This window comes from Bos mutus, chromosome 6 (genome assembly GCF_027580195.1).
Source record: "Bos mutus isolate GX-2022 chromosome 6, NWIPB_WYAK_1.1, whole genome shotgun sequence".
Taxonomy (NCBI): domain Eukaryota; kingdom Metazoa; phylum Chordata; class Mammalia; order Artiodactyla; family Bovidae; genus Bos; species Bos mutus.
The window spans coordinates 3382354-3443301 of NC_091622.1; the positions used below are offsets into that span (position 1 = coordinate 3382354).

General features: G+C 40.2%; 2 protein-coding genes across 3 annotated transcripts; one reads left to right on the forward strand and one right to left on the reverse strand.

The window, feature by feature from the left end:
• Window positions 1-619: 619 nt before the first annotated feature.
• TKTL2 (transketolase like 2) lies at window positions 620-4971 on the reverse strand. Its single transcript, XM_070372907.1, has one exon. The coding sequence runs from the start codon at window positions 3143-3145 to the stop codon at window positions 1265-1267; it is 1881 nt and encodes a 626-aa protein (XP_070229008.1). The 5' UTR covers window positions 3146-4971; the 3' UTR covers window positions 620-1264.
• Window positions 4972-29305: 24334 nt separating this feature from the next.
• Window positions 29306-60349, forward strand: TMA16 (translation machinery associated 16 homolog). Of its 2 annotated transcripts, XM_070371929.1 has the most exons (8): window positions 30175-30381; window positions 42408-42520; window positions 49640-49866; window positions 52767-52804; window positions 53994-54078; window positions 55133-55281; window positions 58401-58443; window positions 60126-60349. In XM_070371929.1, the coding sequence occupies exons 3-8, from the start codon at window positions 49859-49861 to the stop codon at window positions 60304-60306; spliced, it is 504 nt and encodes a 167-aa protein (XP_070228030.1). In that variant the 5' UTR covers window positions 30175-30381; window positions 42408-42520; window positions 49640-49858; the 3' UTR covers window positions 60307-60349. The 2 variants fall into 2 exon arrangements, with proteins under 2 accessions (XP_005904520.1, XP_070228030.1); XM_005904458.3 differs by lacking the exons at window positions 30175-30381; window positions 49640-49866 and adding an exon at window positions 29306-29913.
• The last annotated feature ends 599 nt before the right edge of the window (window positions 60350-60948 follow it).

Here is a 60948-nt window from a genome sequence, read left to right on the forward strand (position 1 = left end):
TCTGTATTTTCTAAATTCCTACAATAATCCTATAGCAACTGTTTTTAATTTTACAAAGTGATTTTTGAATCTTAGGAAATAGAACAATTATCATCAATTTTCAAAAGAAGAAACCAGAACCAGCTCAGAGAAAAAGTGCAGACAATATTACTACTGTTCTGAGCAGGCCCCCATTTCTCTGATTCCCAGTTTAGTGATTTTTGGTTTCTATGATACCTTCCAGAACAAATTGGGTTATGTGTCCAATGAACTTAATGATGACACTTAATGAAGGTAATAAAACTAAGGAATTACCTGACAAAAAGTCATTTTAAATTTACTTTTGAACTTTGGGTCTGGCTTTGATTTACCTGACTAGTACTTCATTCTTACATTCCAGCCATATAATCTATGTACTCACAGCAAAAAGTGAGAGGTGTGCTTCAGTCCACACATTGTTTTCCAGTGATTTGTCTCCAGCTGGGACATTTTCCTCTATTAAGGGAATATGCCTCTTTCTGTTTCTGGTTTAGATAGAAGTTTTTTGTTTTGTTTTATCAGAGAGAAACCAAGTCACACATACATGACACAAACTGAATAAAGTTATTGGTTTTTAAATACTTTATTACATTAATTCTAGTTTCCTGAGTAGATGAATACAATCAAGTTAGCAAATTGGTTTGGTCACTGAGAAAATGAAACGTTTCTGAAACCTCACAAAACATTATAGTGTGCAAACCAGAAGTAGTCAGGCTTTCATCTCTTCACAGAACAGTCACTGAAGCAATGAGGTACATCATAAGAGCTTTCACTGCTGCCCTCGTCTCTAAACTGCAGAGGAGAGAAGACACACTTTGAAGGGAATTTCCAGGCAACTGTAGTCAAAAATTATCCAGGAAGCTGCAGGAGGGATGACATTACATGAAACCTTATACTTGCCTCAAAACCTAGGCTACTGAAGTCTACAATGAAATTCACATTTTCTTCACAAATAAATTACATTTAGGAAACTTACCTCCACATTAATTCCCAAATTAGTCAATTATTTGCAGTCTTATCAGCAAACTTCATATTAGGTTGTTGTATTCTGTTAAACTACTTATGATTCAACACTGAGTGACATTTGTAAATACAGTCACAGTTCAAAAGAAAAGTAGTTGACCTGAATTTCTGAATTAGGAATGAAACAAGCTCTTAAATGGCTTTGTTTAAATAATAAACAAAAACGTCCAACAGGGTTTTAAAACCAACACAAAGAGACTGACATTTTAAAAAATCGGCTATTTTAGTTCATTAAAGTATATTTCACAGCTGCTATGATGTGTCTTGCACTGACACCAAATATACTCAGTAATTCACTAGGTTTCCTGTTTCTTTCAGACACTCCTGACACCGATAGCTGATGAACATGGATGTCAGGCTCCCCAGACACTGCTGCACACACGGCTTCGCCAATGCCACCTTCCTGGTAATGATCTTCCACTGTGACAACCCGGCCATCAGTAGCTTTTGCACAGGAGATGATGGTGGCAGCATCCAGGGGTTTAATGGTAAATGGGTCAATAACACAGATAGAAATATCTTGCTGAGAAAGAGCATCAGCAGCTGCTAAGGCTTCATGCAGAGTAACTCCAGCTCCAATTACTGTGACTTTGTCATTATTACTGTGGCGGATGACCTTGGCCCTTCCAATCTCAAAATGTTCTTGTGGGGTATAAATAACTGCAGTTTCTGATCGGTTGGTCCGAATGAAGCACATTCCTTCGCTATTGGCAGCCAGATAAACAGCATGCTCTGTCGAGACAGCATCACTTGGGAGGAAAACAGTGCAATTGGGAATGCTCCGGAACATGGCTAGATCTTCCAAAGTCATCTGGGAAGGGCCATCTTCACCAACAGACACCCCACAGTGAGAACCAATAAGATTTATATTACTTTGAGATATGGCTCCCATCCGGATCTGATCAAATGCTCTAGTCAAAAAGGCACCTAAAGTAGTAACAAAAGTAATGGTTCGACCACGTGTGGCACAGCCCAGTGCTACACTCACCATGTTTTGTTCCGCAGCAAAACACTCAATAAAACGCTCAGGATGTTCTTTCTTGAATATTTCAAAAAAGGTGGAGTTCTTTGGGTCACCATCCAGGACAACAACTCTTTCATTTGCAAGGCCGAGTTTAGCCAGAGCCAAACCATATGCTTTCTGAGTAGCTACCTTGTCACCAACTTTATAATCAGGCAAACAGGTCATTTTTATATTTGTGATGCTGACTGGAGGTGAGCCTTCAACAGGAGGTTTTGGTAGGAGATTCCTGTTGGTCTTTATCTGACTTTTAATTAGTCTAATGATTTCATCTGCTCTTTCTTTTGGCAGTGGCTTTCCATGCCAATTTTCTGCATCCTCAACATTTGGAATACCCCGGCCCTTGAAGGTCTTTGCAATTATGGCAGTGGGCTTGTTCTTCCCTTGAGCAGCTTGAGAAAAAGCCTGGCACAACGCCTCCACATCATGGCCATCTACTAAGTAAGTATTCCACCCAAAGGCCTCGCAGCGGTTCCGATAGATGTCTGTGCAGTGCTTCAGGGGCGCAACGCCACTTTGCCCCAAGCGGTTCACGTCGAACACTGCTACGAGATTGTCCAAACCGTAGTGGGAAGCAAAAGCCAAAGCTTCCCAGACGGAGCCTTCTGAGGACTCACCGTCGCCCAGGAGGCAGAATACCCGGTAGCTGGCTTTGTCCAAGTACTTGCCAGTATAAGCCATTCCACATGCAGCCCCCAACCCTTGCCCGAGCGATCCTGTCGCCACATCCACAAACGACAGCCTGGGGGTGGGGTGTCCCTCGAGGTCGCAATGAATTGTCCTCAAGTTCAGCAGGTCAGGTTCACTGATGCTGCCTGCCTCCACCCAGGCAGCATAGAGCAGTGGAGCGGCATGACCCTTGGAAAGGACGAATCTGTCGTTGTCGGGGTGCGCGGGCTCAGTCTGTCTGTACCTCATCGTGTGGAAGAAAAGCACCGACACGATCTCTGCCGCACTGCAGCACGACGTGGGGTGGCCGGAGCCAGAGGCACATGTAGCCCTGATGGAATGGACGCGCAGGCGGTTGGCCAGGTCCTGCAGCACTTGCACTGTGGTCGCGTCCAGTGTCGCGCTGTCCGCCATGTCGGCGCCTTCCCAGGTTCCTGTGCGGGGCAGACGGGGCGGTGCCACGGCGGTTCCATCAACTGACGGCGTGCCTGGCCTTGCCTCGGGGAAATGAGCTCTGGAGGTTCCGTCAGTTAATCGTGACCCCAGCGGCCGCAGCTGCTGCCCCTGGCAATGTCAGTGCAGCTTCATCTTGTGATAGGGAGTCCTGGCCCCACCTCCGGAAGGAACCTGCTTACCACCCGGGCCTAGGTCCTCGCCCTGCTCCGAAGGCTCCTTCCAGTGAATGGGTTTTAATACTTAGTCATTTACATGCTTTAACATTATTAAAAATAATTAAACTTCTTTATACTTTTCCTCATTATAAATTCAAAAGTGCTTTCTTTTATCCCTGCATTATGGGATGCTGTTTGTTGAGGTCCTGCTGCTTCTTCCTGCCTTGAGGCTGCCTGAGACATCAGCACTGTTCTGTGCCTGGGTGCTCGGTTGCAAAGTCCGGTCAGACTCCGCATTCCTGAGGACTGTAGTCCTCCAGGCTCCTCTGTTGATAGCATTTTCCAGGCAAGAATACTGGAGTGCGTTGCCATTTCCTCCTTCAAGGGCTTCTTCCCTGACCCAGGTATAGAACCCAAGTGTCCTACATCTCCTGCACGGGGAAATGAATTCTTTACCACTGAGCCACCTGGGAAGCCCATACACTGTTCTGTAGCCCAGCATTAATGGAAATGATCCAGAGATACTGTCAGTCTAATGGATAAGGCAACATTGTGTCAATGAGACTTTCCAGAGCAGCTGGAAATTCTTTTTATTTATTTTTAATTGGACGATAATTGCTCTTCAGCTTTGTGTTGGTGAAAATTCTGACTGACTCGTAGATAGAAATACGATAATTTGACCAAAATTTTCACGAGGATCAAATTTAGAACCGCTGAATGGTAGGGTACATAGAACTGCAATTCCCCCCATGTATCCTAAAATACAGTTACTAATAATACTTTTTAAATATAATTAACTTACTTGCTTTAGTTGTATAACTAAACTTGTGCCACTGAGTGCTTCTACCAGGCCAAGGTTGTATATAGCATGTTATCTAAAAACACAAAAACACAATAACAGTACTATCTCTCTCCCATGCTGTGGTATTAAACAGCTTAATTTTTGAGTAATAATATTTAGTTTTAACTTCACATTAAAATCATCACACTGGAAACAAAATAGATTTATCTCCTGGACTCCACCTCAAGAGAAGCTAAATTCTAATCTATGGGACTAGAGTTTCATACCCTATAGTTTTAATGCACCTGTTAATTCTCTGGGAGGAAAATAAAACAAATTTAGTGTTGCCAAGAGAGATCTCCGAAATGGAGCTGGGAGGCTACTGAGGAAGTGATTCTTGATGGACTCTGAACTTCTTATCACTTACTGTCTTAACTCAGGCATCCAGAACTCTGCCCTATGCTTCAGAAATTTAAGGTGCTTGTTGGACCCTTACCCTAAATAACTCTGACAGCATATCCCTTAAGAACAAATATCTCCTTCCTGCACAAGGATCAGTGATAATTCTTTCCAGAGAGCTTTAACAAACTTGTGACTTCTGTCTTTATAAATCCCTGGCTCTTTCTCTTCCTTGAAAACTCTTTAACTTCACCCCAATTTGTGCTTCCAGAATGGCAATTCCTAAGACCCCAAATAAAGCTCTTTGTTCCTGGCAGCATTGATACGGATTATTGTTTGACTAATTGCCTACTGTTTAGTCGAAGTTAAGAACCAATAATGTGCAGATTGGCTTAGTTCAGTGGTTTTCAACATTGGTTGTACTTTAGAGTTATCTGAGGAGTTAAACAAACAAATCTTGTGTCCAGGCTGCATTCCAAAACAGCCAAATCGGAATTTCTGGGTAAAGGATCTAAGCACCAGTAATTTTTAAAGCTCCCATGATAATTTCAATGTTCAGTTGGGTTGTAAACAACTAAGGGGGTCTTACTGTTCTTTATATGTCTCTTACATTATATCTCAGATAAATTTTACATATTACTTGTAACTTACAATTTTTATTTTTAAGAATATATATTAGAATAAACCATAATGGTATGATACAGACAACATTTTAAGACTTGCTGGAGAAATGCTGGGATCAGAAAAATCCTTAGAAGTCCATCTTGTATTACTCTGCATTCCTTTTACAAATTAATACTGACTTATCTTTTACACTACTAAAGGAAGACAAAATAAAAACATACCAAACTAGATGTGAGTAAGACGGAAGTTAGGAAAAAAAAAAAATGCTATATCAAAACAGCAAACTACTAGGGGCTGACAGGAAAGCAGTTAACATAAACGTAGGCAATTCACTATTATTTTGACTAAAGAGAGCTCTGCTACTGCTGCTAAGTCACTTCAGTCGTGTCCGACTCTGTGTGACCCCATAGACGGCAGCCCACCCAATTAACCCTAAAAATTGGAAGCTAAACGTGACAGTGTAAAAATGGTCTATGAGGCAGTGCTTACTTTAAAAAAAAAAAAAAAAAAGGGAGAAATAAGAACTACTTAACATTTCTTTTAAATTTCCCAAATTCTTCCATTTGTTTAAAGTATTGCACAATTATCTCCCAAATTATTAAACAAAGTTCTTACCCTTAATGGTAGTAAAGGTCAATTTTGTTAAGAAAAGAATGTAGTCTTGGCGATTTAATGCTTTAGATAATGAGTGTGAATTTCCCTCTGTTGCTTTGTGAGACAGTGTGGAATTTTTTTGACTACATAGAAAAGAATGCTTTGTAAATTATCTGTAAAATATTTTTAAGTGTTCTGAGATTTTTTTTAAGGGAAGAAATGGAAATTTAAATATTATAAAAATTATGAATACTCCTTGTAGGCATTTTAGTCTTTAAAAATATATTTTCAAATATGCAATTGAAAGTAACCATATAAATGAGCTTCCCTGGTGGTCCAGTCATTAAGAATCTGCCTAGCAATGCAGGAAATATGGGTTCGATCCCTGGTCCGGGAAGGAAGACCCCACATGCTGCCTGAAAACTAAGCCGGTGCGTCACAACTACTGAGCTTGCGCCATAGAGCCTGAGAGCCACAACTAATGAAAGCCCTGTGTACATCAACAGAGATCTAGCACAGCCAAAAATACATACATAAATAAAATTATAAAAGAAAGAATAAAGCTTCCTTTTAAAAAAAATAGAAAGAAAAAAACCATATAAATATAACGTATATGTAACTTGATAATACAAGTCATCCAATGTGGCTGTGAACACAACTTACTCAAATAAATCAAAGACGTGTTACCACATTCTATTTTCTCCACTTAGAAGAGACTATTACTGACAAAAGGCCAGCCCCCAAGCTTTAAGCCAAATGCCAAAAGTCCGTTACTTGTTTTAGAAGTCATTTTGGAAGACAGTTAAAAGTTTTCTGCAAATGGGAAGAAATTATTCATTTATTAATCTTGGTTTATACACTTAAAGTAGGGATTGGAAGATTCAAGTACGTACTGGATTAGGGAGTTAAATGAGTAAACGTATGTAGAATATGATGTAAGAGGGTTGGAGGGACCTCTGACAGATTGGAGAATACAAGCCCACCTAAAGTCATGCAAAATTGGAAGATTTGTGAACATTTTGTTGGGGGAACAAAGCATTTCTTCAGGCTGCCAGTTTTTGCCCATGATTTATTTGTTTTTACCCCTGATTTTACCCCAGTTTTTGCCCCGACTTGTTTAAAAATAAACAAATATTTATTTTTACTTGTTTAAATTTTTCACTTTTTTTCCTCATAGTAAGAAAAAATATTATTCTAATATGTACTTGAAATGAAGTTAAAACCCAGCAGGAACACTAATACATATAGTTATGGAAGGAAAAATGTAAAAAGCAGGAATTAGTAAGTGCAATTTCTGAGGAAACAAAAGACACCTACTGATTACTCAGGAGGTCTACATCAATTTGTGAAAATATACACTTCCACTATGTGAGAGTGAGTTACCTTTAGACTGAGAAAACGGAAGTTTCACTGATATTTTATCTCAACTGTTGAATTTTGTTAAAATGGAATTTTGTCAAAGAAAGACACAGATGATGAATTCATCCTTTTTCTTACTTTGTTTAAATTTGGCTAGTTTAGTGGGCTGAGTATGGAGCTAGTGAGAGTAAGATTCTTGTGTAGGGCAATAAGTTTCTTGCAGGGGGATAAAGGTATTCTACTTTCTTGAATTGTTGCTTTGAAATTTATGGCACATGCTATTACTGACAGTCCTAGCTTTTTCCATAAAGTTTTAATTTTGGTGAGGGGAGGGTTAGAGGGTTGGAGAGTAACATACTAAGAAAGTTAGGCCTACTTCTTAAAGTGCTTCTCAGATGAATAAGTCCTGGAAATGTAATTTACAGCCTAGTGACTACAGTTCAAAACACTGTGTTAAATATTTGAAAGTTGTTAGGAGAGTAGATTTTAAAAGGTCTCACCACACATACATACAAATTATAATTATGTGAAGTATGGATATGTTAACTAACCTTATTGTGGTAATTATTTTTTTCAATATAAATAGGTATCAAATCAGCACATTTTATGCCTTAAAATTACACAATATGTTAATTATATCTCAATAAGCTGGGAAAAAAATAAACTGCTTCTATTTCAGTCCATTATTTCTAAGTTTGCCTCTATTGTCTGTTTCTCATTGAACAAGGAGTTACACAGTTCTGCTTTTTGAAATAGTAATTAAAAATATTAAATGATGGACATTGTTTAGGGGTGCTATATTTTGTTAACTTCTTGTAAAGAGTACTGGACTTCATTCAATCAGACAGCTTGGTGCTTTAAAATTGTTTAAGTTTGTGAAGACGGGTATAAAGTATGCTTCACTCTGGTATTACTGCAAAAGCATATTTTCCCTGGGGTTTCCACTGAAGCTCCCAAGTGTTCAACAAGGACCCTCCCCTCTGGTTGAATCCCCAAGATTAAGTTGTGCCAGTGAGCTCTATGTGAACTCGGGACTGTTTCATATGCTGCCCCCAAGTTGTTCTTTGCCTGGCCTAGTAGAGGCCCTCACAATTCTGCAGTGCTCTGTGTAAGACAGCCTCCTCCTGTTTGCAAAGTCCCTCCAGGAAGGAAACCATGAAGATGATGTGGCTTACCTTGTTTATTTTTCTTTTTTAAGGATTATAGTTCCATGCTGCTTTTTTCCCAACATTTGAACACTGTTTCTTTGTATAGTTCTCTAATTTTGTTATTCTTTATGGCTAGTGGGTAAATCTCATTCTAGTTACTCTATCATAGCCTTAGAAACAGACCCCACAAGACTCTGGAGTTCAGAATTCCTAACTACATCAATTATTGCTAACCTTTTTGGTGTCATTTAAAATATATGTCCCCTAAAGTACAGTCTGTATGCTAAGTTACTTTAGTCAAGTCTGACTCTTTGGGACCCTGTGAACTGTAGCCCACCAGGCTGCTCTGTCCATGGGACTGATTCTCCAGACTAGAATGCTGGAGTGGGTTGCCATTTCCTTCTCCAGGGAATCTTCCCAATCCAGGGATCAAACCCACATCTCTTACATCTCCTGCACTGGCAGGCAGGTTCTTTATCACTAGTGCCACTGAATCATTTTGCTGTACAGCAGAAATTAACATCACATTGTAAATCAACTATATTTCAGTGAAAAATAATTAAAAAAAACAATTGGAGATTTTAACATATCTTTGTAGAGAACTTAAAAATAAATCTGCTTTATGTATTTTTAAAAATCTTATTGTTATGGTTAGTTGAATTTTCTAGAGAGATTTAATACTGTTCTGTAAAATGCAAAAACCTTTTGCTTGTGAATGATCTTAAATTAACCCCTCTGAAACATACCAAATATCTACCTTTCTTTTTAGAAAGGGGACGTGAACTCATAATCCTTTATTTTTGATGAATAGTGATCATCATTATAAACACTGGCTATTACATCCTATTGAAATTCAATAAGAAAATCCAAATAATTATCTAAAATGATGCCTAAGGGAGGTTATTCCAATATCTTCAGAATAATGTTAGGATAAATATTCAAAATTTTTTATTACTGTACTATAGTATAACTTTCAGGTTCTATATCTGTGGTGACAAAATGACCCCCTAGAAGAAAAAAATTGGAAGTGGCCCAAGCAAGGTTTAAGTTCATTTCTCCTTCATGTAAAAATTCAGAAGATGGTGGAAGGTCCAGACTTGTCAGACAGTTCTGTTCAACAGGGTCTCTCCAGGGTGAAAGTTCTTTCTGTCTTGTTGCCCATTCGTTCCTCAAGTGTTGCCTCATCTGCAAAGCTGAAGCCGAAATTATCTTATCCTTTTTTTACTCCCACATGAAGGAACAAAAAGGATGGAAGGGAGGTAGGAAATTCATTTTTTCAGGAAGTATCCCAGAAATTGTAAACCTTATGTCTCATATTCCATTGGTAAGAACTTACTTGCCTAATCACATTCAATATTATGGGAGATGGGGAAATGTAAGAGTATGTTAAATTATCATGTAGGGGCTTATGCTTATAATTATCCGGTTGGTGCAAAACTAATTGCAGTTTCAGACCATGAAATTTAAATCATTGTAACTAGGCTCAAACACATCTTTATTCATCAAAATAGGAACCATTATGATAAACAAGGTTTTGCCAATGAGAAATAAGTTTGTTTATTCCTGTAGCATAAAAATCATGCTTCAGGATCTGATGAACTGTGGAAAGCATTTTGTGCATCCTGCTGGTTGTGGAAGTGTTTTCCCTGCAAAAAATTGTTGAGATGCTTGAAGAAGTAGTACTCAGTTGGAGAGAGGTCAGGTGAATATGGCAGATGAGGTAAAACTTCACAATCCAATTTGTTCAACTTTTGAAGTGTTGGTTATGCAATGCGTGGTCAAGCATTGTCATAGAAAAGAACTGGGTCCCTTCTGTTGACCAATGCCAGCTGCACACATAGCAGTTTTTGGTGCATCTCACTGATTTGCTGAACATTCTCAGATGTAATGGCTTCGCCTGGACTCAGAAAGTTGTAGTGGATCAGACACCAGCAAACACTGATCATGACTTCTTTTTGGTGGAAGTTTGGCTTTGGAAAGTGCTTTGTAGCTTCTTCTGGGTCCAACCACTGAGCTGGTTATCACCAGTTGTCATAAAAAATCCAGTCTTTGTCACAGGTCACAATCAGATTGAGAATGGTTTGCTGTTGTTGCATAAGGTAAGAGAAGATGACACTTCAGAATGATGATGTTTTTGATTTCCAGTTAGCTCATGAAGCATCCACTTATTGAGCTTTTTCACCTTTCCAATTTACTTCAAATGCCAAACGACCATAGGATGGTTGATATTGAGTTCTGCAGCAACTTCCTGTGTAGTTGTAAGAAGATCAGTTTTGATGATTGCTCTCAGTTGGTTGTCAACTTCATATGGACAGTCACTACATTCCTCATCTCAAGGAGCTCATCTTTGAAAACTCGAACCACCACTGCACTGTATGTTCATTAGCAGTTTCTGGACCAAAAAAGTTTTTGATGTTGTGAGTTGTCTTTGCTGCTTTATGACCCATTTTGAACTCAAATAAGAAAACGGCTTGAATTTGCTTTCTGTCTAACATTATTTCTATAGTCCAAATATTAAAATATAAAATAATCAGGAAGTAATGTCATTAGCAAAAAAAGAAACATAAAGTGAGAAATGTGCATTATAATTTATTAAAACTGTATTACAATATCAAATGGCAAATTTCAGCAATATGAAAACCACAATTATGTTTGCACCAACCTAATACTAAAACAAAAGTAAAAATCAATACTGGTATATAATTCATAATCTCCACCACACATTAATATTTAACTTTTGGTAATGTACATAGTCTTGCAACACCTTTTACATATCTTGTTTTCAAGTTCCAAACACTTAACCTTCAGAGCAATGTTTTCTATGCTTACGAATCAAAGCAGATTTTTTTCATTAAACAATAATTGATTCATTTATTTATAGCATGCTTGATAGATTCAAAGCTAATATAGATGCTAATACTAAGCTAATGCTCTACTGATGAATCAAAAGTTAGTTCTTGCCCTCCAGATACTGGACTTCAATCTAGTAGGGAAAACATACATGATTACGGTAAATGCCCCTTAGCGCCGAGTGTGGTACCAGGGCAGAGAAACAAATACTCTTAGCTATTTAACAGTAACTATGGAATGTAATCCAAGTCTATGCCCCAACCAGTAATGCTGAAGAAGCTGAAGTTGAACGGTTCTATGAAGACCTACAAGACCTTTTAGAACTAACACCCAAAAAAGATGTCCTTTTCATTATAGGGGACTGGAATGCAAAAATAGGAAGTCAAGAAACACCTGGAGTAACAGGCAAATTTGGCCTTGGAATACGGAATGAAGCAGGGCAAAGACTAACAGAGTTTTGCCAAGAAAATGCACTGGTCATAACAAACACCCTCTTCCAACAACACAAGACTCTATACATGGACATCACCAGATGGTCAACACCGAAATCAGATTGATTATATTCTTTGCAGCCAAAGATGGCGAAGCTCTATACAGTCAGCAAAAACAAGATCAGGAGCTGACTGTGGCTCAGACCATGAACTCCTTATTGCCAAATTCAGACTTAAAATGAAGAAAGTAGGGAAAATCACTAGACCATTCAGATATGACCTAAATCAAATCCCTTATGATTATACAGTGGAAGTGAGAAATAGATTTAAGGGCCTAGATCTGATAGATAGAGTGCCTGATGAACTATGAAGTGAGGTTCATGACATTGTACAGGAGACAGGGATCAAGACCATTCCCATAGAAAAGAAATGCAAAAAAAGCAAAATGGCTGTCTGTGGAGGCCTTACAAATAGCTGTGAAGAGAAGAGAAGTGAAAAGCAAAGGAGAAAAGGAAAGATATAAACATCTGAATGCAGAGTTCCAAAGAATAACAAGAAGAGATAAGAAAGCCTTCTTCAGTGATCAATGCAAAGAAATAGAGGAAAACAACAGAATGGGAAAGACTAAGAATTTCTTCAAGAAAATCAGAGATACCAAAGGAACATTTCATGCAAAGATGAGCTCGATAAAGGAAAGAAATGGTATGGACCTAACAGAAGCAGAAGATATTAAAGAGAGACGGCAAGAATACACAGAAGAACTGTACAAAAAAGAGCTTCACGGCCCAGATAATCACGATGGTGTGATCACTGACCTAGAGCCAGACATCCGGAAATGTGAAGTCAAGTGGGCCTTAGAAAGCATCGCTATGAACAAAGCTAGTGGAGGTGATGGAATTCCAGTTGAGCTATTCCAAATCCTGAAAGATGCTGCTGTGAAAATGCGGCACTCAATATGCCAGCAAATTTGGAAAATTCAGCAGTGGCCACAGGACTGGAAAAGGGCAGTTTTCATTCCAATCCCAAAGAAAGGCAATGCCAAAGAATGCTCAAACTACTGCACAATTGCACTCATCTCACACGCTAGTAAAGTAATACTCAAAATTCTCCAAGCCAGGCTTCAGCAATATGTGAATCGTGAACTTTCTGAGGTTCAAGCTGGTTAGAAAAGGCAGAGGAACCAGAGATCAAATTGCTAACATCTGCTGGATCATAGAAAAAGCAGGAGAGTTCCAGAAAAACATCTATTTCTGCTTTATTGACTATGCCAAAGCCTTTGACTGCGTGGATCACAATAAACTGTGGAAATTCTGAAAGAGATGGGAATACCAGATCGCCTGATCTGCCTCTTGAGAAATTTGTATGCAGGTCAGGAAGCAACGGTTAGAACTGGACATGGAACAACAGACTGGTTCCAAATAGGAAAAGGAGTTCGTCAAGGCTGTATATTGTCACCCTGTTTATTTAACTTATATGCAGAGTACATCATGAGAAACGCTGGACTGGAAGAAACATAAGCTGGAATCAAGATTGCCTGGAAAAATATCAATAACCTCAAACATGCAGATGACACCACCCTTATGGCAGAAAGTGAAGAAGAACTAAAAAGCCTCTTGATGAAAGTGAAAGTGGAGAGTGAAAAAGTTGGCTTAAAGCTCAACATTCAGAAAACGAAGATCATGGCATCTGGTCCCACCACTGCATGGGAAATAGATGTGGAAACAGTGCCAGACTTTATTTTTCTGGGCTCCAAAATCACTACAGATGGTGACTGCAGCCATGAAATTAAAAGACGCTTACTCCTTGGAACGAAAGTTATGAACAACCTAGATAGCATATTCAAAAGCAGAGACATTACTTTGCCAACAAAGGTTCGTCTAGTCAAGGCTATGGTTTTTCCTGTGGTCATGTATGGATGTGAGAGTTGGCCTGTGAAGAAGGCTGAGCACCGGAGAGTTGATGCTTTTGAACTGTGGTGTTGGAGAAGACTCTTGAGAGTCCCTTGAACTTCAAAGAGATCCAACCAGTCCATTCTGAAGGAGATCAGCCCTGGGATTTCTTTGGAAGGAATGATGCTAAAGCTGGAACTCCAGTACTTTGGCCACCTCATGCGAAGAGTTGATTCATTGGAAAGGACCCTGATGCTGGGAGGGATTGGGGGCAGGAGGAGAAGGGGACGACAGAGGATGAGATGGCTGGATGGCATCACTGACTCGATGGACGTGAGTCTCAGTGAACTCCAGGGGTTGGTGATGGACAGGGAGGCCTGGCGTGCTGTGATTCATGGGGTCGAAAAGAGTCAGACACGACTGAGCGACTGATCTGATCTGATCTGATCTGATGGAATATAAGAGGTCATCTTTGACCTAGGTTTTGTAGAATGGGTATGATTTTCATTAGTGTAAATATAACAAGAAGTCAAGAACAAAGTTCCAAAAGTAGAAAAAGAGAATTTCTAATCTGACAGGAAAAAAAAAAGATTCATGCTGAGAACAGTGAGGGAAAGAACGAAGTCAGATTTTGAAAAGGCCTTGAAATAAAGCCAAATGGTTTATTTTTTAGTTTTGCTTTGTTCTCTTGCTTTGGGGTTGGGGGTGAAGTGCAACACAAGGATTTTAATCATCTGAACGTCTTGATTATGGCAGTGTTTGGTAAAAATTGTTTTGATAATATCCAGTTCAGTCACTCAGTCATGTCCAACTCTTTATGACCACATGGAATGCAGCATGGCAGGCTTATCACCAACACCCGGAGCTTGCTCAAACTCATGTCCATCGAGTCAGTGATGCCATTCAACCATCTTATCCTCTGTTGTCCCCTTCTCCTCCTGTCTTCAAAATTTCCCAGCATCAAGGTCTTTACCAGTGAGTTCTTCGCATCAGGTGGCCAAAGTATTGGAGCTTCAGCTTCAGCATCAGTCCTTCCAATGAATATTCAGGACTGATTTCCTTTAGGACTGACTGATTTGATCTCCTTCCATTCCAAAAGACTCTCAAGAGTCTTCTCCAACACCACAATTCAAAAGCATCAATTCTTTGCTACTCAGCATTCTTTATGGTCCAACTCTCACATCCATACACGACTACTGGAAAAACTATAGCTTTGACTAGACAGACTTTTGGTGGCAATGTAATGTCTCTGCTTTTTAATATGCTATCTAAGTTGGTCATAGCTTTCCTTCCAAGGAGCAAGCATCTTTTAATTACATGGCTGCAGTCACCATCTGCAGCGATTTTGGAACCCAAGAAAATAAACTTTATCACTGTTTCCATTGTTTCCTCATCTATTTGCCATGAAGTGATGGGACCAGATGCCATGATCTTCATTTTTTGAACACTGAGTTTTTAAGCCAGCTTTTTCACTCTTCTCTTTCACCTTCATCAAGAGTCTCTTTAATTTGCTTTCTGCTATAAGAGTGGTGTTATCTGCATTTCTGAGGCTATTGATATTTCTCCCTGAAGTCTTGATTCCAGCTTGTGCTTCATCCAGTCCAGCATTTCACATGATGTACTCTGCATAGAAGTTAAATAAGCAGGGTGACAATATACAGCATTGACGTACTCCTTTCCCACTTTGGAACCAGTTGTTGTTCCATGTCTGGTTCTAACTGTTGCTTCCTGTCCTACATACAGATTTCTCAGGAGGCAGATAAGGTGTTCTGGTATTCCCATCTCTTTAAGAATTTTCCACAGTTTGCTGTGATCCACACAGTCAAAGGCTTTAGTGTAGTCAATGAAGCCGAAGTAGTTTTTTTTTTTTTTTTAATTTTCTTGATTTTTCTATGATACATCATGTAGGCAATTTGATCTCTGGTTCCTCTGCCTTTTATAAATCCAGCTTGAACATCTGATAGTTCTTGCTTCGTGTACCGTTCAAGTATAGCTTGGAGAATTCTGAGCATTACTTTGCTAGCGTGTGAGATGAGTGCAATTGTGCAGTAGTTTGAACATTCTTTGACATTGTCTTTCTTTGGGATTGGAATGAAAGCTGACCTTTTCCAGTCCTGTGGCCACTGCTGAGTTTTCCAAATTTGCTGGCATATTGAGTGCAGCACTTTCAAAGCATCTTCCAGGATTTGAAATAGCTCCACTGGAATTTCATCACCTCCACTAGCTTTGTTTGTAGTGATGCTTCCTAAGGCCCACTTGACTTTGCATTCCAGGATGTGTGACTCTGGGTGAGTGATCACACCATCATGGTTATCTGGGTCATGAAGATCTTTTTTGTATAGTTCTTATGTTTATTCTTGCCACCTTTTCTTAATATCTTCATCTTCTGTTAGGCCCATACCATTTCTGCCCTTAATTGTGTCCATCTTTGCATGAAATGTTCCCTTGGTATCTCTGATTTTCTTGAAGAGATCTCTAGTCTTTCACACTCTACTGTTTTCCTCTATTTTCTGCATTGATCACTTAGGAGAGCTTTCTTATATTTCATGCTATTCTTTAGGAGAGATAAAATAAATGTGGGGAAGGTGAGGCTTTGCGGTCAGATAATACAGGCTTAACTAAGGGAGCTCTTCATTTTGTTACCGTCACAAAAAATATAGTTCTGAGAGTTTGTCCGTGGGTGTATCTAGACACTCCCAGTTGCCAGTCCTCTGATGAATCCTGAGCAAGGCAAATTATACTCTGACTATAAAAACACTGGAAGAAAATTTCTCTGCACACATAGGAGCTTTTCTATTTGCTACACATATGATACAAAATTGTTGCAGAAAATTGTAGGACAATTCATGAATAATAAACACAAACTATAATAAGGAAAATTACATTTCCTGGATTATTTAGTGTTACAGTTTCCTTTAGGATCTATTTCTGTTCCAATTATAAATATCATGTTCTTTCTTTCAGATCAATTTTCAAATGTTCAGCTTTAATTTCCTATAAATTTAACTTAGTGTGCAATGGAGGTTATGAACTAAATAAACCTCACTTGTGACTCCAAAACATTTTTTATATACATACATAGAGTTCTGAACATCAAATTTAATGCAAATAAGTGGAATTATCTGACAAGATTGAGAACAAGAAGTTGAGAAAACAGCAGATCTGCTGTAACAAAAGAATCCACACTGGGGGTTGAGGGTGGGAAGCTAAAACAACAGATGGCCTAACAGCTCTGCAGGCTGGAGGTCCAAAATAGAGGTTTGAGCAGGCTGTCCTGCTGGGGACGTGAGGACAGGACCCATGCCAGGCCTCTCTCTTTGGCTTGCCGATGCCTATCTTCCCTCTGTACATGACTCTGTACTCAAACCTCCCCTTTTCATAAGGACTTCAGTTCTTTTGGGATAGAGCCCACCTTAGTGATTTCCTTTTAATTTGACTACTTCCAGAAAGATTACTGCAACTCCAAACAAGGCCACATTTCTGAGGTAGGGGCTTGGGACTCCCAGACATCTTTTGAGGGGGCAGGGAGGGGTTGTAGCTCAAACTGTAAAACTTGTTTTATGGTCACAGAAGTCCATATTCACATACTGGAGTTTTTTCCTTATGCATGTCTACATCCAAATCTCTTTAAAAAAAAAAAAAAAGACAAATCTTATTTAATTTTTGGCCACATCCTGAGGCATGTGGGATCTCAGTTCCCTGCCCAGGGATCAAACTTGCATCCCTTGCACTTAAACGCAGAGTCTTAACCACTGGCCCACTGGAGAAGTCCTCAAATTTCTTCTTTTTGTCAGGATATTAGACATATTGGATTAGGGGCCCACCCTTCTCCAGTAATGACCTCTTATCTTAACTAATTACATCTGCAATGGCCTGAGTTGCAAATAAGGTCACATTCTGAGGTGCTACAGGCTAGGAACTTGCCCAGTTGTACCCTAAGCTTGATCACCAGCCCTTATATTTTTGTTTGTGTTAACACATCTCCGATGAGACCACAGTCTTTGAGCACTTTAATCAAATTCAACTGTTTTCAGTCGTCCTTTTTTCAACTGGCAAAGTTATTAAAAAAAAAAATTGCTTTAAAAATTCAAACACTCTGGAAGAATATAGTGCAATTATTTTCCAATCTTCCTCCACCTCAATCCTCATCTTGTAAACTATTAGCAGTTGATTGTTATCCTTCCTGATATCTTCTGAGCTGTCTTCCTTCCACATTTTGTTGTGAGATCTCTTATGCATACTGTCTTATAGCTCACTTTTTCTACTTAAAAAAGCCTACTACATTGCCCACATTGATACATACAGATTTAAACCATTTTTAAAAAGCAGCAGCAAATAACCATGACATATTAGAGTAGCGATAAAGCATGTGACCACGAGATGGCGTTAGCACACAACCAACTGTATATGGAAGCTACTGCAACAAATTTTAGGGCTTTCTGGTGGCTCAGAAGGTAACCAATCTACCTGCAATGCAGGAGACCTGGGTTCAATCCCTGGGTCGGAAAGATCCCCTGGAAGAGCAAATGGCAACTCACTCCAGTATCTTACTTGGAGAATTCCATGGACAAAGGATCCTGGCAGGCTACAGTACATAGGGTTGCAAAGAGTTGGCCACGATGAGAGACTAACAATTCTGACAGATTTGCTGGGGGTCAGGGAAAGCCCCTCAGCGCTAATCCCCTCCCCAAAGCAGGGCAGAGCCACTATCCTGCAGGAGAGAAAACGGGGGGTCAGAGAGGGGAGACTCCGGGCCAGATACCTCTGAAAAGCAGCAGTGGCTTTGGGTCTTCTAGAGCCCAAGGGTTGATCTCACCTAATGGGTGATGTTTTGCTGGGTGGTGTTTCACAAGGTATACAAAGCAGGGAGACTAAAAGGTTAAACACCTGCTCTTTGGAACTGTATTAAAAACAACTAGATGTGTAAATTTTGATTTTAACACCAATCAGGCTTTTGAGTTACTAGGTCCCAGACTGCTGTGAGGAACGAAACAAGAGATAACTTTATGCCGGATCACCTTTAACTCCCTTGTATAACAGCTGGCTCCCTGTAAAGTGTGAAGACATTTTACAAATTCTCTGTAGCAAAAAATTATCATAGATTTGTCAAAAGATAAATTTACAACCAATTTACATCATATGTGACAAAAGGCTAATTTTATTAATGTAATCAAGACTACTAACAATAAGTAGGGTAAAATGGTAAAGAAGCACAGGATCTTCCAAATCAACTGTGAAAATGACAGAAGCCAGAAGGAACTGGTGGTTAGAAGTGAGATTGCAACTGTGAACTCCTTGAGAGGATGGGTGGAGGCAGTGGCCTGGGAGGGAGGTGTCTGGCAGCCAGGGAGGGATCTGGAGAGGCTGTACCCTGAGCTCCTGTCTCTCTTCCTTCACCGGGGAAGGGAGAGTGTCCCTGGTGTCCTGGTGGTGGGAGGCACCAGCAGCAGAGACAGAGCCCAGCTAAGCAAGGAGAGATGCAGACAGCCTCCGAGGACGACAGGTGCCTGGAGCTATTACACTTCCTGCTCTCCTGTCAGCAGCTGGTCTCTGCAGTCTCTCCTCTGACACCTGACCCTCCACACTCTCAAACTTTCAAAAACAGACTCAGTCAAGAGGGTGACTTTTAGCATGTTCCCAGGACACATTACATGACAAAAATTGACTCCATCGTGAAGTATGATGCTACAGGTTCAAAGAAAATACCTACCTGAGGGGTGCAACTTCTCAAAAAGAAAGTAAAAAGATAATAAAATTGAACAGCATATACCACCTTAAGCACATTATTGGAACAGATGAACCAATAACTTAAGTTATGACATATTCAAAAGAGTTGAAGAAGAATATGGTAATAAAGCAAAGGGATAAGAAATTACTTCAGAAAACCAGTGATATATGAGATATATATAAATGTGTGTGTGTGTGTTAGAAATAAGATACTTAAAATGAAGTTATAAGATGGAATATCTAGCAGGATGATTATATCAATGAACAAAATAAACTGGGAGATCAAGTTAGGAGCCTTCCAAGGGGAAACAGAAATGAATAAAAATATAGAAAATATAAAAGAAAGGCTAAAAAATCAGGAGAACAGAATTATCAATATCTAGATAATACAAATCCCCAAAAGGAATTGAGGGGCCATACAGTGCAGGACACATAAAGGAAATATCTAGACACACTATAGTAAAATTACAGAAGAGAAAATGCAAGAGAAATTATGAAACGATTCCACTCAAAAAGTAAACCACCCACAAAGGAACCAAAATCAGGCCAACATGAGACTTCTCAACAGTAATACTGGATTCAAGAGACAATGGAGTAATATGTTTGTGCTTAACGTTTTTTAAACAACTTTACTGTGAAGTATACCCTATAAATATAATAAATGTGCATAAAACACAAATATGACACATGAAGAAAATTATAGAGCAAACAGCAAGGTAACCATTATTCAGGTTAAGAATATTGCTGTTCACTTATGAAAGTATCTGTAGAAATCACAGCTGATTTTGCCTGTTTTGAACTTTATAAATGAACCTATACTGTATGCATCCTTTTGTCTATTACTTCTCTTATATTGATTAAAAATTATCAATGCTTATCATATTGTAGTTTCTTTTGCTCTATAGAATTTATCACATTTATTTTTCTATCTTTTATTGATGAACAATTAGTTTTTTCCTCGTTTGAGCTATTACAAATAATATTGTTAGGAATGTTTTTGTATACAAATCTTGAGAGACATGGGCTGGAGTTCCTAGGGATTATGTCCAGGAATGACACGGCTGGATTAGAAGAATTACACATTTTACATTTCAGTTAATGCCAGAGTGGTTTCCCAAAGTGAATAAACAAACAGAAGCTTGTTCTTTGAGGTCAGGAATAAAACAATGACGTCTATCAGTTCATGCTTTTAACATATTAAGGAGTACTGTTCTATTCCTATTTACACATATTTATAAAATCTAAAAAGTCTGGGTTTATAATTTTAACATTAGCAGATATTTGAGTAAGCATTTTAAAAGATAAGGATGGGAATAGCTGGTTTCTATTCCTCTGTATCAGTTTTAAGATATATATTTTTAAAAAATGTGTCCATTTTATTTAAATTTATTTGGTCATAATATCCTTTTATCCTTGCATCATCTGAGGTGATATCACCTGTTTCAGTTTTGATATTGTATAATTGGGTCTTTAAGTTTTTTGAGTAGCCCTGCAGGAATGTATCAATATTACCATTTTTGGGAAAGAAATACATTTTTACATTCATGTTCACATTATGTATATTTTTTCAATTTCAATAATGTCTGCTCTTCATTCTCTTCCACCTTTTTTTTTAATTAATTTTATTTTTAAACTTTACATAATTATATTAGTTTTGCCAAATATCAAAATGAATCCGCCACAGGTATACATGTGTTCCCCATCCTGAACCCTCCTCCCTCCTCCCTCCCCATACCATCCCTCTGGGTCGTCCCAGTGCACCAGCCCCAAGCATCCAGTATCGTGCATCGAACCTGGACTGGCATCTCGTTTCATACATGATATTTTACACGTTTCAATGCCATTCTCCCAAATCTTCCCACCCTCTCCCTCTCCAACAGAGTCCATAAGACTGTTCTATACATCAGTGTCTCTTTTGCTGTCTCGTTCCACCTTCTTTTTGAATTTCTCTTGTTGCCTTTTGCTTGCTTCTAATCAGCATTTCCTCTTCTCTAATATTTATGTGTGTGTAATAAGTTGTTTCACTCATGTCTGAATTTTTGGAACCCTATGGATTGTAGCCTGCCAGGCTCCTTTGTCCATAGCATTCTCCAGGCAAGAATACTGGAGTGAGTTGCTGTTTCCTTCTCCAGGAGGTCTTCCCAATCAGGGATTGAACTTGTGTCTCTTACATATCCTGCATTGGCAGGCAAGTTCTTTATCACTAGCATCACCTTAGATTGAAGCTCTAATGCTTATATTAAAAGAGTTAACTGCTACTTCAGGTGTATCTCACAAATCTGGATAAGTAGTACTTTTGTTATCTTTCAGCCCCAAATATTTTTTAATTTCCTTATGATTTCTTGCCATCTCCTGTCTTACCACTTCAAATTTACGTAGATTCATGGACCTAGAAGGAGATGGCAAGAATGAACATCAACATTTTGGGAATCAGTGAACTAAAATGGACAAGAAAGGGCAAATTTAATTCAGATGATCATTATATCTACTATTGTGGGCAAGAATCCCTTAGAAGAAATGGAGTAACCATCATAGTCCACAAAAGAGTCTGAAATGCAGTACTTGGGTACAATCTCAAAAACAACAGAATGATCTCGGTTTGTTTATAAGACAAATCATTCAATATCACAGTAACCCAAGACTATGCCCCAACCACTAATGCCAAAGAAGTTGAAGTTGAACAGTTCTATGAAGACCTACAATACCTTCTAGAACTAACACCAAAAAAAAGATGTCCTTTTCATCATAGGGGACTAGAATGCAAAAGGAGGAAGTCGAGAGATACGTGAAGTACAAGGAAGTTTGGCCTTGGAGTACAAAATGAAGCAGGGCAAAGGCTAACAGAGTTTTTTGCCAAGAGAACATGCTGGTCATAGTAAACACCCTCTTCCAACAACACAAGAGATGACTCTACACATGGACATCACCAGATAGTCAATCCTGAAATCAGATTGATTATATTTTTTGCAGCCAAAGACAGAGAAGCTCTGTACAGTCAACTAAAACAAGACTGGGAGATGACTGTGCCTCAGATCATGAAGTCCTTATTGGCAAATTCAGGCTTAAATTGGAGAACAAAAAAAACTAGGCCATTCAGGTATGACCTAAATCAAATCCCTTATGATTATACAGTGGAAGTGACAAATAGATTCAAGGGATTACATCTTATAGAGAGGGTGCCTGAAGAACTATGGATGAAGGTTTGTAACATTGTATAGGAGGCGGTCGGTGATCAAAATCATCCCCAAGAGAAAGAAATGCAAAAAGGCAAAATGGCTGTCTGAGGAGGCCTTACAAATAGCTGAGAAAAGAAGATAAGTGAAATGCAAAGGAGCAAAGGAAAGATATCTGAATGCAGAGTTCCAGAGAATAGCGAGGAGAGGTAAGAAAGTCTTCAAAATGATCAATGCAAAGAAATAGAGGAAAACACTAGAATGGGAAAGACTAGAGATCTCTTCAAGAAAATCAGAGATACCAAGGGAACATTTCCTGCAAAGATGGGCTCAATTAAGGACAGAAATCGTATGGACCTAACAGAAGCAGAAGATACTAAGAAGAGGAGGCAAGAATACACAAAAGAATTATACAAAAAATAGCTTCATGACCCAGATAACCATAATGATGTGATCACTCACCCAGAGTCACACGGCCTGGAGTGCAAAGTCAAGTGGGCCTTAGGAAGCATCACTACAAACAAAGCTAGTGGAGGTGATGAAATTCCAGTGGAGCTATTCCAAATCCTGGAAGATGATGCTGTGAAAGTGCTGTACTCAATATGCCAGCAAATTTGGAAAACTCAGCAGTGGCCACAGGACTGGAAAAGGTCAGCTTTCATTCCAATCCCAAAGAAAGGCAATGTCAAAGAATGTTCAAACTACTGCACAATTGCACTCATTTCACATGCTAGAAAAGTAATGCTCAAAATCCTTCAACAATATGTGAACTGAGAAATTCCAAATGTACCATTCTAGATTTACAAAAGGCAGAGGAACCAGAGATCAAATTGCCCACATCTGTTGGATAGTAGAAAAAACTAGAGAATTCCAGAAAAAATTCTGCTTCATTGACTACACTAAAGCCTTTGACTGTGTGGATCACAACAAACTGTGGAAAATTCTTAAAGAGATGGGAATACCAGACCACCTTACCTGCCTCCTGAGAAATCTGTATGCAGGACAGGAAGCAACAGTTTGAACAGGTTCAAAACTGGGAAAGGAGTACAATACGGCTGTATATTGTCACCTTACTTATTTAACTTCTATGCAGAGTAAATCATGTGAAATGCTGGAATGAATGAGGCACATGCTGGAATCAAGATTTCCAGGAGAAATATCAATAACCTCAGACATGCAGATGACACCACTCTTATAGCAGAAAGTGAATTAAAGAGCCTCTTGATGAAGGTGAAAGAGAAGAGTGAAAAAAATGGCTTAAAACTCAACATTAAAAAAACGAAGATCATGGCATCTGGTCCTATTCAGTTCAGTTCAGTTCAGTTAAGTCGCTCAGTCATGTCCGACTCTTTGTGACCCCACGAATCGCAGCACACCAGGCCTCCCTGTCCACCACCAACTCCCGGAGTTCACTCAAGCTCATGTCCATTGAGTTGGTGATGCCATCCAGCCATCTCATCCTCTGTCATCCCCTTCTCCTCCTGCCCCCAATCCCTCCCAGCATCAGGATCTTTTCCAATGAGTCAACTCTTCGCATGAGGTGGCCAAAGTATTACTTCATGGCAAATAGATGAAGAAACAATAGAAACAGTGAGAAACTTTATTTACTTTTGCTCCAAAATCACTGAGGATCGTGACTGCAGCCATGATATTAGAAGACGCTTGCTCCTGTAAGAAAAGCAACGACAAACCTAGACATCATATTAAGAAGCAGAGACATTACTTTGCCTACAAATGTCTGTCTAGTCAAAGCTATGGTTTCTCCAGCAGTCATGTACTGATATGAGAGCTGTACAATGAAGGCTGAGCACCAACAATTGAGTCTCTCAAACTGTGGTGCTAGAGAAGACTCTTGAGAGTCCCTTGGACAGCAAGGAGATAAAACCAATCAATCCTAAAGGAAATCACCCCTGAATATTGATTGGAAGGACTGATGCTAAAGCTGAAGCTCCAGTACTCTGGTCACCTGATGCAAAGAGCCAAATCATTGGAAAAGAACATGCTGGGAAGGATTAAAGGCAGGAATAGAAGGGGATGACAAGATGAGATCGTTGGATGGCATCACTGACTCAACAGACATGAATCTGAACAAACTCTGGGAGATGGTGAAGGACAGGGAAGCCTGTCAAATTGCAGTCCATGGGATCGCAGAGAGTTGGACATGACTGAGCAACTGAATGACAATATGACTTAACTCATGACTTATTTGAAAGTATAATTCTTAATTTCTAATATATGGAAATTGTTCCTCCATCTTGTTGTTGTTGATTTCTAGTCTATTTGCACAGTGGTTAGAGGACACCTTCTGTAGGATTTCCAACCTTTCAAATTTGTTTGGATTCCCTCTCTGGCCCAATGATCATTTTTGGCAACTATTCCATATATGTTGGAAAACAAATGTATTCTCTCAAGCACTGGAAGCAGTATTGATCCATTAGGTCAAACTCTGTTGGTGATCTAATATTCTAAATCATTGTGACTATTTTATCCGATTGGGGAATTCTCTGGTGGTCCAGTGGTTAGAACTCCATGCTTTTACTGCCAAGGGCCTAGGCTGGAGAACTAAGATCCCACAAGCCACATGGCTTGGCATATACACACACACACACACACATATACACACACACATTGGTTGTTGTATTAATTACGAAAAAAAGATTATTTTCTTCGAAGTCTGTTCATTTTCTACTATTTGAAATTTTATCAGTTTTCCACTATATATTTGGGCCTATATTACCAGGTGAATATAAATAAATACTGGAGTAGGAAATGGCAAACCACTCCAGTATTCTTGCCTGGAAAATTCCATGGACAGAGGAGCCTGGAGGGCTACAGTCCATAGGGTCACAAGAGTCAGACATGACTCAGTGACTTCACGTAAATAAATACAGTGGAAAGTTTTTACCATCATGAAGTGACCTTTTTTAACTACCATAATACTTTTTTGTCCTGCAGTCTATTTTCTATAACATTAATATATCTATATTATCATTATTTTGCTTGGTATTTGATTAGCATCCTTCTCTTCATCTTTAACTAATTTTTCTGTTTCTTTATATTTAGATGTGTCTCAATAAATAGATGGAGAAGGCAATGGCACCCCACTCCAGTGTTCTTGCCTGGAGAATCCCAGGGACAGGGGAGCCTGGTGGGCTGCAGACCATGGGGTCGCAAAGAGTCGGACATGACTGAGCGACTTCACTTTGACTTTTCCCTTTCATGCATTGGAGAAGGAAATGGCAAACCACTCCAGTGTTCTTGCCTGGAGAATCCCAGGGACAGGGGAGCCTGGTGGGCCACTGTCTATGGGGTCGCACAGAGTTGGACACGACTGAAGCAACTTAGCAGCAGCAGCAGCTAAGTAAATAATAGAATAATAATAGAATATTATATAAATATTATATAAATAATATATAGAATAAATAGAACACAGTTGTATATTTTAAGCCCAATGTTAAATTGGGGCAGTTCATCCATAATTATTATTATATGGATTTAAATCTGTCACCATATTTTAAAATGTTCTTTACAGTTTTCTTTTTTTTTTTTCATTTCACTGCCCTGAATGATCTCAATGTTTAAAATTATCCCATTTTCTCCACTTGTTTGTATCCTATTCAAAATCATATATCCTGTTTCTATTCTTTTAGTGATAACCCTAGAAATTTGTCATGTATTATTATATCAATATCTAATGTTAATCAATACTTTACTGTTACACACACACCTCAGTACATTTGTGAGAGCACAGGGAAATAGCTTTAAAGATAAAGATATCTCCCAACTTTTCACAGTTTTTACAGGGTGGCAGGGATGCAAGGGTGTGATATTGGAGGGCAAGAAGTAGGATTCATCCTGGTTTTCACTGTGGTGCATGTACACATTAAATTATGACCAAATATTAGTCTTCATTATTATATATATATATATATATATAGTATGTTGTTATGTAACATATACTCTTCCTCTCTTCCTTTGTATAACTCATTTTGCATTTACTACAGTGTATTTTAAATATGATGTCTTGCCTATAATTAATATTATTTAGAATTGAACCTGAATGGTGAAAATACAAAATCTTTTTTCCAACCCAAATTATAATGAGAAAAGAATTTAGGATATATTGTTGGCAATTTGAAATTAATAATGAGGTTGGTACAGGTAGGGAATTTTGTGATCAGTAGAGCAGTTAGTAACAACTTAAATGGCCAGAATAAGAATTTTTAAAATGTATTTTTATTGTAGCTTATTGACAATATTGTATTAATTTATGCTGTAGAGCAAAGTGACTCAGTTATAAACATATATTCATTCTTTTTAAATATTCTTTTCCATTATGGTTTATCACAGGATATTGAATAGTTTCCCATACTGTACCGGAGAAGGCGATGGCACCCCACTCCAGTACTCTTGCTTGGAAAATCCCATGGACGGGGGAGCCTGGTAGGCTGCAGTCCATGGGGTCGCTAAGTCGGACATGACCGAGCGACTTCACTTTCACTTTTCACTTTCATGCATTAGAGAAGGAAATGGCAACCCACTCCAGTGTTCTTGCCTGGAGAATCCCAGGGACGGGGAAGCCTGGTGGGCTGCCATCTACGGGTCACACAGAGTCAGACACAACTGAAGCGACTTAGCAGCAGCAGCATACTGTACAGTAGGATCTTGTTGTTTACCCAGTCTATACATGATGGTTTGCATCTACTGACGCCAAACTCCTAGTCCATCCCTCACTCCCTGTCTTCCTCCTTGGTAATCACCAAGGAGGTGATTTCTATGTTCATGTGTTTCTATGTAGGTGTCTTCTATGTTTGTGTATATTTCTTTCATAAAAATACAGCTTCCCTGGTGGCTCAAACAGTAAAGCGTCTACCTACAATGTGAGAGACCCCAGTGCAATCACTGGATCGGGAAGATCCCTTGGAGAAGGAAATGGCAACTGACTCCAGGACTCCTGCCTGGAAAATCCCATGGACAGAAGAACGTGGTAGGTTATGTTCCATGGGGTCACAAAGAGTCAGACACAACTGAGAGACTTCATTTCACTTTCATAGATAAGTTCATCTGTGCCTTATTTTAGATTCCATGTATAAGTGATACCATATGGTATTTGTCTTTCTTACTTCACTTAGTATGATAATCTTTAGTTGCATCTATGTTGCTTCAAATGGCATTATTCCTTTCTTTTTTATGTCTGAGTAATATTCTGTGGTATATATGTACCACATCTTCTTTACCACTCATCAACGGATGGACATTTAGGCTGTTCCCAAGTCTTGGCTATTGGGCATTTTGCTGCTATGAACACAGGGGTGCACCCATCTTTTTGAATTATAGTTTTGTCTAGACACATGCCTAAGGGTAGGATTGCTAGATCATATGGTAATTCTATTTTTAGATTTTTTGGGGAACCTCCATACTTTCTAGAGTAGCTGCACCAGCTTACATTCCTACCAGCCGTATAGGTTTCCCTTTTCTCCACAGCCTCTCCAGTAATTGTTACTCGTAAACTTTTAAAATCATGGCCACAGAATAATAATTTAATGCTTACTGGATTTGCAGTAGCATAGAACTCAGAACAATGATGTGCCCTGAGCTAGATTCAGGGAATAGGCTTGGGTGCGTGTAAGGTGGCTTCACAGGAAATGGTGAGAGTACAGAAGTAGGGTGTAAACATTATGGGTTAACTGTTATCAGTAGAATAATACTTCCAGAGTACATACTGCAAGGTTGCCCTTGATTGTGTAGCTTCATACAGTGTGCACTTCCACACACTTAAAAGCATTGCCCCAAGATTCATGGATCCTGTGGTCACCCACTCTTGGTTACAATTTAGTTTTAAATGGCTATATTTGTTGATTAAATACATGAACCTGTACACACATATCTAACAAACATACCCAACTTCACTACGTCTGTAGCTCCTTGCCACTGTCTGGTTTTCTCCTTTAATTCAGGTGACAAGAGTCTCTCCTTGACCAAATTCTACTTAGGTTCCCCTGAACTCATTTTTCAACAAGGCCTGGAATTTTGGATTTCCTATTCTTACCTGATTATTCAGTTTTAGTAGGGAAGTCAGTTTAGACAGAATCCCCAATCTTCCATATCTGGTCAACCTCTATTACTATCAGGTGATGGCTGATTACACCAGCCTGCCTATTTCCAGGTTTGGCTTCCCAGATGGCGCTAGTGGTAAAGAACTTGCCTGCCAGTGCATGTTAGACAGAAGAGACCTGGGTTCCTTCCCCTGGGTCGGGATGATCCTCTGGAGGAGGCCGCGAGCAACCCATTCCAGTATTCTTGCCTGGAGAATGAATCCCAAGGACAGAGGAGCACAGTGGACTGCAGGATATCAGGTCACACAGCATCGGACACGACTGAAGCAACTTAGCACCTACGCATTAGGTTAGTGTAGCCAGAACACACCATTATCCTTAATGTTTCTTCATAGTACTTTCCGTCCACCAACCCTGACTCTGCTCCTTGGCTATAAAGTCCCACTTGTCCACGTATATTCCCAGTAGATCTCTCCCCCATTGTGGTGATCCTTACACAGAGGAGGAATCTCTTCAATATAAAGTTTGTCTTAACTTCCCTTGGGCTTCCCTGGTGGCTCAGCTGGCAAAGAATCCGCCTGCAATGCGGGAGACCTGGATTTGATCCCTGGGTTGGGAAGATCCCCTGGAGAAGGGAAAGGCTACCCACTCCAGTATTCTGGCCTGGAGAAATCCATGGACTATATAGCCCACGGAGTCGCAAAGAGTGGGATACGACTGAGCGACTTTCATTTCATTTCACTTCACTTCACTTCCGTTAGTAAGTGTCTTGAAAATTTTGGCTTTAACATAGGTCTCTGTTAAACTCTTTCAAAAGTGGATTTCAGAGACCACCACGCCTAAAACAACTTCTCTGCCTTCCCTTCAACTTTGTTTTTCAAAATACTTACACTACTGGAAACAATATTAATTGATAGGGTTTTGTTTTTTGGGTTTTTTCCTCCACATTCTGCCTTGGAATATGAGCTGAGCAAGGCCATGGAAATAATTTGCCCGTTCCCAAAGCCTTGCACACAATTTGCTGAATGAATATAATGTCCATGGACTCCTACCAAGTACAGATGGAACGAAGATACATCCTGAGAACACAGAAAAAGCAGGTGGGAGGAAGCCTCGAGTGTGCAGACGGGGCTCTCACGGGTGAGGACACAGCCTCGCGGGAGCCTTGCTTCGGCAGCCAGGAGGCGCAGAGGGCAGGCCTGGGCTGGGCGGGAGCCTAGAGCCGCCTCGTCTGAAGAGGCTGTGTGGTCCTGGATCTGAGCGCAGGGCAGACGCCTGAGAGCCCACGTTTCCCTCGGCACCGGAGAGCGCCCGGCTGACACGTCAAAGTCTCCTGCGGCTCACAAAAATCGGGGGTCTTGTTTCCAGGGACGTTTCAGGAAAGAGCACTCGCTCCCCCACTTCCGGTCGGGTCGCCCGGCTCCTTCCGCCCCTCGTGTGTTTGGCGGGACTCACCGCGCGACGTGCCGTTGCTGCCGGCGGTCAGGTGCTGGCGTTGGAGTCGGAGTTCCGAGGCCCAAACCGTGAGAACGTCGCCATGGTGGGTACCCCCAGGTTCCTAGAAGGCCCCGGTCAGTGCCGGGTCGGGGAGGCGGGCCGGTGTCGGGCGGCTGGGAGCGGGTAGGGAGTGAGACCGGGGGGCGGGGCCGGCGAGGGCTCCGCGCGTTCGGGGCTCTGCTCGGGGCCCTGCATGGCTCCGCCCCCTGCCCTCGGGGATGCGTGAGGCTCCGCCTGTTCGCTCCTCAGCTGGTGGGGGCTGGGGCGCAGAGGACGCGGCTGAACTGAGAGCTGCTGGCACGGCGCGGTCGGCTGGCCTCCGGTCCTCTCCCCGCCTTCCCGCCAGTGACCACTCCCACCCCAGACCCCGCCTCCGCGCCTCTAGCGAAAGAGAGCCTATATAGCACACTTAAGTATAAAGGTCAATTGTATAAGGAATTCTCGAGTATTACTTACTATAAGAAATCCCCGTTCTCCTCCTTGAATCTGTATCTCCAGGAGCCACTTAGAGGTAACTAGTATCTAAATTCTGCTTGCTTGTCTTTATACTTACAGCTTGTTTGTATGCCAGAGCTGCTCTTTCTTGCCTTTTTCGCTTCTGTTCTTGAGAATAATTCTTGAATACGAACATGCTGCTGCTGCTAAGTCGCTTCAGTCGTGTCCGACTCTGTGCGACCCCATAGACGGCAGCCCATCAGGCTCCCCAGTCCCTGGGATTCTCCAGGCAAGAACACTGGAGTGGGTTGCCATTTCCTTCTCCAGTGCGTGAAAGTGAAAAGTGAAAGTGAAGTCGCTCAGTCGTGTCCGACTTTTCGCTATCCCATGGACTGCAGCCCACCAGGCTCCTCCATCCATGGGATTTTCCAGGCCAAGAGTACTGGAGTGGGGTGCCATTGCCTTCTCCGAACATGGTTTTTAAATATTTATTTTTCAGTTAGTTTCTAACGAAAACAACGACATAGAAAGTTTATAGTGTGGCAAAAAGTTTTCTGGTCATTATCATTATCAAGTCATTAAAAAGTTATCAAACCAGATAACCAAAAAGTTATCTGGTCTGATATCTGGTTATTATCATCATTAAAAGTTATCTGGTCAGTTATCAAGGCAGTATCATTACTCCCTTTTTATTTTCTTTTTCTCCTTTTCATTGTATTTTCATTTTTCACGTCAGTTTTTGCTTCAGGCTATACACGTTTGTGTAAATTCAGTCTTTTTTATGTATCAGTATGTGCGATTGCCAGCTCTTCATAATTTTCTAGCCTAACTACTGTTAGTAGTTGGATTGTGTGTTTGTGATTGGGGGTGTTCATTGACATTTGATTGTAGTTGTCCTTGACTGTCAGAACTTCACTTTTGTCAGGCTGTACAGTAGGAGTATGTTGCCTTATGAGTTAAGGAATATAAATCTGTTCTCATTGGCACGTTTCCTGGCCTGTCATTTTTCTGGTGCATCAGCAGTGTCTCTGTTGCATCCTGTCTTGAATTTAAACTCAGCTTGGAGCTGGAGGTTTTTCCATTTGCACATTTGTATCAGTTACTCTATAAACTTCTTTCCTACAGCTCAGAATGTGGGCAGTGGAGTCCTGGAGCATGTTTGGCACCTGTCTTTGCTAAATTATGGTCTTGATGAAGTTACTTAACCCCTCTAGAACTCAGTTATTCTGTTAAGTTGGAATAATCATAGTGTCTGACTAATAGAATTATGAAAATTAAATGTAAACAGCTTAGCCCAGTGTCTGGTGCTTAGTAAATGTTAGTTATTGCAATTACTTTAGTAATAGTAGAGGTACCTGATGGTCATTTGTATATATTCTTTGGAAAAGTGTCTATTCGTGTCCTTGCCCAGTTTTTAATTAGATTTTTGTTGTTGTTGTTATTGTATGAATTCCTTTTGTATTTTGGATACTAACTCCTTATCAGGTAGGTGATTTTGCCAATATTTTCTTCCAACTCCTGTAGATTCCTTTTTATTTTGTTGACCATTTCTTTTGCTCTGCAGAAGCTTTTTCATTTGATGTAGTCCTGCTTGCTTATTTTTGGGTTTGTTGCTTATGCCTTTGGTTTCATACCCAAACAGTCATTGCTGAGGTCAATGTCAAGTAACTTTTCTCCCTATGTTTTCTACTAAGAATTTTACAGTCGAGGCCTTACATTTAAATCTTTCATCTATTTTGAGCAAATTTTTGCAAGTGGTGTAAGGGAGCAGACCAGTTTCATTCTTTTGCATGTGAATGTCCAGTTTCCCAGAACCATTTATGGAAAAGACTGTCTTTCACCCACTGAGTCTTCTTGGCTCCCTTGTCAAGTATTAGTTGGCTCTATATGCCTGAGTTTGTTTCTGGACTTTCAATTCTGTTTCATTTGTCTTATGCCTGTAAATAAATATTAAAGAGACTACCTGCTAGTAAAAATTTGCTCCTGAAAGTTAGTAAAATTAAAGAGAAACATTAATGAAAATCTACCTAGGATACTAACCTTTTTTGGAATAATGTTATATGTGTTAGGTGAGTGTATGCTCCTCGGTTTTTGTCTCGTCACAACAAAGATTTGGAGTGACGGACATTAAAGCCCCCTCGGCGTGTCACAGTTCTCAGGTCTTGGATAGACCGTGTTGTAGCCCTCAGGTCTCGAACAGACCATGTTATAGCTCTTAGACAAATCAGTGTTGCAGCTCAGTGTGACAGCTCTATTTTATTTAGAAGATAGCAGGAAAATCCATCTTCGAGGCGTGAGGGCACGTTGATCCAAAGACGCGAAGAGAAGAGTGCCCCAGCGGGGAGAGAGAGAGAGAGAGAGAGTGCTTTGGCTCCTCTTTTTATATGTTTTTTTCTCCCTGGGCCTGTCCTGTATAAATTGGGCCAGCCAGGAGTGTTGTTTGTTTTAACTGCGGTCCTCACTCCGGTCCACTTCAGCAATATGTGAACCGTGAACTTCCTGATGTTCAAGCTGGTTTTAGAAAAGGCAGAGGAACCAGAGATCAAATTGCCAACATCTGCTGAATCATGGAAAAAGCAAGAAAGTTCCAGAAAAACATCTATTTCTGTTTTATTGACTATGCCAAAGCCTTTGACTGTGTGGATCACAATAAACTGGAATATTCTGAAAGAGATGGGAATACCAGACCACCTGATCTGCCTCTTGAGAAATTTGTATGCAGGTCAGGAAGCAACAGTTAGATCTGGACATGGAACAACAGACTGGTTCCAAATAGGAAAAGGAGTTCGTCAAGGCTGTATATTGTCACCCTGTTTATTTAACTTATATACAGAGTACATCATGAGAAACACTGGACTGGAAGAAACACAACCTGGAATCAAGATTGCTGGGAGAAATATCAATAACCTCAGACATGCAGATGACACCACCCTTATGGCAGAAAGTGAAGAGGAACTCAAAAGCCTCTTGATGAAAGTGAAAGTGGAGAGTGAAAAAGTTGGCTTAAAGCTCAACATTTAGAAAACGAAGATCATGGCATCCGGTCCCATCACTTCATGGGAAATAGATGGGGAAACAGTGGAAACAGTGTCAGACTTTATTTTTCTGGGCTCCAAAATCACTTCAGATGGTGACTGCAGCCAGGAAATTAAAAGACGCTTACTCCTTGGAAGGAAAGTTATGACCAACCTAGATAGCATATTCAAAAGCAGAGACATTACTTTGCCAACAAAGGTCCGTCTAGTCAAGGCTATGGTTTTTCCTGTGGTCATGTATGGATGTGAGAGTTGGACTGTGAAGAAGGCTGAACGCCAAAGAATTGATGCTTTTGAACTGTGGTGTTGGAGAAGACTCTTGAGAGTCCCTTGGACTGCAAGGAGATCCACTCAGTCCATTCTGAAGGAGATCAGCCCTGGGATTTCTTTGGAAGGAATGATGCTAAAGCTGAAACTCCAGTACTTTGGCCACCTTATGTGAAGAGTTGACTGATTGGAAAAGACTCTGATGCTGGGAGGGATTGGGGGCAGGAGGAGAAGGGGACGACAGAGGATGAGATGGTTGGATGGCATCACTGACTCAATGGATGTGAGTCTCAGTGAACTCTGGGAGTTGGTGATGCATAGGGAGGCCTGGCGTGCTGTGATTCATGGGGTCACAAAGAGTCGGACACGACTGAGTGACTGATCTGATCTGATCACTCTGGTCCTCGGACCTTTTTTTGTTCTATTTTCGCAGGCTTTTCTCTTCCTTATCTTTTAGCCACCGCCATTCTGGACTCTCTTTCCCTATTCTAACTACCTAACATTATGAGTATTGCTACTCCAGCTTTCTTTTGATTTCCATTTGCATGAAATATCTTTTTCCAGCCCCTCATTTTGTCTGTATGTATCCCTAGGTCTAAAGTGGGTGTCTGGTAGACAGCATATATAGGAGTTTTGTTTTTGTATGCATTTAGCCAGTCTCTGTCTTTTGGTTGGAGCATTTAATACATTTCCATTTAAGTTAATTATTGATATATATGCTTCAGGTGTAAGCTTAGGTTGTTTATTTGAGATTTTTCATTACCATTTCCTTTACTGTTTGGGGTTTTTTTATAGGTCTTTTTTCATATGTTTCTCCTCCCCCCATTCCCCCAAGTTCCTTTAGTATTTGTTGTAAAGCTGGTTTGGTAGTGCTGAATTCTCTCAGCTATTTTCCTTGTCTGTAAAGCTGATTTCTCTGTTGAATCTGGGTGAGATCTTTGGTGGATAGAGTAATCTTGGTTGTAGGATTTTCCCTTTCATCCCTTTAAATATATCCTACCACTCCCTTCTGGCTTGCAGTTTCTGCTGAAAAATCAATTGATAACCTTATATGAGCGTTCCTTTTATCTTATTTGTTGCTTTTTTTTTTTAATTTAAACTTTGGTAGTTTGATTATGGTGTGTTTCAGCCTGTTTCTCCTTGGTTTTATCCTGTATGGGACTCTCAGACTCTCTGTGCTTCCTAGACTTGGGTGGCTATTTCCTTTCCCATATTAGGGAGATTTTTGACTGTAATTTATTCACAAATTTTTCAAGCCATTTCTTTGTTTTTCTCTCTTCTGGGATCCCTATAATGCAGGTGTTGGTGAGTTTAATGTGGTCCAAGGGGTCTTTGATATTATCCTCATTTCTTTTCATTCTTTTTTCTTTATTCTGCTCCATGGTAGTTATTTCCACAATTCTATCTTACAGCTCACTCACTTATTCTTCTGTCTCAGTTATTCTGTTATTGATGTCTTCTAGTGTATTTTTCATTTCAATTATATTTTTCATCATTATTTGTTCTTTATTTCTCTTAGTTCTTTGTTAAATATTTATTATATTTTCTCCATTCTGTTGTGCCTCTATTCTATTTCTGAGATCTGGGTCATCTTTACTATTATTATTTTGCATTGTTTTTCAGGTAGATTGCCTATTTCCTCTTCATTTATTTGGTTTTGTGGATATTACATTGCTCCATCTGCAACATATTTCTCTATGTTCTCATTTTGTCTAACTTACTGTGTTTGAGGCCTCCTTTCTGCAGTCTTAGCTCCTCTTGCTTCTGATGTCTGCCCCTTGTGGGTGAGTTTGGTCCTGTCTTTTGTGTTGGCTTCCTGGTGGGATGTCTTGGTGCCTGTGCTCTGGTAGATTGTGCTAGATCTTGTCCTTCTGATGGGCAGTGCCACATCAGGTGGTGTGTTTTGGGGTGTCTCTGGGCTTAGTACAACTTCAGGCTGTCTGTCTGCTGATGGGTGGTCTGTGTCCCTGTCTTGCTTGTTGTTTGGCATGAGGCATCTAGCACTGGGGACTGAAGGCCATTGGGTGGAGCCAGGTCTTGGAGTTGAGAAGGATACCTCTGGGAGAACTGTCACAGATTAATATTCCCTAGGACTGGGCATTCTCTGCTGGTGCAGCATCCTGGGCTTAACACTCCCACCCCAAAGGCTCAGGCTCAACCCCTGGCTGGGGAGCCAAGGCCTTACAAGTCGTACAGTGTGGCAAAAGAAAAAGGAAAAAGTAACATGGGTGGTGTCAAAGAAAACTCAAAACAGATGGCAAAGAGATAAACAAGTAGGAGCAACAACAACAACAAAAGAGAAACGAAGAAACAGAGCCCAGGACAAATAGTAACACCAGAGCTGAACAAATAACAGGTGCACTCTTGCACACAGAAGAAACAAAAACGGAGAAATCGGAAGCATGAGAACTACCAGAGCAAAGTAACCCAGAAGTCAAACCAAATGATTAAAAACAAAATTAACAGAAACAAAAAATAAAAGCAGAGTGCAGGAAAAAAAGCAAAGAAACCTAAAACACAGAAAAATTTAAAAAAAGATAACAAAATGGAACAAAGGGAGAACAGGAAGAAACAGAAAACAATGAAAAGTATATAAAAAAGAAAAAATTGTAAAACAAATTTAAAAAAATTAAAGAAAAATTTTAAAAATAGGGCTTCCCTGGTGGCTCAGACAGTAAAGAATTTGCCTGCAGTGCAGGAGACCCAGGTTCAATCCCTGGGTCAGGAAGATGAGCTGGAAAAGGGAATGGTACCCACTCCAGTATTCTTGTCTGGAGAATCCCATGGACAGAGGAGCCTGGTGGGCTACAGTCCATGAGGTCACAAAGAGTTGGACATGACTGAGCAACTAACGCTTTCACAGTTTCAAGTAAGAAGTGGTAATTATGAGAGAAACAACAACAGAATATAGGATAATAGTAGTAATAATAATATTTTCCTGGGGTCTCATCTGTTAGTGTCCTTGCCCCTCCTATGAATCACAGCCAACCTCTGCCTCCCCAGCAGACCCGCCGTTACCTCTAACTAGGTCTCTGGACCTGCTATGGGCACTGGGGGGACACTCAGACTCTGACCTTGACCGTCTCTCACATGTACTTGCCGCAGAGTCCACAGCTGCTACAGCTAGACCAGTCTCAATTGTGGGAACAGTCACTGTCCATTTGAATATTCCATAGATGCTGGGTTTAGCAAGCTGATCGCAGGGATTTAATCTACATTTTGTGCAGCTGCACGGAGAGATTTGTATTCCTTAGTCACCAGACCCTTGGGGCTCAGCTGTGGTTTTCGCCCCACCTCTGAGTGTTGGCCACACACAGGAGTTGCTCCCGAGGCTGCCTGAGAGCTCTCGGGTCTGGCCTGGTGAGGACAGGGTGTGGAGGCAGCACGGCTGCTGGGATCAGAGTCTCAGCATCAACAAGTGAGCGGAGGAGTTGGTGGCCACGAGAAATCCAGTCCTTCAGTGATGAGGACTGGAAGGGAAGCTTGCAGTCGAGTGTGTGACAGATGGCTAGCTTAAGATCAGCCCTACTGGGAGCCTTTCCTGGAATTCAGCTGTGGGCATGTGTGGGCCCGCTGTTGGGGGCCTTTCCCAGTGCCCAGAGAGAGGTACGCTAGGGCCTGCCCTGGCTGGGACCCTTCCCAACCCATTGGCAGGCAAGAGCCAGCACACGGAGAAAGAGAGGGTGTGATGGCAGGTCCCACCCCTGCTCACCACTCAGCAGTAGTACCTTGCGTCTGTGGCAGTCTGAGTTTCCTCCTCAGGCTTTCCCAGGGACAGATTTCCTCCCTCCGTCCTCTCAGGCTGTCTCCTTACAGCCAGCAGCCGTCCTCTCCCCAGCTTTTCTGTCTTGCCTGCATGTTCCAGCTCTCAGCCCCTGTGCGCACTGGTGGGGACATATCCCAGTCTGGGGTGCACAGGGCTGTAGCACCAGCCGTCTGTGAAGGTCTCTGTCCGTCTGCCACAGGCCAGCTGTTTCCCCCTTCTCCACACCTCAGATGCTCCACCTGTGTCTGTTGTTGCCCTGTCAGTTAGGGGGCATCCCCAGATGAGACTTCTACCCGCCTTCACCTCCCCTGCAGGGCACAGGTCTTGTCCCACGTCCTCTCCTCTTTTCCCCTTCTTTTTTTCATCCTACCTGGTTGCACAGTGATCCCTCTTGTCCTTTCCAGTATCCAAGGTCTTCTGCTAGTGATCAGCTGGTGCTCTACCTGTAGATGTAGATAACTGATCCACCTATTGATGTGTTCTTGATGTGTTTGTGGAGCAAAACGAGCTCCGGGTAGAACTTCTCCACCACCTTGGAAACCTCTTTTTATTTCTTTCGAACTTGTTTTTCAACCCAATAGGACATATTTGTAGTCTTCAGGGAGTTGCAATGGAGGAAATAAACACAAGTGTGAAATTAAATGACTGGTCAGTACAGTATGTTAAGTGCTGTGTGGAAAGTGCTCCCCAGAGAGCAAGATTATTGAGAATGAAATGGTTACATGTTAGTGGATAGCTTCAAGGAGGAGGTGAACTTAAACTGGAAATGGTCCTTGAAAATTGAGTGGGGTTTAACATGGCTTAAGGGCTTCCCTTGTGGCTCAGACAGTAAAGTGTCTGCCTACAATGTGGGAGACCCGGGTTCAATCCGTGAGTCAGGAAGTTCCCCTGGAGGAGGAAATAGCAACCCATTCCAGTATTCTTGCCTGGAAAATCCCATGGGCGGAGGAGCCTGGCAGGCTACAGTCCATGGGGTTGCAAAGAGTCAGACACGACTGAGTGACTTCACTTTTTCACTTTTAACACGGCTTGTGTGTCGTTTCTGGATTCTCTAACAAGGTATTTGTTATTGACATTTGTCATCATATTTATCTGCTAAGCAAGGGAAGTGCCCTAGAATTCTTCAGGATAGAATCACTGCAAAAAAAAAAAAAAAAAAAAGAAAGGTCAGATTCTCTTAATTAGTTCATTGTATTCCTGTCATGTCTTTGATATTAAGTGACTTAGTTTATCATATTCTAGAATTTATCTTTGTGATTATGGTTACTTGTGGTTCAAGGTATTATATACTGTAAGCTTTCTCAGTTGTAGGCATGGCATTACTCCTCTACTTTTTAAAAAATATTTATGTGTATTTGTGTACCTTAAGTGTGTTTGGTGAAATGATCATTCTTTTAGGTTTCTAGTTATATTGGGCAGTTGAAATGACATTTCTTTTTCTAGTTGTACCTAGATTCTTTGATGGCTTTGATTGCCTTTTAGGAAAAGTTCTATTTCGTTATTTATGGTTTTTATAGAAATAGTTAAAGTGTATTGCCCCTGAAAACCTCTCTCTGTTGCTGTGTTTGAATAAACTGCTTTTGTGTTTTCTTTGTTAATCTCAAGTATGAATCCGAAGACTGGTCTATAATGAATTTTCTGAAGTGATCACTAAAGATTGTATGTAAGAGAGACTTTTAATACCAGTTTTCTTAAATAGAATATTTCTATGATGCCAGAAACTTTTCAGAAGTTTCTGTTGTTTAGAATAGTCTTTTATGCATATGAAAATAATACATTATTGCTGTATCTTTGAAAGTTAACTCTGATGCTTTTTGAAACAAAATACTAAGTTTGAATTGAAAATACAGCATAAACATTTCCCCTCCAATATATAGAATGTTTCTGTACTATCTTATGAATTGTCAGATGTTTTCTAAAATAAATTTGAAGAATCTCTAATGAAGATTGATTGCTTTTTAATTAAGAAGCATTTATTTTGAATAGAATGTAATTAATAGATTAATTTTTATTGATAGGCTGTTACTTCATTTTTCCTCTGTTGAAGCATTTTGTTGGGTTTTTTTGGTAAAAAAAAGTTAATATATTGACATAGAATTGTTTTGAAATTTATTATTTTATGGTACATATTTCTCTGCCTTATTGTATATTTATAACCTGTCTTGAGGCAACCTTTTCATGAATAAATTATTATAAGGAATCATAGTCCACAGTTGAGTCAGAATGTAAGTTTGGTTTCTTTGTACTTTCTTTGAACTAAGTCTTAGAGGTTCTTTAAAATGAGGTCTTCTAAAGCTGTGTGGACATTTTGTACTCCGAGGGTTATCAAATTATTTCTCGTTCTAAAGAAAGTTTTCAAATCTTTAAAGGAAATTTTCTGTAGACTTGGGCTTACTGCTAAAACAATGTTACACAAGTCTGTAACTTCAGTTAAATTTTACAGCTTCAGAGACTATCATTTTTTCTTGAGAATTTTGTGATCTTGTTCCATTTTTTGAAAGCACTTTATTTGTTGGAATATGTGAAATAAAAAATCTTTTCAAAGATATCTTTGCTTTATTTTTTTGGTTTTGCATCAGTTAACTCTTTAACAAGCTATCCCACAATTCACTGGCTTGAAACAACAGAATTTATTATCTCATAGTTCTTGTGAGTCACAGACCAGGCATACTTTATCTGGATCCTCTCCGTCAAGGTTTCTCACAAGATTGCAGTCAAAGCATAACCTGAGGCTGTGGCTTTGTCTCAGGGCACAGCTTGGGGAGGGTCCACTTCCCAGCTCCATCACATGGTTCTTGGTGGAGTTCAGCTCCTTGAGGACTCTTGGACCGAGGGCCTCAGTTCTTCACTCCCTGAGGGCTTCCCTCAGTCACTTGTCCCGCTGGCCTCTGTGTAGAGCGGCTCACCACAAGACAGCTAGTCTTCATCGGAGGGAGCCAGAGAGGGCAGAGTGGAGTGGGCAGGACACAGCCAGGGTCCTTTTGTAATCTATCTCTGGACTGATACTTTATCACTTTCCCAAATGTTAGTCCACTGAAGTGAGCCACTAGGTCCTGCCCACCCTCAAGGGGATGGACGCACATCCACCTCAGGAGGGGGTGGTCACTGGGGGCCGTCTTAGAGGCAGCCTGCCTTGAGTTCTGGAAGTTTTATTTGATCTGTGTTTGCTAGCTAACCCTCATGCACATGAGTTCCTGTTACACCTTCCTGCCTCCTCCCTCTACACGCGCAGAGAGACACGAAGAACACACACACTCTGATGATGGTTTCGCACTATACTCCTGTACCCGTGACCAGCTTCTAGGGGCAGCCGGGGTTTCACACTTGGAGTTAATCTTCTCTAGTCATGTTTATCAAGAAGGCAATAGTAAATATTTATTGAACATTTAAGTTAATAATTGTTGAAGAAATGAATATGTATGTGAGGTGGTCATTTTGATTAATTCTACTTGGACAGTTTTATAAAGGAAGTGACTGAGATGCATTTTATCAGAGGACAAATAAAGATTTTACAGGCAGAGGTAACAAGTACAGTCTCCAGAAGTTAAAAAAAAGACAGCATGGTATGTTCTGGGAATGGTGAGAAGTTAGTAAGAATGTGATGAAGAGTCTTTTGAGTGGGGTAGAATGCTGGAGAGTAAGTCGGAGTAGTTTTTTTCTCGTGTTAAGGTTTTAAGGCCTAACCAAGTTAGTGAAGCCCTTCAGCGGGGAGAAGGGCTCTACTCATCAGTGTTCCAGACAGAGCCATTCCGTCCTTCCGATGGAAACCTCAAGGCCACCTTAATCATGGAAGAGTGTGAGGCTGCATTAATGCAGTGCCAGTGGTTTCGGAGAGAATATTCTAAAAATGTGACCTTTTTGAAGATTAGATATGTTAGATTCCCAGCTGTCCCCTAAAGAGCCTCTTGTTCTTCTATAATCATGTATTTTTTTCTGGGAATAAAGACTGTATTTACTAATCACTTATATAATTCTCCTTATATATAATAGAGAAGGAACATGCCTGTTGATTTTCTCTTCTGCCTCTCACTGGCTGGACTGAAGGCCTAGTGTTCCATCTGAGGACAGCATGCAGCAAAAAGGAGTGGGCCTCAGGGCTCCATGGAGCAGAGCCTCCAGCTCCTGCTTTCTGTGGGAGAGAGCTAACTTAATTGGGGTTAAGCCTCTGTTATTTTGGCTTTCTATTACAGGGAGCCAAACAAAGTTCCTGAGTAATTTAAGTCAGATATAAGATACAGAAGTATGTAGGAATAAAACAGTACTGAAATGCTAGACAGCTAGTTTAGAGGACCTGGTTAACTGGCCTAAGTCTTGAATAGGAAAATAATTTGTATCTTTTGGAATGGGCTGATTTGAGATGGCTTATATTATTCCCTCTGTTCTTATTTCCTGTGTATCCAGCTTTGATTTTGCTTTATTCACTGCCCGCTCTCTTCTACAGCTTCTACAGTCAGGCTCCTGTTAACATCTTGGGTTCCTTCTACCCTCTCTTAACTTTAACTTTGATCCAGATGTCCACCTGTGAGTCTCCTCACTATCTGTATTCTCTGTATCTGCTTTAAAGATGGAACAGTTGAAAACCTGGTTTATTGGCTCCATGCCTTTATTTTCTTACATCACTGGAGCATAGTTCTGAATACAGTTAACTCCTGAGCAGTGCAGGGATTAGGGGCACCGACTCTCCGATCAGTCAAAAATCTGCATACAGTTTATAGTCAGCCCTCCATATATACAGTTCCTCCATAACCATAGATAATATAGCACTGTAGTACTTACTGTGGGAAACAATCTACGTTCAAGTGGACCCACACGTTCCATATCTGTGTTGTTCAGAGGTCAACTGTATATCATTTCTGTTAGGACCATGGAAACAAAGACTGAGTCTGGCATATCTCCTGATTTCTAGTGACATATTTCCAGCTCACAGTATTTCTGTTATCTTACTGTTTAAAATTTTTATTTCTAAAGAAAAATTTTTGACAGAAGTCATTTATGTATCTGACTATGTGTGTCGTATACTTCTCTACATTTCAGCCTAAAGCACCAAAGGGAAAAAGTGTAGGACAGGAAAAAAAAGTCATCCATCCATATAGTAGAAAAGCAGCTCAAATTACAAGAAAGGCCCACAAACAAGAAAAAAAGGAAAAGTAAGTATCTTCTTTATTTTATGTATTGGTAAAAAACCCTTTTATACAGTTATTCCTAATCAGTACTCCCTTTCTCTTCTTTTGATAAATATTCAAGTGTGTTCTGTGCACTAAGGTAAAACAGTGAACAAGGATTCAGCACTTAGAACTTAACCTACCAGGTTCGATGCACGATACTGGATGCTTGGGGCTGGTGCACTGGGACAACCCAGAGGGATGGTATGGGGAGGGAGGAGGGAGGAGGGTCCAGGATGGGGAACACATGTATACCTGTGGCGGATTCATTTTGATATTTGGCAAAACTAATACAATTATATAAAGTTTAAAAATAAAATTAAAAAAAAATGCTCATCTATTGCTGGTGTAAATGTAAAATGATACAACCACTTTCAGAAAACATTTTGTAAATTTCTTAAAAGCATGCACTTACCACACAATCTAGCCATTCTATTCCTGCATATTTTACCTAAAGGAAATGAATGCATATGTCCACACAAAAACTTGTAGCAAATATTCATAGTGGGTTTATTTGTAATACAAATGTAAAAGAACCCAAATGTCCACCAACATTCCATAGGTGAATGAATAAACAAATTTCTGGTATTATTAATGTAACAAATACTTTTCAGCATTAAAAACAAATAAGTGATTGATATATGAAACATCATGGATGAATCTTGAAATAAATATGCTGAGGAAAAGAAGTCATACAGAAAAAAATATATAGTATATATGATTCCAGTTACATAAAAGTCTAGAAATTAATAACTATCTATAGTGACAGAAAGCGAATCAGTGGTGCCTGGAGTAGGGGGAGGAGCAGGAGGGAGAGATTACAGAAAGACATAAGAAAATTTGGGAGGTGACAGACATGTTCATGATCTTGACTACAGTGATGGTTTTACAAGAGTGTAAATATGTCAAAACACCAAATTGCGTACTTTTTGTACAACTTGATATATGTCAATTATACTTCAATAAAGCTGTAAAAAGAAGAAAAAAAAAAAGAACTTAACCTAAAACATACATAAATATAAATAGGTTGTGATGACGTCCATGAAGAAAAATTTAAAAAGATTATGGAATAGAGAGTGAGGGAGAGATTCTGTTTTACATAGGATAGTCTTGGAAAGTGTCTCTGAAGACTTTACATTTGAGCAGTGAGCCATGCAGACATTTATTAGGCATTTAGGTGAAAGTACCTATTAATGTCAAAGGTGAGATACAGAATGGGCTGTTGGATGTGCTGGCTCTGTTGCTCAGAGGATAGGTTATGGATATAGATGCAAATTTGGGAGCCATCAATATCTAGCTGATATTAGGAGTCCTGAGACTGGGTGAGATCACCTGACAAGTAAATGAAGACAGGAAAGAGAAGGACATCAAGGATTGAGTCCAGAGCCCCTCAGCCGTTTAGAGGTTGCAGAAAGGAGGAGGCTCCAACAAGTGAGACTTAGGAGGAAAAAAAAACGTGTTTCAAAGAGAAAATAGTGATCAGCCTATGTCATTTGTTACAAGATTAGGGCTGAGAATTGATTTAGTAATTTGATTTAGTAAAGCAGAGATCACTATATATTTTTTTCTTTAGTTGTTTCCTTAGTTTCCTCCAGAAATTTCCTCCAGAAATTTCCTCCAGAAATTTCAGCTAACATCTTAAAACAATCTAATTCAAATTAACGTCAAGTTCATTTGAACAATATACCAAGAATTTGCTCCACTGTAACTCCATTCTGAGCCCCTTCTTTGTACTATTATTGTCAGATGTGTTTTGCATGCTGTCACTAAGTCATGTGCAACTCTTTGCAACCCCATGGATTATAGCCCACCAGGTTCCTTTGTCCATGGGATTTCCTAGGTAAGAATACTAGAGTGGGTTGCCATTTCCTCCTCAAGCGGATCTTCCCGACCCAGGTATGAAACCCACATCTCCTGCATTTGCAGGCAGATTCTTTACCACTGAGCCACCTGGAAAGCCCTACTGTCAGATAAGTTATGCTTTTATACATTGTAAGTTCATAAAACACAGTTTCATGATTATTGTTTTTATGCAGTTGTCTTAAGTTAGGACCAAAAAAGTGTTACAAATTAAAACACATTTATACTGTCTTTTTGGAGAAGGCAATGGCACCCCACTCAAGTACTCTTGCCTGGAAAATCCCATGGATGGAGGAGCCTGGTGGGCTGCAGTCCACGGGGTCGCTAAGAGTCGGACACGACTGAGCGACTTCACTTTCACTTTTCACTTTCATGCATTGGAGAAGGAAATGGCAACCCACTCCAGTGTTCTTGCCTAGAGAATCCCAGTGACGGGGGTATTTATCTGTGTGATTACGTTGTATCATTGGTGCTTCTTATTTTTTCATGTGGATTCAAATTAGTAACTGTTGTCCTTTTATTTCAGTCAGAAGAATTCCCTTTAGTGTTACTTGTAGGGAGAGTCTGAAAATGACAGATGCTCTCATTTTTATCTGAGAATGTCTTTAATTTTTCTGTAGGACTGTGCTTCATTTTGAAGTTTCAATATGTATGGAATTCTTGGTTCATAGTCTTCCTATTGAACACTTGAAATGTCACATCTTAGTCTTCAGGCCTTCAGTGTTCAGACAAGAAGTCAGCTGTTCATCTTATTGAGGGTCACTGTATGTGAGGAGTCACTTTTTTCCTGATGCTTTCAAGATACCCACTTTGTCTTTCAGTAGCTTTACTAGTGTATGGATATGCCTAGGTGTGGATCTCTGAGTTTATCCTACATGAAGTTTATTAAGCTTCTGGGGCATGTAGGTTAATGTTTTTCATCAACTTGGGAAGTTTGGAGCCGTTATTTTTTCAAATACCCTTTCTGTCCTGCCCCTCTCCTGTGACTCCTACATGCATATATTGGTATGCTTGATGGCATCCCCACAGATCTCTCAGACATCTTAATTTTTATTATTTGTTTTTGCTCGGAGTGGATAATTTCAACTGGCTTCTTATGTTTGCTTGTCTCTGTCTACAGGTCCAGCCCTCTGCACTTTCTCTGGTACAGTTTCTACTGTATGGTATTTTAAACTCCTGAGTATAGGCCATACTTTCTTGTTTCTTTGTGAGTCTCCTACTTTTGTGTTCAGAACTGAGCGTTTTAAATAATACAGGGTGATAACTGTTGTTACAGACATATTGATCAAAGCCCCCAATTAAAGGAACAGCCTTTAGCTTTTCCTTCCTTAATCTTGTTTTAACAGCTGCTATTTGTCAATCACAGCTTCCGCTTCTGTGACCTTGCTTGCTCACCTTGCTTGGGCTGCCTGGGGAAGGGAGGGATCTGAGCTGTTTTAGCGAGAAGTTTATGGTGTATAAAAAATACCCAAAACAAAGCTGGGGCGCTCAGCCATTGGAGGCAACTCCACGCAGCCCACACAGGGCTGCGTAACTCTGCTATTCTGTGTCTTCAAGTGCTGTTGGTCTCTTTCCGACACCACGGTTTCCATAACAGTCCCATCCCCACGGTCATTTAGGTTTGCTGCTGTTGCTGTTTGCTTTGTGACTTTCCTGGACTAATTTGTAAAAGCCTGTTTGTTGTGTGCAGTGTTTGCAGTTTCTGCTCAATTAGTGGTCAGCTAATGTTTGGACAGGGGTTTCTTTAATTGCTTTTGATAATAAGTCAGCCTTTGTTGAGGGGCTGTGTAGGTCTGTTGGACATACTTTCAGTACTCCAGGAGGCAGTTTGTATAGACTTCATTTAGCGTTTGCACAAAGCCTCAGGATTATCCAGAAATGAGAGAGTAGGATCTTCTCGGGTCTTTCTTTGGCATGAAAACAGTCCTAAATGTACACCTGGCATTCTAGATTCCTAGGAATATGTTGCAGCGAGCATTTCAGAGCCCTGTATTGAACTTCCATTCCTTAGGTTTTGCTTTTAAATTGTTTGAGTCAGCCTTTTGTTAGTCTGTGCTAGTGACTGCTAGGAGGATGGCTTTTACAGCTATCCTGAGTTGCTAACACATTGGTTTATAAGACTACTGCAGAGCTGGGAAGAGGGGGATGGGATAAAACACCACAGAGCTTGCTGTTCTTACTGAGACGGAGTCATTTTTCTTCAGTAAATGCTCCTTTGATTATTGCATGCCTTTGGTTAGTTTTTATACTTCTGAAAAAGTTGATTTTGACAAGTTTTGTCAGTGCTTTCTATAGATTTTTGTAAGTTCTTGTTCTGCCATTCTGAAAATAGTTCAATATTCTTGATGTGAAGGAATTCATAAGAAAGTTTTCTTTATCGGAAAATGAAACGTGTATGCTGCCTCTTCTTTTCTCCCCTTCTTGCCTCTTAGCCTCTCTTTGATCAGCATCCCATACTGTAATTTGCCTATTCTTCCCTGGGCCTCTGGCCTGTGAGAGTCCCCAGGAACTGCTATGAAAGTAAAAAGTGAAAGTTACTCAGTCGTGTCCGACTTTGTGACCCGATGGGCTGTAGTCCATGGAATTCTCTAGACCAGAATACTGGAGTGGGTAGCCTTTCTCTTCTCCAGGGGATCTTCCCAACCCAGGGATCAAACCCACATTTCCTGAATTACAGGCGGGTTCTTTACCAGCTGAACCACAAGGGAACTGCTATAGGAACAAATAAAAAATTCCTTAAAATGAAGTTATGAAATCAAAATAGATATGATTTTGATTATTTTAAAATAGCCTTAGCAGTTTGATGAAGCAATGGCACCTCACTCCAGTACTCTTGCCTGGAAAATCCCATGGACGGAGGAGCCTGGTGGGCTGCAGTCCATGGGGTCACTAAGAGTCAGACAGAACTGAATGACTTCCCTTTCACTTTTCACTTTCATGCATTGGAGAAGGAAATGGCAACCCACTCCAGTGTTCTTGCCTGGAGAATCCCAGGGACGGGGGAGCCTGGTGGGCTGCCGTCTCTGGGGTCACACACAGTCGGACGCGACTGAAGCGACTTAGCAGCGGCAGTTTGGTGAATGCTAAATACATTAGCATAGTAGCTGATAAAAACCAGCTGTTTTATTGTTACATTCCTTGCCCAAGACCAGTTGGGTTAGCAGTTTCAAGTTATTTGGCTAGAAGTTTTCTTGAAAAGAATAGTCAAATGCTATGATAATATAGTCAAATTTTCTTTCCTCTTTGTAATGGTGGGTCTTTGTTTTGTACATTAAAGATTATTATAATGATATTGCTTTAAGATGGTAATTTTTTAACATCAGTTATTTTTGTATCACTTTCATGAATTTTTTTTCTGTATTTTTTTGACATGATTTACTACTTACATGATTTTGCTATCACCTATACCAGTATTTCACTAACTTTAGTGTACATGAGATACACCCCTAAAGTGTATTAAAACAGTTTTGAGGGCTGCACCACTAGAGGTTTCCTGATACAGGGCTTCCCTTATAGCTCAGTTGGTGAAGAATCTGCCTGCAATGCAGTTGACTCCAGTCGGGAAGATCCACTGGAGAAGGGATGGGCTACCCACTCCAGTGTTCTTGGGCTTCCCTTTTCAGAGGGAGTCAGAGGAAGAAGGGTGACCAGGATGGAAGACAGTGTTTGTACTGTCATTTTCAGATGACATCTGTGCACTGTTTTGGTTTTTAGAAGTGAGCCATGAGGTCCAGCCACCCTCAGGGAGGACAGGGGTGTGAATATCAAAACAGCAGGAATCTACACTGGGGACCCTCTTAGGTTTTACCACATCCTGCCTAACACAGATCCTTGATTTTATAAGGAAGAAAGATAGCTAGCAGCTGGAGGAGTCTTTGTACTACTTCCTAAGATTTATTTTTAGGGAGGTAGGGGGAGATTGGGGTGGATATTGTTAGGGTGCAATGCCCTTGACCAGAGGTAGAGGGTACAGACACGAGCTGCTGGGTTCATCAGATGGACTCTGAATACCTGAAGATATTGAAGGCATGAACAGTGGTGTAGAGTAGGAAGGAGTCAGACACTATTTATCTTCAGCATTTGAATGCTCTGATTTAGGACTATATGAAATACCTCTTCTGTTCCTATTAAAGAAATTAGTGCAGTTTGAGGACTAGTGCATTTCAAGTGATGCTAAATTTATAGGCAGGAAATAGTTATTATTCTATATCATTTTGTATCATTTGTTTTATGAATTCTCAGCATAGCAACATGTTGGTACTGTATATTCTCAAATTTTGTCCCATAAAGTAGGTAGCAAAGAACTATAGATATCAAATGAAAATAATTTCACTTAACAAACATAATGGGTAAGAATCTAGGTAACAACTTGGAGAATTTAATCTCAAATCTCTCTCTTTCATTCCAGCTTCAATCCCCTGTAGTTCAAGCCCTCAGTGTATTCATTCAGATCCATAGCAAACTTGACTTCTAACTAGACTCCTCCCTCTAAGCTTATTTGAAAGGAATGAATTCTTCTCAGAGTCATTCTCAGCTTTATTATGTAGTGTTCTGTACTTCTTTCTAAAAATCATCTTTGAGGTTTAAATAGCATTTGACAAAATAGACATAACTTAAGCGTACAGCATTTGAGTTTTGACAATACATGGTGTAACCCCATGATCAGTATGCTGGAGTGTGTTTTCATCCTCCCCCAAATCTTCCCAGTTAGGTCTCAGCCCTCCTCCCCTAGCCTTGGGCACCTGTTGTTTTGTTTTTTAATAGATGATATCTATCTTTCCTAGCATTTCTTGTAAATGGAATCATACTGTATATAGTTTTTTGTGCCATTCTTTTTTTATTTAGCATGAAATTTATCCACGTTATTGAATATATTAGTTGTCTTCCATTGGGGAAGAAGCCAATACTTTGGCTATCTGATGCGAAGAGCCGACTCATTGGAAAAGACCCTGGTGCTGGGAAAGATTGAGGGCAAAAGAAGAAGTGGACGGCAGAGGATGAGGTGGTTGGATGGCATTACCGACTTGATGGACGTGAATTTGAGCAAGCTCTGAAAGCTGGCTGAGGAAAGGGAAGCCTGGCATGCTCCTGTCCATGAGGTTACAAAATCAGAAACGACTCGGTCACGAACAACAAGTTGTCTTTCTCTTTCATTACTGAGTTTCATTGTATGGATATGTAGGTTTTTATCCATTTACCTGTTGATAGTCATTTGGATCATTTATATTTTTTGGCTTTTCTCAGGGTCGGCAAGCTGAGTGACCATCCATCCATGTTTATAAAAGCAGTTTGTTTTACTGAAAGGCAGCTCTGTCTATTCCTTTCATGTTGTGGCTGTGATGGCAGAAATGAGTAGTTATGACAGACTAGCCACATGGTCCTCAAAGCCTTACTTGTTACTGGCGAACGCTTAAGTGAAAATGATCAACCCTGCTGCTGCATACAGATAAAATTGCCGTAAACATGTACAGGTATTTTCGTGGTCATAAACATTTTTCTTTCAGTTCTTAGAACTGGAATTGCTGGGCTATGTTGTAGACATGGGCTTCTCAGATGGTGCTAGTGGTAAAGAATCTGCCTGCCAGTGCAGGAGACATAAGAGACTCAAATTCGATCCCTGGGTCAGGAAGATCCCCTGGAGGAGGGCATGGCAACCCCTTCCATATTCTGGCCTAGGGAATCCCATTGACAGGGGAGCCTGGAGAACTGCAATCCATAGGGTCGCAAAGAGTCTGACGTGACTGAAGCAGCTTAGCAGGCACACACATGCACAGCAGATGTATGTTTAAGTAAATAAGAAATTGAGTTTTTAAAAAAACTTGTTGAAAAGAATAAAGTCATGAAGGAGGTGTAATGTTTAAGTATGTATAATAATAAAATTACCTTATCTGAAGTGGTAATGCCATTTTATTTTTTTCCACGACTGATGTATAAGAGTTGGGCTTCCCAGGTGGTGCTAGTGGTAATCTGCCTGCCAGTGCCAGAGACACAAGAGTTGCTGGTTCAACCTCTGGGTCTGGAAGATCCTCTGGAGGAGGAAATGGCAACCCACTCCAGAATCTTGGCTGGGAAATCCCATGGACAGAGAAGCTTGGCTGGCTACAGTCCATGGGGTTGCAAAGAGTTGGACATGACTGAAGGGACTTAGCCTCCGTTTCCTCTCAGACATGTATTATCATTTTTAAAACAGATTTGAGCCAATCTAGTGAGTGTACAGTAATGTGTCAGTGTGGTTTTAATTTGTATTTCTTTATGACTAATTATATAGTTTTATGTGTTTATTGTTTGCTTTTATGTCTCTGATTTGATGAAAAATCTGTTAAAATTTTTTCCCTTTTGATTTTGAGTTGTTTGTCCTCTGTTAAGTAGTAAGAACTATTTATATATTCTTAACGCAAGTCTTTTGTATGTTATTTGTATTGTGAATATTTTCTCCCATTCTGTGACTGAAATATTTTTGTTAAAAAGGCTTCATTTTATTTCCCTGATTTTCTAGTTGTTTAAAGTGGGAGGGTAAATCTGATATGCTTTATTAGTGCAGGGACAGTGAATTTTTTTTTCCTTCATTGCTGTATCCCTAGTTGATGGCATTAAGCATCAAAAAAAAAACTAGTGAAAGGTTATTGCTGAGCCATGAAAGACGCTGGGATTCTTGGCCTCCAGAGGAGAGGAATTCAACCTGGGGCCAGTGACAAGGCTTGACCGCTCAGAGCTTTTGTGTATTAAAGTTTTATTAAAGTATAAAAGAGATAGAGAAAGCTTCTGACATACACATCAAAAGGGGGCAGAAAGGGTGCCCCCCCTGCTAGTCTTTAGCAGTAAGTTATATACCTATTAGCAGGCAGCTAATTAATTAGAGGAAGGAAATGTCTCGGAACTCAGAGAGTGGCACCAGGCCCCTCACCTACAACATGCATTTTGAGATAACATTGGCACAAGGTGCATCATCCCGGGCCATAAAACAATTGACATGAATCTTGAAGAAAGGCAGGTTTCCAAGCAAATATGTACTCCCATTAACATAGCTTAAGAGAACATTTGCGAGAGTAAAGCATACTGGTTTGTTAAGTAAAACATACTGGTTTGTCAAATCCCTTCTGAGTCTTAGTTGGAACCAACTTGAAGAAAGAGTCTAAGGTAAATACATAGTTCATTAACATAGCTTCGGAGAAGGCAAATGGCACCCCACTCCAGTATTCTTGCCTGGAGAATCCCATGGACGGAGGAGCCTGGTAGGCTACAGTCCATGGGGTCGCGAAGAGTCGGACACGACTGAACGACTTCACTTTGACTTTTCACTTTCATGCATTGGAGAAGTAAATGGCAACCCACTCCAGTGTTCTTGCCTGGAGAATCCCAGGGACAGAGGAGCCTGTTGGGCTGCCGTCTATGGGGTTGCACAGAGTCAGACACGACTGACGCAACCTAGCAGCAGTAACATAACTTAAGAATAACATTTCCATGAGAAAAACACATTGGTTAGCTCAAGGGCTGAGAAAAGTTCAGGTGGAACCAGATGTCATCATGGCAACACAGAATTTTAAAGGAAATCTCCTTTTAATTTTGTATAGAGAAGGAAAAAAAATCTGACAATTGTAGTTTGTTTCCTACTGACGTTTAAGAGAGAGAAAAAACTTCTGACGGTTGCAGCCTATTTCCTCCATTTGGAGATCCTAGCCTTCCGGCATGTTACCCTCTCACTAGCGTCCCTCTTTTCTGAATGGAAAAGAGTTTTTTCTTTTCTTTTCTTGTCCTCCTGTGGGATCTTAGTTCTCTGACCAGGGAACAACCCATGCCCCCTGCGATGGAAGTTCAGACTGTTAACCACTGGACTGCCAGGGAAGTCCCTGAATGGATTAGAATTCAAAATAGCAACAGTAGGAGGCACATGATCATGTAGGCCATTTTTTTAGAGTAAATGAGTTCTTTTTCTTTGTTATAATTTGTATCAAATTTATGAAAAGTAAACATTTTGTTTTATTCCTGTTGAAGTTTAAAAGATGACAGTGATATATTTTGGTCTTGATAGCAGCACTGTTTTCTAGAAAGTCCTAGATACTCTTCTGTGCACAAGCATTATGTATATTACAGAATTCAGACAAGCTTTCCTTTGTGTTTTCAAAACCAGTTTGTTTTATAGGTATCCTTTAGTCACTGCAAAGCAGAAAAAAATTTCTAGTAACATTTTGTGATTTAAAAGAGAAGCATGGTGTCAGTGTTTCTTCTTTAAGAAAGTTAATTTCATATGCATAAAAGTTATCTTTGAAAGGTTCTTAAGGTTCTTTGGGTAGTTTTTCTTTTTGGGGTTTTTTTCAGATTTTTAAAACTTGTTTTGGAAGTTTTCTAACACACATGCATGTTTTCTCCCAAGATTGAAGAATGAAAAGGCATTGCGTCTCAACCTTATTGGTAAGTGGATTTACTTGTTTGAAGTTCTTCCCTTACCTATTTTCTCTTGACTCTCTTAGTGAAATACTATTTTTATCTCTACCAGATAAAAGTGATTTTGCCAGATTAAGTGAATTTTCTCTACCAGACTTGATTAAAATAAAGTCAGTCATTAAACTGTTAGAACAGTGTTAATATCTAGGTCAGTTTTCTAGAAGTTTTTAGTATCTACCTTTATCCATCCCTCTCTCTCTCTAGTTTAATTCTAGCTTCCTGACCATTAGAATTATGAAGGGTTTTGGGAACAGCAATTCATGCTTAATGATGTGAATATATCCTCAGTCTGTATCTCAGTGTCACAGTCTTTTTATGTGTGTGTGTGGGTGTGTGATCAGATTTATTATTGGTAAGGTTATCTGATAAGTCTGAGATTTCGTGAGTGGCTACTAGGCTTTGTAACTAAAATGAAAGATATTCAAACCATTAACTCTACTGCCTTATCAGGCAGCAGAATAGTATTTGTAAATGGTTTATCAGTAATCCTGGATAGGGCCATTTCTTGATTTGTAATACTGAGAAATTTTACTGAAAGTGGCACCCCTGTGGTCTGATTGACTCATAAGCATGAAGTCTGCTAGCTTTTTGATAATAGATGTCAGTCATTCTGCGTCGTATACAGCAGATCTTGTATGCTTAGTGTATTTATTGACTTTGAGGCCCTGAACAGGTTACTTAACCTTTCCCTTCTAAATGGAGATAATAATAACCCTCATAGGATTGTAAAAGTCAAGACCTGTGCCTATACGTAGCGCCCACTGCTTAATGAAAGTTTATCACACACCATCCTCTTCATTAATCTAATCAAACTCTTTTTTTTTTATTTCAGACAAGTTCTATCCTTTGCTTTATAAATACTTGGAACTTCATGTTCTTTTAAAGTATTCTTTATTTTAAAAAATGTTTTTTATCCTTACTGGATAAGAAATATATACAGAAAAGCATCCTTCCTACCTTTGTCACTTCCCCAAATTAAAATGTGACAGTTCAGTTTCTGACAGGCTGGTTTAGTTAGCTTTGAGCCCACACAAAACTTTAACTTTGAAATAAATGTTGATACTGTTTTAAACACATTGATGTTGAAAATTATAATGAATACCTCTGCTTAAATAATGACTTATGTTTTAAACTGTTTTGGTACTTGTTGTTATAGGTGAAAAACTGCAGTGGTTTCAAAATCATCTTGATCCCAGAAAAGTAGGATATTCAAAAAGAGATGCTTGTGAATTAATTGAAAGGTAAACACTGGGCATGTTAATGAGCAAACGGTCAGTAAGAGGAATTCCCCAACTTGGTTCTGCAGATGCAGAGTTCTGTTCTGGATTTATAGACAAGCAGATAGACTTTGTTACAAAGACTTTGGGTTGGTATACTAGCTTAGTCATTTTAGAAGGCTCATCACCTTTCTGAGCCTCAGAATGGCAGGTAACCCAGTTTCTTGACACCAAAACTCACATCTGCAGATGGAGGTTAGCAGATGGAGGTGAGGTAGTTTGAAGAGCATCTAGGCAGAGAGAACAAGGTCTGAAAGGCCTGGGGATGGGAGCAGCCTATTTAGTGATCTGCCAGACATTTAATATCACTGAGATAATAGGTTCCGGGAGGGAATTGTGACAGTTTGAATAAACAACCAACACATAAAGGATCTCAAATATCAGTGTAAGAGTTTGGACTTTACCCAAGGACAGTGGGAGTCATAGGAGACTTTGAATAGCAAGTAGCTGCAATGCTCACATTTAAACTTTTGAGAGTGAGGAAAATGGATGAGGGGGCAGACTGTTAAGAGGCTGATGAAGCCGTCCAGGCAAGAGGTGGTGGCGGGAGCAATGTGGTAAAGAGAAATGGAAATGTCTAGAGAGTTTAAGGAGGTAAAAGTCTCAATCTTCAGTGAAAACTTAAATGTGGCATAAAGGGGAGAGAGAGGAGTCAGGGTGACCCAGTCTTCATCTGTGTGAATGGGGTGGGGGCCAGGGCAGAGGTGGAGCAGGTTCGGAAGGGACCAGGGGCAGGGCGGAGGGTGCATTAAGGCGTCACCTGTCAGCCAGATGGAGACACCCAGGAGGTGTTGGAGTGTGAGGACCTGGAGTTGACACTGTAATGGCAGGCTTTCATTTGTTCACAGAAGATTTGAGAGTGGTTGAGTTACCAAGAGAAGGTCTGAGGTCTGAGAACTTGAAGGAATCCAGAGGAATATGAAAACTTGAGAAGGACAGGCAGTGGCTGGGGATTATGTTTTGAATGAAGTAATATAAGCCAAACAGATTTTGTAAGTCAGACCATCTTGTTTTTCAGGTATTTGAATCGATTCAGCAGCGAGCTGGAGCAGATTGAGTTGCGGAACAGCTTCAAGGACAGGCAGGGCCGGAGGCACTGCTCTCGGGAGGCGGCCATCAGGCAGACCCTGGAGCGGGAGCAGCGGCAGTACCAGGCCCACGGCCTCGGTGCGTTCCATGCGGCTTCCTGCTGTCTTGTCTCTGTAACTTATCCTGTTTATTTAGTTCACTTTGATTTTCCTTTTCTTTCTTTTTGAATATTTGGAATTTTTTAATTCATTCTTTTTTTCTCCTACTTTCTGAAAACTGTCAATTCTGACAGTGACATTTTTCTACTATGATAGTAATGTTTTCCTCTCCCTTCAGGCATGTGCTTAACCTGCTTTGGTATAGGGTTATTACTTGCCTGTCTCCAGTCACATCAAGTTTCTTTAGAGTAGGTACTGTGTCCTCTTGCCTTTGTAATTTTTGTAGTAAAGAGCTATACTTGTTGCAGCCATTCTTGAGAAATTACAGAAATCAAATTTTCTTTCTTAGCACTGTAGCATTTCTTATAGTTGGTGAACACAAGTGTGTTGTTCGTTTAGCACCATTGTCTGAAGAAAAGTGCTTAGGAGGAGAGGAGAGGGCACTTGCAAGGGCTTGCAAAGCCCACCAGCAGAGAACGACCCAAAGGCTGCACATGGCCTACAAGTAGTGTTTGATTGGCATATGAATTGTCAGTATAAAAAGATCTGCTGATTTCACATGAAAAATGTAGATTTCTGGATGCCCATTAAACATATGGTCTGACAGCATTGTTTGCTAGAGCAGAACAGCAGCCATCGCTTTTAGACTCAGCATTCTGTGGTTCCAGACCTCCCTTCATTCACGTTCCCTGCCTAGTCCCTGTAGGCACTCATGTGTGGATTTGCCTGGAGAGTACAGTAAATGAAATGTTTAATAGGAAAATTAGTTTTTTTTAGCTTTAATAATAACAGTAGGAGCCTGAAGGCATTATCCTGCGACTCCTTCTGTGTAGGTCCCAGCCCTGGCAATAGCGGTACTTGGTCCAGGAAAGCCTGGGCGGCCCCCCAAAGGCAATTCTCCCCTCAGGCCAAACCTCCCTGCTGGTTTCTCACTATGACTGCAGGGTGCACTTCAGCAACACACAGCAGGGAGTGTTGAAAAACACAAAATTTAGTGCTTGCAGGTCCTGGAGGGTACAGGACATGCCTGATGGGCTCACAGTGAGGGCTCCAGTAGAGAAAGAGGAGGAAAGCAGGGACCGGGGGTCCTGCCATTGTAAGTGTCTTAGGTTGAATGCCCCGGGCTTCAGGGGCTCCCTCTTCATGAAGATGCCAGAAAGGAGAGTGGGTTCGCTCAAGTGACCAGTCCCCTGAGGTGTTCTGACTGGGTGGGGCAGCCTGGTTTCTGACCTAGTTGTTCTCTGCAGCTGTGTCAGAAGCTGGCAGTAGGTTCATTGAGTTGGATGTCTTTGCAGTCAGAAGGTTAACTTCAGGCACTTATACCTTCAGTAACACTAGGAACCCTGAGTAGATAAGAAATGTTTTTTTACTGGAAAAACAACAACAGAATAGCTTTAAAACAGGTTAGATCTCTACTTAGACCCTTGCAGCTTACTAAATAACAGCACAAGTTACTTCCTACCTACTCCCCAGCCTTGTTACTTTCCATTTAAAAATAGAGATGGATTGCACACCTCCCCTTCCCAGGTTGTTTAAAAGCCAAACAAGACTGCATGTAACGTGTAGGGATTGAGGGAGAGCTTCAGCCAGTCCTGTGTCCTTTTCACTTAAATTTGTCTGTGCTTATAGTCTCCATTTCTTCATCTTCCATTTTCTCTGGAACCCCTTAAGTTAGGCTTTTGTAGCCACCACCCACCCCAGTGTTCTTGCCTGGAGAATCCCAGGGACGGGGGAGCCTGGTGGACTGCCATCTATGGGATCGCACAGAGTTGGACACGACTGACATGACTTAGCAGCCACCACTCAAAGTCCTCGTTGCTGATGAACAGTTTAAGTTGTTAAGACAGATGGTAGCTCTGCTGGGTACCAACTCGCATAGTCAACTTCTGTGCAGCCTTTGATACAGATGATCCCTTCATTTTTTGGTCACATTTTATATTTGAGGTAGTAGCCCCTGTCCTTCCCCAGTTTTCCTCCCAGTTCACTGGCCATAATGTCAGTTTCCTAAGTTGAATCCTTCTCATAGCCTCATGAACTAAATAATTGGCCCAGATATTTGTCCTTGGGCCTCTTGTCTTTCCAGTTTATACCAGGTCCTGCATTTATCTCATGTAATCCTGTGCTTTTAAATACCATCTAAATGTCATAACTTCCAAATTTACGTTGTCAATCCTAACTTGTCCCTAGAACTCCAGACTTGCATTATCAAACTTGAGTTTCTTAAAATCTCTTCTTGAATGTCTTCTAGACAGCTCCAATTTGGCATGTCCCAAAACAAAGTCCAGCTTTTCTCCTAAAACTGGCTACTCTTGTAAGATCCGTATTTCATTCAGTGACATCACCACTTGCCCATCATTCTGCAGACATTTCACATCCCACATCCAGCTCATCAGCCAGATACACTTGGAGTCTGATGACTTGCACTGTTGCTCTGCTCTCCTGTAGCTCGAGCCACCCGTCTCTCAGCTCTGCCCTTGTCATGCCCTCCCAGGTGGCTCTGTGCTCAGTCTCTTCGACCTGTAGCCGCCAGGTTGAGTAGCAGTAACTGACAGCACATCCCAGGTCAGACATCCTCCTAGGGGTGGAGCCAGTGCTAAATCTCAGACCTGTGCTTCTGGTTGTGCCTCAGCCCAGGGAATGTGGTGACACAAGTCTACAAAAGTCTAGAAACATGGGCAAAATTGTCAGAGATGCTGTCAGTAAGATTCAGTGAAGACCACATACTAACATCTCTCTGTCTTGCCCCTGTTTATACCCATTTGAGTATATGAGGTATACCCATTCCTCACTCACATTCGTATTTTCTGAAGCTGTTGTAAAGGTCAAATGTTTTTATTGTAATTTGTTTCATTTTATACATTCTATTTTAGAATACATTATTTAATAGTGTCTTTTCTTTTTTAATCACCTTCTTAAACTAAGTCCTTTATACTTTTGAAACTTCTTTTCATTGTAGCTTTGTAATCATGCTTTGAAAGTTTATTTTGCTTTGGGCATTCTTCTGTCAGTTATTTCTTTTTCTTCCTGAGATAATAAAGGAAGGAACTATAAATACTGTAATAAGAAGACTTTACCTAATAAATGTATTTTCTTTTCCAGAGATTCCAGACATTTTAAATGCAGATAATCTGAAAACGTTTCGGTGAGTTTGTTGCATTTTTTTCTTTGTTAAAGCTGCATGTAAAGTACTTGATAGATAACCTTTCTTCCCTTCTGAGTATTCAGGGATTCTTTTTCACCTCTCTTTCATCAGATAAGTAAGAATTTTCCTAAGTTGCATTTGCTAGAAATGCCTGAAATGATAGTGACCTAGTGCTTTTGTTTTTCAAAATACTTCAAAATTCTTCAATATAGTATTTAAAAGAACATGATGTCACTGTTCCTCTCTGTTATTTAAAAAAAAAAAACCAACAAACAGTCAGCAGCAGACTTGATGGCTCAGAAACCCATTCCCAGACTGTTTGCAGCACTTCCTTCTGGAAAAGTTGGTTGGTGGGAAGGGAATCATGAAGAACCAGGTGACCAGTGATCTCTCTAATAACTCTGTGACCAGAGAGACCAGTGAGTAGGATTTCCAGTTTTTAGTTTTTAAACATAAATTATTTTTCTTTAGAAAATAATTTTTATTAATCACTTTGGCCTTAGGTAGGTCATGTTGTTCAGCCTGAAATTTTAATTGAAATTAGATAAATTAAGTCCATGTTATTTGAAACCCTTAAGCTTATTTTATATTATTATACTTCTGAATTTATAGAAAATATTTAATATTCATAAAACCTCAGCTCATAAAATTTACCAGTCGTATTTAAGAAGTGGTTCACTTTTTTAACTCATGTACGTGTAGTTATAAGTACATGGAGCATAAGATTTTTTTTAGATGTTAATTTTTTTGCCTGTAATATTAAGTAGTCAGATATATAAGTATTCTCTTTATTCATTAAAACGGTAGATTCTGTCTCCTCCAAAGGAAGCCAAAAATGAGAAGAAATTAGCATAGACTGTTAGTATTTTTATCTAGCTTGAGTTCAGTTCTCAAAACAGTCTTCATTTTGCTCCCAAAGTAGCTGAACATAGGATTGTCACAGAAATGCTGAGGTTGAGAAACTGGAAGTTTTCTGTTATAAGAATTGTTTGGTTGCTGAAACTTAATTGTGACTTACCATTGTGTGTGAAGAGAAAAACCTTTTCTGACTGTGCATTTTGGAGATTTTCCAGTATGGTATATATAGTTCCTGCTTTTGAGATTTCTTGATACTGTATGTCCTGACAGAGGGAAGTGTTGAGGTTAGGGATCATAAAAGAAAGGAACAGCCTCCTTGTAACTTCTACCTAATGTTTTCCTGTATTGTTTTGAAAGTCTTGAATATGTGAAATTCCCTGGGCAGTTAACTGCTATTATAGATTAATGGGGCTTCCCTGGTGGCTCAGATGGTAAAGAATCTGCTTGTAGTGCTGGAGACCTGGGTTCGATCCATGAGTCAGGAAGATCCCCTGGAGAAGGAAATGGCTACCCACTCCAGTATTCTGGGCTAGGAAATCCCATGGACAGAGGAACTTGGCCGGCTACAGTCCATGGGGTCGAAAAGTGTCAGACGTGAATGAGCAACTATAACATACTATAGATTAATGAGAAAGTGCAGTAAGTATGGAACATGCAAACCTCAGTTTTGGGGACATTTTTTTTTTTTTTTCCTGATGGATTTATATTGTTTCCGTCTAGTACATTGGAGTCTGCTGTAAATTTATAAACTTTTTTTTGCATAGTTTTGAATATTGACTTCATTCCCCACTTCACCAACTCTCTGCATTCTCTCTTTTGTCTAGGGAATGGGATTTTGATCTGAAGAAATTGCCAAACATTAAAATGAGAAAAGTCTGTGCTAGTGATGCAGTGCCCAAGAAGTGTAAGAAGAAAGCTGTGACAACTATAGATGGAGATTTAGGGGAATTGGAACTGAAAGATGAGTCCAGTGACACAGATGAGGAAATGACTGCGGTGGCTTAAGTGTCTTTGCTTGAGTTGAAAATAAATAATTTGATAACTTGAAGTTATACTTGAATTGATTATGGTAAATAGTTGTCTCAACACATGAATTTCCTGCTTTATCTTACTCTTATATTTTCAGTTTCAAAAACAGTGTGGCAATTTTTCTTAAAAATGAATGTTGCTTTTCATTTACTTTAAGTTATTAGCATAGATAGAAGTACTCTGCAGAATCCATTTAATTTGAATTTCTAGGTCTGGGAGACCAATATGAATGAGGACCCAAATGTTACAATTTTTTTTTATAACATGTTTACTTAGAATCACCTAATATCACATTTTGGGGCATAGGCAGTAGCTGTTTTGCTAGAAGGTTAATGTGGGTACTTCTTGAGTAAGCAGTGATGACAGCAAAACTGCCTTTTAGCAGTGTTTTTCACTGTTCTTCCTCTTACACATCAAACCTGTTTTCTTTCCTTATAAAATAGGGAAAATGTGATACAGAATTTATATACACTTATGGATTGTACATTGCTGTTATTTATTATCTTTGACCCAGAGTTAGGTAAATGGTTAAAGAAGAGCCACCAACTTGTTGTTATGTGGATCTCCTGTTATCTAGATAAAGGGGATAAATGATTTCAGGTTGGCTAATTTTGTTTG

Coding starts and splice junctions, on each gene's coding strand:
- TKTL2 (XM_070372907.1), bottom strand. CDS start 3,145: ATGGCGGACAGCGCGACACTGGACGCGACCACAGTGCAAGTGCTGCAG.
- TMA16 (XM_005904458.3), top strand. Junction 42,521..52,766: donor AAACAAGAAAAAAAGGAAAA/GTAAGTATCTTC, acceptor TTTTCTCCCAAG/ATTGAAGAATGAAAAGGCAT. Junction 54,079..55,132: donor GCTTGTGAATTAATTGAAAG/GTAAACACTGGG, acceptor CTTGTTTTTCAG/GTATTTGAATCGATTCAGCA.